General features: G+C 42.7%; 1 protein-coding gene and 1 long non-coding RNA gene across 2 annotated transcripts; both read left to right on the forward strand.

Moving 5' to 3' along the window:
* The first annotated feature begins 13,791 nt into the window (after positions 1-13,791).
* On the forward strand, positions 13,792-26,923 carry LOC311122881. The gene is made up of 3 exons (XR_014612518.1): positions 13,792-14,067; positions 14,167-14,223; positions 26,786-26,923. It is a non-coding gene; the product is annotated as an uncharacterized lncRNA (long non-coding RNA).
* A 2,010-nt stretch (positions 26,924-28,933) lies between these two features.
* On the forward strand, positions 28,934-49,200 carry LOC311122877 (NACHT, LRR and PYD domains-containing protein 3-like; the record flags this gene model as incomplete). Its single annotated transcript, XM_084197187.1, has 11 exons — positions 28,934-29,347; positions 29,605-29,689; positions 29,819-30,047; positions 30,261-32,016; positions 32,492-32,665; positions 34,678-34,846; positions 44,567-44,800; positions 45,837-45,946; positions 46,834-47,007; positions 48,092-48,138; positions 48,680-49,200. The coding sequence occupies exons 1-11, from the start codon at positions 29,280-29,282 to the stop codon at positions 49,198-49,200; spliced, it is 3,567 nt and encodes a 1,188-aa protein (XP_084053313.1). The 5' UTR covers positions 28,934-29,279.
* Positions 49,201-72,089: the final 22,889 nt, after the last annotated feature.

The raw sequence follows: 72,089 nt of genomic DNA on the forward strand, positions 1-72,089 counted from the left end.
TTTTAGCCTGGGACAAGTACTCCAACCATTGAATGGAGCCGCTAGAGTCTGACTTGTATTGTCTATGGTAGTTGTCAGGGCGATGGAATAGCATTAGAGTCTGACTTGTATTGTCTACGGTAGTTGTCAGGTCGATGGAATAGCATTAGAGTATGACTTGTATTGTCTACGGTAGTTGTCAGGGCGATGGAATAGCATTAGAGTCTGACTTGTATTGTCTACGGTAGTTGTCAGGGCGATGGAATAGCATTAGAGTATGACTTGTATTGTCTACGGTAGTTGTCAGGGCGATGGAATAGCATTAGAGTATGACTTGTATTGTCTACGGTAGTTGTCAGGGCGATGGAATAGCATTAGAGGATGACTTGTATTGTCTACGGAATAGCTATAGAGGCTGGAGGTAAAAAGTGTCTACGATAAGTTTTCATGCATGCCGATGCAATAGTTGTACAACTCAAGGGGTCAATGCATGCATCTTTGATGACCTCTGCTCTGAATCTGAGGCATCCTTCTCGCAGTATAACCACATCATTATCACAATATAATTCCATCTCTTTATGGAAATCAAAGGTATTATGGCGTACTGTCTCATACTAAGTCATGAATCTCTCTCTCTCTCGTTGGGAGACATTTGATCACACCTGTACATTTCGGGACCAGGATAAGATCCAATTTAATGTCGATTCTCCTCAGATGTGAAGAAATGAGGAAACCATCCTTTCACAGAGTTTTCAAAACCCCAATGCCTCTGGCATTGGAGCCAATCTCATGGGCAAGAAACTTAAACTGTCAATGTATCTCTGGTTGAAGGCTGGGTCTACAAAACACAAGATTTGACTACCTTGGGATATGACATTGGGTGCAACACCTTGTTGGCATTAGAGAGGGTAGTGTGTACGGCCCAGTACATCACTGGGACCAAGCTTCCTTCCATCCAGGACCTCTATACCAGGCGGTGTCAGAGGAAGGCCCAAATAATTATCAAAGACTCCCGCCACCCTAGTCATAGACTGTTCTCTCTGCTACCACACGGCAAGCGGTACCGGAGCGCCAAGTCTAGGTCCAAAAGGCTTCTTAACAGCTTCCACCCCATTTTAACGCTGCTGCTACTCTCTGTTTATTAACCATAGTCCATTTACCTCTACCTGCATGTACATATTACCTTAATTACCTGGACTAACCTGTGCCCCCACACATTGACTCTGTACCGGTACCCCCTGTATATAGCCTCACTACTGTTATTTTATTGTTGCTCCTTAATTATTATTTTTTTTCATTATTTTTTTTTTACTTCAGTTTATTTTACTAAATACTTTCTTAACACTTTTTTTTCTTAAAACTGCATTGTTGGTTAAGGGCTTGTAAGTAAGTATTTCACTGTAAGGTCTACACCTGCTGTATTTGGCGCATGTGACAAATACAATTTGATTTGATTTGATCAAGGAATTGGAAAGAAGATAGGAATCACAGGATCTAGAATTGTGAGCTATAAAAGTGAAGTTTTTGTACTGGGGTTTTCAGAAACGTTTCAGAAAGAGTAGTGCACCATTGGGGTCCTCTGTCGACCACTTTTCACCCTTGAAAGTCATGGTAGATACAGAAATAGGCAGATGAAATCCTGATTGCTGATTACTCTCAAAGTCATAAAAAACACATTTCTCTGAATGTTCATCTTCATCTGATGGTTGAAGGTAGCACTCATGTTCCAATTCTTGAGCCACTTCTGGGTCTCTGCTTTTCAAAGGCCCTTTACAGATAGGGCAGTGTAGGATACCATATACGTGAGGTTGGGGGGGTTGTCTAATTTAAGGTTGGGGTTAGCTCGATAATTTGATTAATTAAAGTACCTGTGATAATGTGTCCTCATTTGTATGAGTTATAGGAGGTGTGTGTTGTTGTGTAGGGGTTGGTCCTGGATCCTTCATTTGTTTGATTAATGAGTTTAGTTCTAGGGGTATTCTAGAAGTATCCAAGTTACATACGGCTATATATCGTTTGTTTGGGCGTTTGTTATTCAGATTGCTGCTTATCAAATTTGACGTGTTTTTCTTACAGATGGCTATGTCTTGGATGTACCGACGTTTTAGCAAAGCAACCATACATGTGTGTAACTGGACCTCTCTGGCTTTCAGAGCCCTGTAAAAGGCTGTGAGAAACCTATCTTGAAGATCTATATCCTGATCCTCGTCCCCACTGACGCTGTCCTCAATCAGTATAGGCTCTACCTCAGAATGTATTGTATCAAGCTGATTAGCCGCATCATACCTCAACACATCATCCTCAACATACCTCAACACATCATCCTCATCATACCTCAACACATCATCCTCAACATACCTCAACACATCATCCTCATCATACATCAACACATCATCCTCATCATACATCAACACATCATCCTCATCATAGCTCAACACATCATCCTCATCATACCTCAACACATCATCCTCATCATACCTCAACACATCATCCTCATCATACCTCAACACATTTATCCTCATCATACATCAACACATCATCCTCATCATACCTCAACACATCATCCTCATCATACCTCAACACATCATCCTCATCATAGCTCAACACATCATCCTCAACATTAACATCATTGACACTATCATCATTGAATGTATTGACTTGTTTAGATGCAGTAATCAGTAAATGAGTTAATGTATTATATGTTAACATATCAATATATCCTAACTCACTGTTTCTGTTTCTCACTGTTCGGACTTGGGTTACAGGGAAATAGCTGTCTGTTTGTTGACTAAAACTGTTTTTCTGTGGAGTCATGGAAGGCGTGTTTTCTTCCCGTTGTCCATTGTCTGAGTCTGAGTCTTTTTACAAAAATAATAATCATAATATTGTTTTTAACATAGTCATTAAAAGTTATATCTATAATAAAACAGGCCATATCCATAAAGAGCATGTTCTTCAATCCAGTCCTTTTCAGACCAATCGTTCTCCTCGGTCAAAGGTGAAGCCATTCTGTCAACTTGAACTATGTGTCTGTGGAGCCGTGCTGGACTTTGAAATAGTGTCGGTGCCCTATTATATACTGAACGCCTCGGGAGGGGGGTTGGAGGCGTGTCTAGGTATGACAATCCCTCTGTTCTTGGGTTGGTTTGAGTTTCGTCTATGTCAAAGCCTGCTGTACAGAAAGAGAGGAGAACGTCGTTTTCACAATCATTCAAACAGTCATTCAACGGAGGAGTCCATAATGCCTGGGTTGAACGCTGTACACGCTTCTACATGGAGAGTCAGCTGTAAACACAAGATTAGGTTTTTAAAACATAGTACACCTTTTGTTTATTGTTTATTATATAAAGATTATTACCCATTTAAATGTTGACTCACGTCTAAAATATCTTGATGCCGAGTGACTGAGTAAAGATACAGCTTCTGTCTGTTGTTCCTCAAACTCGTTATCCTCTATAACAATCACTTCTGTTTGTGGTGTTGCTTCTTGATCCACATCAATTACTTCGGGTACCTCCTGCATAAATGTAGGGTAACCTGTAGAATTTACATTATATTACAATATACATGTTTTACTTAAAAATACTGATATTGAACATAAAATACAATATAGTAATAATATTAATTAATATAAAGGTTCAGAACTTTTGTAAAACATCACAGTACAGTAGAAATATATGGCAAATAGAAATCCTATATGGATGGTGTTAAGAGATAGATGGGAGGTGTTGAATAGAGTTGAAGGATGGGACTAATAACAACTAACAACAAGCAATAACAACAAGATAACTAATAACGTAAGCATACTGTGTCCATAATGAGTATATAGGTTGTAGGTTGGGAGCTTTTGGGAAAGAGCACAGTTAGAAAGATATGGCATATAGAAGCAAACCGGATGGACATCATGAAAATGATCGGAGAGGTTGAGGGTAGAGGAAGTTCAGGAGCAAAAACAAACAAAATATAATTATTGTAAAATTGACTGTGTCCATAAAATGTATATAGTAAGTATAAGCTGGAAGTAGAGGCCTAAGCGTTGTTGTTCACTAGTTTACGCCAATTAGGGAAGGGGTTGGAAAGTAATAAAGGGGAATATATATTTTTTAAAGGATATGTACTGTATGTATGTACAGTGAGGGAAAAAGTATTTGATCCCCTGCTGATTTTGTACGTTTGCCCACTGACAAAGAAATGATCAGTCTATATAATTTTATTGGTACAGTGAGGGAAAAAAGTATTTGATCCCCTGCTGATTTTGTACGTTTGCCCACTGACAAAGAAATGATCAGTCTATAATTTTAATGGTAGGTTTATTTGAACAGTGAGAGACAGAATAGCAACAAAAAAATCCAGAAAAAAGCATTTAAAAAATGTTATAAATTGATTTGCATTTTAATGAGGGAAATAAGTATTTGACCCCTTCTCAATCAGAATGATTTCTGGCTCCCAGGTGTCTTTTATACAGGTAACGAGCTGAGATTAGGAGCACACTCTTAAAGGGAGTGCTCCTAATATCAGTTTGTTACCTGTATAAAAGACACCTGTCCACAGAAGCAATCAATCAATCAGATTCCAAACTCTCCACCATGGCCAAGACCAAAGAGCTCTCCAAGGATGTCAGGGACAAGATTGGTGACCTACACAAGGCTGGAATGGGCTACAAGACCATCAACAAGCAGCTTGATGAGAAGGTGACAACAGTTGGTGCGATTATTCGCAAATGGAAGAAACACAAAAGAACTGTCAATCACAAAATCAGCAGGGGATCAAATACCTTTTTCCCTCACTGTATGTGTGTATGTATGTGTATATATGTGTGTATATATATATATATATATATATATATATATATATATATATGTATATATGTATGTGTATGTGTATTATCTCCCGAGTGGCGCAGTGGTCTACTAGAGATCCTGGTTCAAATCCAGGCTCTGTCGTAGCCGGCCGCGACCGGGAGACCCATGGGGCGGCTCACAACTGGCCCAGCGTCGTCCAGGGTAAGGGAGGGAATGGCCGGCAGGGATGGAGCTCAGTTGGTAGAGCATGGCGTTTGCAACGCCAGGGTTGTGGGTTCAATTCCCACGGGGGGCTAGTATGGAGGAAAAAAATAAAATAATGTATGCACTCACTCTGAATAAGAGCGTCTGCTAAATGAGGTAAATGTAAATATGTGTGTGTGTGTATATATAAAAAACATGGGGAACTGGAAGTGATGCAAGGGCACGTCGACAGATTTTTCACCTAGTCGGCTCTGTGATTAGAACCAGCGACCTTTCGGTTACTGGCACAACGCTCTTACCCACTAAGCTACCTGCTAACTAACAATCTAGATACACACACACATAATCAATTGACTAGTAATTTTTCTGTAACTGTACATCCACTAGGTGAAGGCAGTGGTCCACTCCTGAGTAGAGACTTGGTTTGGCATGCATTTTCATGGGTTCTGAGACACCTTGAGACATGTCACATAAAATTGACATTTGTTTGGTATAAACAGTAGGATATATACATATGTAGGTAGAGTCCATTCTCGTTTAAAAAATCAATAACACAACATCTCATTAATTATATACTATATCATTTTATACAATACATCATTAAAAACATTCATTTATAATATACAACTTAAATAATATATATATATATGCATAGTTAGATATAAAAGCCTTCATCATATTGAAAATTCAGCTCACCTTCAAAATGCTCCATGAGGAATAAATGATTCAAGGAGTCTCTTTAAGATGTATGTCTTCAGGCCTTCTGGTCCTCTGGGTCTTTTTTCTTGGTTGACTGAGACATCCCACGGAAGCTCTTTTATGGGGTCAAATGGATCTGTTTAGGTCAGCAGTAAAACGGGACATCTTTAAGAATACAATTACCTTTTTTGTTTTTAATTGACTGAGACATCCACTGGACATTCCATCCTCGGACGATAGCTGAGAACTCTTTCTAAAAGGGTAAACAGGTTTACAAAACAGTTGTTTTAAAGAAACACCACACACGCTCACACACACACACACACAACCCAAAGAACCAGTGGCTCTTGTGTAGAGAGAGAGAGAGAGAGAGAGAGAGAGAGAGAGAGAGAGAGAGAGAGAGAGAGAGAGAGAGAGAGAGAGAGAGAGAGAGAGAGAGAGAGATAGATAGATAGATAGATAGATAGGGGAGGGACGGAGAAAGAGAGAGAGAGCTGTAATTCATTGAAGGTAAATACCATTTTCTTTCAAACCTTTTATTTTCTTCTAAATTGTTACTTCAGAAATGTAAGCATACATATACAAATTATTAAAGTTCACTATACAATATTGAATATTAAACTATGACACTAATGTTTACTACTAAACCTATGTATCATAAACGTTATTATTACACAAAACTACACCTTACTAAACAATAAATGTATAATTATTATAATAATGTTTTTCTTAGAAGAAATGCAGAATCAGCATTTTTCTCCTTTTCAGGGGCCTTTTGTAACCCGACACCCCCATCAGTCTCCAAATCCCCGTCTTCAAGCTGTGAGGGACTCAGACGTTGCCTCTTCCACCAGGCTCTCCATGGCCTTCAAGGTTTCACATGTTTTCTTTTCCATGATAGATCAACCTTCTTGCCGATAAGCCCATGTTTTGTCTTGAGAACAGAAGGGACCATCTTCGTAAATGTTCACGATGGTGGAAAAACTGTTGCACTTGTTTCATCATATCAAGCACCTCAAACCAATCTCGCCACTTGAAGCTAAAGACAGGCACAAAATAGTTGACCTCTGTCATACGAACTAACAGATTTGGTGGCATTTGCGCTGTCGAATTCAGAACAACCTAAAATTGCCACTTTGGAGTCTGGACTCTACGCTACTGAAGAGATTTGTATGACTTTCAAATAATCTGGCCCACAGACTTCCTCTTCCAATGCATACCCAGGCAGGGATGTTCCATTCAGGGCCTTTTAGATCTGACATAGAGCAAGTCTTATCTTAAGCCATTCCCTCATGCGAAACGCTGGAGAAAAACTCCCGGTTTTTGGCTGAAAAAGGTTGTTGAGACAGCTGTGTGTGAAAATCTTCACTGTTGAATCGTCCGGTTGGCCTCCACTCAGTGGCGGTTCTAGACACATTTTACTAGGGGGGCCAAGGAGGGGCCAGTGTTTAATCAGGGGGGCACACATAAAAAAACTGGCAACACATGATATTCAAAGATTATAAACTTTATTTTACTTTAAAATCATATGACATTTATTATAACACGTATTTTGTACAAGAGTGCAGATGCAAGAGAGATAGTGCCATAAAAATGAAAAAATAAATAAATTTAAAAAAATTAAAAAGTACAGGGTTCATATTCAATGTGAACAAAACTCCAGGATACAACAAAGGTTACAACAATGTGCCATTTCCTATTTATGGAAGCCCCACTACTGTGGACAGTTGATTCCACATTTTGTTTTAAGAAAGAAAACTTTCTGAGTGATTTATAAACAAAACACACTACCCTGTATCCATTTAGGTAAAATAAACCAAATCAGAAAAGAAATTCAATTCAAAGAGGCTTTACTAGCATGACCATATTGACATACAGTATTGCTAAAGCACATAAACAGGGAAACGTGTTACACATTAACATCCAGTAGTCCAATAGGATGCAGACAATAAACATTAAGTTAACATTCGTTTAAAAGCAACAATCATGTCAACACAATGTAGCAATATGAACAACACTGATGGAGACCAGCAACAACATGAAAACAAGAATATTACAGCTGTGTGTGTGTGTGTCTGTGTCTTTGTGTACTTCACTGTCAGTTGATGAGCAGGTGTACAAAAAAAGGCTTTACAACATATATGGGCAAGTCCATTTAGGACAGCACATTTCCACCATAGTTCACATTAGGAAAAAATGACAGCATGAATGCTCACTAAACAAACATATACTACATATACCTTTTTATACACATTTTTTTTCAGTAATTTTTTAAGAGTGAAAGGGAAGTAAGCAATCGCTCATCATAGGATCATACATATTTCAGTTACAATATTAGTTACAATATTAGTGTTAGTTAGATCATCATGTCAAAGCTGGACCTGCAAAGTCTGAACGACACAAGTGTGCAATGATTGGAGTGATTTTGTTTCTTTTTTTTCTTGCTTTGCTTGTTTTCAAAAGGAATAATCATAGTTGGTAAAAAATAAAATAAACTTTCGTTGAAAGGTATCACACTGTATAATTTACAAATATCTAAAGAGGTTTAGTGGATGCCATAAAACATCTGTGGAGCTTGAAGATTTGTAGTACATAGATGTTTGGCAGAGATAATTCAAAAGAATAAAATCATAAACTCTATCTATCTATCTATCTATCTATCTATCTATCTATCTATCTATCTATCTATCTATCTATCTATCTATCTATCTATCTATCTATCTATCTATCTATCTATCTATCTATCTATCTATCTATCTATCTATCTATCTATCTATCTATCTATCTATCTATCTATCTATCTATCTATCTATCTATCTATCTATCTATCTATCTATCTATCTATCTATCGAGAGAGAGAGAGAGAGAGAGAGAGAGAGAGAGAGAAGTGTTTCCTTAGAGCAGTACATGCAGCAATCACTTAATGGAGTGATGTCATAATGGGCCACAAAACTTTGGGGATGTGGATGGAAAGTTACAGGCAGGAGAGGGGAACCAACAGAAGCAGGTCTTGAGACATGAGTTTGCCCCTTTTTGAAAACCTCTTGAGAGAGGATTGGTGGGATATATATACATACATACAAACATACATACACTCTAGTAGTGTGTGGAACTACTGGTACTGTGAGGAAAAAAAGATAGATGATGTAAAATGAAAAATAAAACAAGCTTCAGCTTCTTAAGACACGGTGGGTTCATCTAAGTAGACACATGTAACTTCATGTGGACACCAGACTGTCTTTGTCTACACATCTAACTTCATATGGACCCCAGACCGTCTCTGTTTACACATGTAACTTCACATGGACACCAGACTCTTTGTCTACACATGTAACTTCATATGGGCACCAGACTGTCTCTGTCTACACATGTAACTTCATATGGACACCAGACTGTCTTTGTTTACACATTTAACTTCATATGGGCACCAGACTGTCTCTGTCTACACATGTAACTTCATATGGACACCAGACTGTCTTTGTTTACACATTTAACTTCATATGGGCACCAGACTGTCTCTGTCTACACATGTAACTTCATATGGACACCAGACTGTCTTTGTTTACACATTTAACTTCATATGGACACCAGACTGTCTCTGTCTACACATGTAACTTCATATGGACACCAGACTGTCTTTGTTTACACATTTAACTTCATATGGACACCAGACTGTCTCTGTCTACACATGTAACTTCATATGGACACCAGACTGTCTCTGTCTACACATGTAACTTCATATGGGCACCAGACTGTCTCTGTCTACACATGTAACTTCATATGGACACCAGACTGTCTTTGTTTACACATGTAACTTCATATGGGCACCAGACTGTCTCTGTCTACACATGTAACTTCATATGGACACCAGACTGTCTCTGTCTACACATGTAACTTCATATGGGCACCAGACTGTCTCTGTCTACACATGTAACTTCATATGGACACCAGACTGTCTTTGTTTACACATGTAACTTCATATGGACACCAGACTGTCTCTGTCTACACATGTAACTTCATATGGACACCAGACTCTGTCTACACACGTAACTTCATATGGACACCAGACTCTGTCTACACACGTAACTTCATATGGACACCAGACTAACTCCATTCATTTTACCGGTGGTATTGAGAACAGATAAACCCACCGTGTCATAAGAAGCTCAAGCTTGTTGTTTTATTGTTCATTATATATATTTTTCCTCACAGCGGCACTCATACGCTACTAGCGTATATATCATATAGATACACTACAGCAACAGGATACGGCGGTTGTGCTGTCTGGCAAAACGGTGCGCCACTCTAATTTACCCGTGTAGAACGTTGCCGTGTAGAGCGTTGCATTAGTTCCGCTTTTGGCGCTCGCGTGTAAAATAGTTATAAATTCATAATTTTTTATTTGGTCAGCACGGGGGGGCCACAGGGGTGGCCAGGGACATTTCCAGGGAGGCACGGGCCTCCCCCGGCCTCCGTGTAAAACCGCCACTGCACAGCCCTTTGAAGTCCTTTATATTTTCCAATCCTTGTGTCACCTTTTCAGAACACAAACTTAAGTGTCTGACTTACGGACGTCTTCATGAAAGAAAAAACGGATGAACTTGTGTGAGTCCTTTAACACTGAACAGTGGCTTATCTGTGAGTCCGTCTTGACGAGCCGTCTTGCAGAGCAGGTCAGGAAACGATCACGCAGACTCGAGTTCGACTATCACTCCCTCCAGGAAATACACGACGCCGCTGTTCTGGTTACTGATGGATTTATTCTTCTACTAAATTCTCCACCGTCATCAATCCACCGTCGAACTGTTTAAATACATTTCAACACATGCACAAAAAACAAGTTGGCGTTCACGTTACAGAAACCTTGCACGTAAATATGCGCGACAAATAATTAACATAATGAACATACCTCGCTGGCTGCACACAACTGAGAGGGAAATGGGTCCACTTAGAAACAAGAATACTTGTAAATAAACACGTCGTTAATTTAACTTATCTTTCAGAGTACTAAACTTTACCACCGCTACTTTACCGCGATGTCTGGAACTTGTCACCACTAAAAGCGTCCCAACACAACATAGTATGTACAGATAGTTCCTATCACATAAATACAAGCAAAATCAATATTCAAAATACAAGTTGTACAAATAATAATGATATTATGTAAAACCTATTAATAATGACATGAATAACATTTATGGCAGTTAAACCACACATTTTCTATAGGATTGAGGTCAGGGCTTTGTGATGGCCACTCCAATACCTTGACTTTGTTGTCCTTAAGCCATTTTGCCACAACTTTGGAAGTATGCTTGGAGTCATTGTCCATTTGGAAGACTCATTTGTGACGCTACCACATACAATGACATTCTAGACGATTCTGTGCACAAAGTAAGGTCCATACAGAAATGGTTTGAACTGGAAGAACTTGACTGGTCTGCACAGAGCCCTGACCTCAACCCCATCGAACACCTTAGGCCTGGCTCGCCTACTGCGAGCCAGGCCTAATCGCCCAACATCAGTGCCCAACCTCACTAATTATCTTGTTGCTGAATGGAAGCAAGTCCCCGCAGCAATGTTCCAACATCTAGTGGAAAGCCTTCCCAGAAGAGTGGAGGCTGGTATAGCAGCAAAGGGGGGACCAACTCCATATTAATGGCCATGATTTTGGAATGAGATGTTGCACCAGCAGGTGTAATGAGATGTTGGACCAGCAGGTGTAATGAGATGTTGGACCAGCAGGTGTAATGAGATGTTGGACCAGCAGGTGTAATGAGATGTTGTCCACATACTTTTGATCATGTAGTGTCTGTTTGGTGAAGTAATAAAGAAGGTGTAATATTTTGGGTAGATGTTCCTAGAACAGATTATAACTATATATGGACATATTATAAAGTATGTGTATGAATAGACTCTTAAGGATTAAAGTGGAACTGAGATGAGGAAGTGAATCAGTAGGCCAATGTGACCATGTTACAAGTAAGTTCTACTTGTTAAATCCACTTCAGTCAGTGTAGATGCAGGGGAGGAGACTGGTAGGGGGGGGGTTGCAACTCAATATTAGGAGGGTGTTCTTCATGTTTTTTACACTGTTTGTTTGTTGCTTTATGTAATGGCATATATTTAAATGCTTTGTGTAATGTCACATAATTTAATGCTTTATGTAATGGCATATATTTTAATGCGTTATGTACACTGAGTGTACAAAACATTATGAACACCTGCTTTTTCCGTGACATAGATTGATGAGGTGAATCAAGGTGAAAGATATGATCTCTTATTTATGTAACTTGTTAAATAAACTTCAATCAGTGTAGATGAAGGGGAGGAGAGAGGTTAATGAATGATTTTTAAGCCTTGAGACAATTGAGACATGGATTGTGTTAATGTGCCATTCAGATGGTGAATAGGCAAGACAAAAGATTTAAGTGTCTTTGAACGGGGTATGGTAGTAGGTACCAGGCACACAGGTTTTTGTCAAGAACTGCAACGCTGCTGGGTTTTTCACGCTCAAAAGTTTCCTGTGTGTATCAAGAATGGTCCACTACCCAAAGGACATCCAGCCATTTTGACACAACTGTGGGCCGCATTGGAGTCAACATGGGCCAGCATCCCTGTGGGACGCTTTCGACACCTTGTAGAGTCCATTCCCCAACGAGTTGAGGCTGTTCTGAGGGCAAAAGAGAGGGGAGGTGCAACTCAATATTAGGAGGGTGTTCTTAATGTTTTGTATACTCAGTGTATGCTTTTTGCTTTATGTAATGGCATATGTTTTATTGCTTCATGTAATGTATTTTATCTATTGAAATATAGTTTTGAAATATTTTAAAATGTAGTTTCATGGGGATTTATTATGTTTTTCAGAATCTCCAACCAAATTCGGAGATCAGTCTCTCCAGTACCAAGTCATCTGTCCATGAAGAGTGACTTCTCTATGGATCGTCCTATACATTTTAGTGATGGATCAGTGACCATTGACCCTAGGTAAGTTACTGGTCAGAATTTATGATATTACTATTGAATAGGAGAATCTTCTAGATCTGAAACCATATGTATTTTGTGTATCTGAGTATATACTGTAAAGCATCTGCTTATAATTAGTTGTTTATGTCATATATTTTTAATATTCTGAGTGTACAAAACATTAGGAACACCTGCTTTTTCCGTGACATAGATTGATGAGGTGAATCCAGGTGAAAGACATGATCTCTTATTTATGTAAGTTGTTAAATCAACTTCAATCAGTGTAGATGAAGGGGAGGAGAGAGGTTAATGAATGATTTTTAAGCATTGAGACATGGATTGTGTAAATGTGCCATTCAGATGGTGAATAGGCAAGACAAAATATTTAAGTGCCTTTGAACGGGGTATGGTGGTAGGTATTGTAAGATTAAATAATAAATATGCCATTTAGCAGACGCTTTTATCCAAAGCGACTTACAGTCATGTGCGCATACATTTTTACGTATGGGTGGTCCCGGGGATCGAACCCACTACCCTGGCGTTACAAGCGCCATGCTCTACCAATTGAGCTACAGAGGACCACAGTAAGCTGATATACAGGTCGGATTCTGAATTGTGAAAAGGAAGCCACATCCCTACGTATAACAGTCTGTATAGTTTCTGACACTGACTCCAACTGAGGTTCCCAATGTGAGGGGTTTGGAAATAGTATATGAGGAAAATCTGTTTCATAATCAAAATGATCTAATAACTTCAATCTTCTATGATAGAAGTGTAGATTCCTCCGGAGCTCCCTGCAGTCCACCTGTTTAGGAGTTGGTATGAAAGTCAGTCCTCTTTCTAGAACCTCACTCTCGGCTTGGTTGAGCCCAATGGGACATTGCTGGACAAGGCCTCAAATCGGTTGTGAAGTACTATGGACATATTCACGATCACTAAACTGGTGGTTAGACAGGGTAGATCCAAGAGCAGGCCTCTGCTGTCATCTAGAGGGCGTTTCTCTGTACTGCTTGACACATGGAGACAATGGAGGCACAGTGCAAAGTGCTCAAAGTAAGGCCCAAACAATTGGTTGTCAGGCTGGGATCTATAAAGCAGTATGTTCTTCAATTAGATGCCAACTAATATTCATAAAGGGACAATAGGTGGGGCAGGAGGAAGAATGGTGTTCCTGATTTTCAGAAGAATTCCCCTTTTTTCTTTGTAGCTTCAGATTGAGATTGTTGTTATTCTCCAATATGTTTTTCTTCAGTGAGCCACTCTGGATTCTCCAAGGGGAAAACTCCCTCTATTCTCCACTAGAGAGTTGGAGCTCCATGCTTTTGCTGGGAATTGTCCACTGTTGGTATACATTTACATTTACTCCTGACGTTTCACCACAATAGGCTTCTTCAGACAATGGGACAAAAAGTACCAGCAGGTGTTTACTGCCATCTAGTGGAAGATACCAATAAAACACTTTATCAGGGCGGGGAGACCGTTGAGCTGAAACAGAAAATAAAGTTGTTCTTTTGTACAGGATCCATTTTGAGACGACAGAGCAGAAAACACTGTCTGGAGAGAAGTACAAAATAAAGTAAGTATTTCTGAACAATAGTCTATTCTAATGGACAGAGTAAGAGAATGAATACCTGGAATGAGATAGTACTAGTTAGTAGAACTGCTACTTGAGCTTAGTTGCAGTTAAATAAACGTCTGGTAAAGATGGTGGAGGAGCTTTTCAATGATATGGTTTGATGTTTATCTCAGGGTTTCTCAATCCTTTTGTTCTTGCCCAGCATTTACACACCTGATTCAACTAATCATCAGATAATTTAAGACAGTTTAATATTTGAGGCATACAAATGAACATTCTCAAATTAAAAACCTTTTGGATTTGTAGGCCTGTTTACACTTTATTATAGGCATACAGGAATTCACATTTGAGGAAAAAAGCTCAACTAAATTTGGTTTCAAGTAAATTATATGTTTAGCTAAAATAATGTAACAAGAAGAAGTACAAAAAAAAAACTGAAGCAAGATTCAAAACAATGTGATGAGTTACTGCTGTCGCATGCAACTGACTGTTAGCGCCACCCTCTGGTTACTGTTGTTATATAAAGTGAGATGACAGAGGAGAAAACACTATATGGAGAGATAAAAAAATATGTAGTATTTCTGAACAATAATCTAGTCTAAAGGACAGAGTAAGATAATAAATACCTTGAATGACAGTATTACTACTTAGTAGAAGGATCACAAACTCACCGGGTTCTGTCATATTATTATCCTACACCAGTGAAGTCAGAAGTTATGTGTTTTACTCATATGAAAGTGAAAGTAAGTTTGTAGCCTACGCAGTTACAATATGGCTGTTGAAACTGTGGCGCACATTTCTCGGCAACATTAGACGTAGGATAAATGTGTTGATTTGAAGGAAAGACGGGCAGACTCTGGTAAGTCTAGGCTACACAGAACTATTATAAAGTGAAGTCGTCGTCAGACATTCAATAGACAGAGCAGGTGTAGCCGGCTCTGTCTGCTCGTTGCCGACTACTGCGTTGTGTTCCGGTGCACTGAAGACAACACACTGGCGTACTTGAAGGCACTTTATTGTGTACAACTCTCTCAATCTGTTCAACATCAAAGAGAGAAAATGTTCAAAACTCTACCCTCGACCAGAATCCGCCTTTCCCAGCCGAGTACAATGCAGACTCAATATAATCACATTCAAAAATACAAGGAATAAAATACAACATCATTGGAAAATAAACATTGCATCTGGTGTATATCTTATGTATGTGTCATATTCATGTTATCTCTGCCAAAAACTCTGAGCTTTTAGCCTTTACATTAATACTGTGCAACATGACATAAACCATCTTTCAAATAGGTAATACATACAGTAATATGCACGAAGCAACATGTAATCCTTCACATTTGAGCTTTTCAGTGCCATTAAACACTAATCAATACATGAAAACATTTTAAATGAACACATTTTTAACCTGATATAGGGAATACATACCTGTTCAACATCAAAGAGAGAAAATGTTCAAAACTCTACCCTCGACCAGAATCCGCCTAACATAAAAAGAACAACGTGAGCTTCGTCACAAGAGGATAGAATGATGATTGCTAACTTACAGCTAAACAGAACACGAGGTTAGCTAAGTTAGCAATTTCTCAACTCTCAAAAATGTCTAAATTCACGACACAGCTTGATTAAATGTACGTACACTCATCATATAATATACATACAAGTTACTATGTGCACTGAAACGTTTCAGTTTTAACAGGTATATCAAGTTTATATCACGCCGAAGTGAACACATACCTTTCCCAGCCGAGTACAATGCAGACTGAGAAAAGCATGACATCCCTCCGCATATAACCAAACCAACACTAGAGGGCGCACTTATACAACTAACTCTCCCAATATCTGTAGACTACACGAAATGCTGAACAATACAATATTTTGGTGAAATCAACTCACAAAATAAAATAAAAAATAGAAAATGAACGGTTGCAAAAATCTGTAATTCTTTGACCTGTTACATTCACCCCTCTTTAATTTCACCAAAATCCTTCACACTTCGAGGGTGGAAAATAACCAAAAACATATAGAATAAATCTCTTGTCCACTTGGTCCAAGATAGCCCTGGGACTCCATTTCCCATATACAGCGTATAAAGCTAAGTTAAAAGAAAACAGCAGTTGATCAGGCTACTGCCCCTTCTAGTGAATATGATGCCTTATACATCATATGAAATCTTGGAACACTTTCCCTCCATTATGAACATCTCATGACTCAGGTCATACTACTGGTAATAAAGAAAAATATCTCAATCTCAAAAATGTTTCTAAAATAAAGAACGGAAAGACAGTGACCTTCTGACTCCTGTAACAAAACCCTTGGTGAGTGGTTTTTGCACCATGTTCTCTATCAAGCGATCGACTGCCTTAACAACCCTGCCAGTACGTGTTCTGACAACCTGACTTTCAAACCCTTGTACTTGGGAGGGTATCTGACTATCAATCAGTGTAACAGGTGAATTGACGTCCGAAGACCCTGTCTCATCTAAGTCAGGAACATCAATTGGGGCAACAGAGTCAGTGTCAGTCATGTGCAAATCAGGGGGGTCACTGGAATCCGACAAGTCTCTCACAGGTGAGTATTCATTTTCCCCTTGGCCTCTGACCTCTTTAGACTGGGCTCTCGTGGGTGTCAGTTGAACAGACTTCCTGGACAGAGAGTGGGGCATCTCATTCTCCATCTCAGACTCATCAGCTTCTCCAATAGACTCAGAGTCAGAGGATGCGTTTAACCACGAACATGTACGGTCCTCAGAAGCGTCTACTGCTAGGCCACTCAAAGCATCAACAGAAGGAGGCTGAAACTCACTGGCCACATCCGAGGCAGCTCCATTCGTCTCTTCATCGCTTAGTTCTGGCATGGGCAAGAAGCTCACGTCCAACATCAAATTCCGATGAACAACTTTTGTTTTCCCACTTTCGTCTCTGACTTTGTAAACGTGAATCTGAGGGTTCCGGTCTATGATGGTATACATAGTGGCTTCCCACTTATCCGCTAACTTCCTCTTCCCTCTCTCTGCTTTATTAGCTAACAAAACTCGGTCGCCAACGTTCAAGTGGGTTCCACGAACTCTCTTGTTGTAGCCATCAGCTTGATGTTGCTGTCCTTTCCTCGCATGCTGCTGAGCTATGTCGGCAGCCACATGGAGGTTCGCCATCAGTTTCTCTGCATAGGTCTTATAATTCACCACGACTGGATCCCTCAAGACTTGTTTGAAGACCATGTCTACTGGGAGTCTGGGCACTCGACCATACATCAAATAGAATGGAGGATATCCAGTTGTTTCATGAGTGGTGGCATTATACGCAAAAGTCAAAGTCTGTATCTGTTGGGCCCAGTGTTGCTTAGCTGTCAGGGGTAGGGCACGCAACATACTGCCAAGTGTCCTATTGAACCTTTCGGTTTGCCCATTTCCCATGGGATGGTATGCTGTTGTGTGTGTTTTCTTAATCCCTGTGAGGCTGAGGAGTTCAGCTATGAGTTTGCTTTCAAAATTGGCCCCTTGATCAGAATGTATTCGCTCTGGGAAACCGTAGATGCAGAATACGTTATCCCATAACTTCTTTGCTATTTGCTTTGCAGTTTGGTTTATGCAGGGAAAGGCATGAGCCAATTTTGTAAAGTGGTCTGTTATGACTAACACATCGACAGATCTTTGCTTAGAGTCCTCAGCACTCCAAAAATCAATGCACACCAGCTCCATGGGTGCCGAAGTGCGAATGCTCTCCAAGGGAGCTCGGGCAGCTGGTTCAGGGGTCTTTGCAAGGATACAGCGTTGGCAGCATTTCACATATTCCTTGATGTCTCTTCCCATTTGCGGCCAGAAGAAACGCTGTCGGGCGAGGTGTGCTGTTCTAGCCTGCCCTTGATGCCCAGCGAAATCATGCACACCAGCGAGAGCTTTGGCCTTCAAGCTAGCAGGCAGCACAAACTGATACCTCTTCTCTCTGCTTAATGGGTCTTTGGTTACCCTATATAGGACTCCGTCCTGGACTTTTAGATGATGCCACTGTTTGCACAGTGTCTGGGTCGTAAGAGCTAACCTCCTCCTCCCTCGCCTAGGTGGTGGCTCACCCCTCTGAATGAGTGGCAGGACTTCCCTGATAACTGGATCTATTTCCTGGCTGTGCCTCAGCTCGCCGATGGAGAGGGCTGGAAGTGTGTCTTGTTCTGAGGGCACCGCCTGGGGAAGAACATTGAGAAACTGTGTTGCTCTTATCTCTGCTCCCCTTTCCCACTCTACATGAGCTTCACAAGCAGATTTCACATGAGAGGGTTCTTGACTGCTGGCCAGTCTGTCTTGAGTGGGGTCCATAGTTACACAGCACCCTGCATCAAGTGCCTGGAGACACTGGGTCTTACTCCGGAAGAGATCTTGGACTTTCTCCTCTTTGGTTCCCTCCTCCTCGGCCAAAAGACTTCCATAGGGCTCACTGATCAACCTTTGGCTCACTGATTTAGCAAACAGATCTCTACTCAGGGCATCTGCCACAATGTTCTTTACCCCAGGAATGTGTTTGATACTGAAGGTGTAGGGGGAAAGCTTTGCCACCCACCTCTGTTCGCAAGCATCAAGTTTTGGTTTGGTCATTATATAGGTCAAAGGATTATTGTCGGTCCACACTGTAAAAGTGTGGCCTTTCAACCAGTGGCTGAATTTTTCACAAACACTCCATTTGAGCGCCAAGAACTCCAGTCGGTGAGCAGGATACCTCTTTTGTGAGCCAGTGAGGGTCTTGCTGGCAAAGGCGATCGGGCGTGCCTTCGTTTCTCCTTCTGGTATCTGGGACAGAACCGCCCCAAGGCCATCAAGAGACGCATCAATGGACAGAACCAAGGGCTTAGTAAAGTCTGGATGGCTAAGGACCACACAATTCAGGAGCTTCTCCTTAAGGCCGGCGAAAGCTGAATCGCAGTCAAGGGTCCAATCCGCAGGTTTGAGCTTTCTGTAGACTCCCGCATTCTGACTGTACTTCCCGGCCTTTCCTCTCCGTTTCTGGCCAGCTGTGAGAGCAAACAGGGGTTTTGCGATGGAGGAGCAATTTGGTATGTAGTGTTGGTAATAAAATACCATCCCCAGGAACGACTTCACTCTGCGAACTGAAGGAGTGCAGCCATCATCTTCCATCAAGTCCCTCTTTGACATTTTGGTGATGACCTCGACCTTCTCTGGGTCAACAGCAACACCGTCACTGTCAACGATGTGTCCGAGAAACTTCACAGATCTCCGCAACAGATGGCATTTCTTTGGACTCAACTTTAGATTGTGCTCCCGTAGCCTCTGGAAAACAACCTCTAATCTGCTGAGGGCCTGCTGTTCATTGGGGGCAAATATCAAGAGATCATCTAGGTAGCACAAGAGACTGCTGAAGTTAAGATCGCCAAAGATACTCATCATAATCCTCATGAAGGACGCTGGACTGTTGCAAAGCCCCTGTGGCATTCTGTTATACTCGTGCAGGCCTAATGGTGTTGTGAAGGCGGTATACTTTTTGTCCTCCTCATGCATGGGCAAGTTATAAAATCCAGACGTGAGGTCCATGGTGCTGAAGACAGCATTACCGCCAAGGGCAGCCAAGCAGTCCGATTGATGGGGCAAAGGATGAGCATCCTTGATAGTTCTTGCATTCAGCCATCGAAAGTCTGTGCATATCCGGAGGTCGCCATTTTTCTTCCAAACCATCACGAGTGGAGAAGCATATTCACTCATTGATTTCCGTATGATTTCCTGTTCCTCCATCTCGGTGAGAACTTGGCGCAGCTTTTGATAGTGGGCTGGCGGCACTCTGCGATATGGAAGACGGAAGGGACGGTCGTCAGTGAGGCGGATCCTATGGGCAAAGCCCTTGGCTTCTCCACAGTCAAGATTATGCTTTGAAAATATATCCTGATATTTCTCCAGCAATGTCACAAGTTGGAGCTTGGTGGAGGGGCTCGCTTCACAATGATCAATGTCGACATTTCCTAGACCAGACTTCTGCAGTCTGTCTTTCAGGTCACCGTTGTCGTCCTGTTTCACATGAGTCACTCCAACAGAGCCAGCATCACTCTGACAGGAACCCTGGAACAGTGTGAGATCTTCAGCTGCAACACAAGTAGAGACGTCCGCAAGCTTGCTGTTCCTTTTCAGTGTGAGTGGTTTGTCTGAGATATTAGTGACTTTCATGGGAGTCCAGCCATCTCCCCATAACGGTGTTACCACTCTCCCCACCATAATGCCCCGAGGCACACACCTGGAGGTTGTAGGCTCCACCATAACTGTACTCCCAGGTGACTTGGGTATATTACTTGGCAGTCTTCCCCACAGCAGGTACTCTTGTTTGGGAAGGAGAGTCACCGCCTGAGTTAGCTTCACTGTCCCTACTTTTCCTGGGACATCTTCACCCCTCCATCTTGTGAGACTGGTCATCATTTCTAGAAACTGTTCGCCATCTGGAGACCCTTTTGTGTTGCTCGAGATAAGTGTCCAATAACTGTTCTCGTTTTTCAGCTGATGCAGTACACGTTTCAACATGTTGGTGCCTACTATTATGTCGTCTTTCTGACCAGTGATCACCAGAACTGGGACCATGCACTTTACCCCATACAGACTAAGTTCCATGTCATACATGCACTTGGGGCGCACTTGTACTCCTCCACAGCCAACAAGGATGATATGCTGTGAGAGTTCTTGATGTGGGGTCAAGACGCTATCCGATAGTAGTCTCTGCTCTGCCTCTTCACTTATCGTGCAGGCCATTGAGCCTGTATCGAGGAGCCCTTGCAACTGAGCACAGCCATTAACTGTCACCGGTGCGTGAAATAACTCACTGAACGTCTCAACTCTGTGAATATTCTGAACAATTACCGTGCAATTATCAGACATTGCTTTACAGACATTGACATACATCTCCTTCAATTCTTCACTTTCTTCAAGGGTTGAATCTTCAACGCTCACACATCCCCTTTCCGTATGTGAGCTATCTAGTTTAAACTGGCTCCAACTTGCTCAGAGTTAGGTGGTGTGTGCGCTAACTGTGGCTGAGCGTTAATTCTTGGCCGGCGCTGTTGGCATTCTCTCTTCCAGTGGCCGGGCTTGTAACAGCCCATACAGAGGTTCGCCTGTCTACAGTGTGCAGTAGTTGAATGTTCGGCAGACTGACAGACTTTACATCTACTCTGAACAATGGCTGCTGGCCCCCTGCTTGGTGGCACGACTGCTGTTGTGTGTGCCGTCTGCTCTAGCACACGGTCCAGCAAGCCAATGAGAGACTGCATGCAGATGCTCTCTGTCTGAGGAGAGGATGGAAGCCCCATTGCCTTTGGGTAACCAGTAAGGTCTGTTGGGTTTTCAGCAGCGACTGTCTCCGTGGTTAATGCCTGAGCATGTGCACCAATGTTCTTTGGCCGATAAGATTTGGCTTGACACATTGTTCTAGCCTCTCTCTGATGTTCAACGAGGTGTTCATGAATCTCATTTGCTGTCCACTTTTCAGCTGTTTTGCACTTTAGGACACTTGCAAGAGCGGGGTCGGGACAGTGTTTCACCAGCATCATTGTGACTTCGTGAGAGGGGTCCTCAATGTTTCGCCCCTGCCTTCTCAGACACTCATCTGCGACATCCACAGCCTTGTTCAAGCGTATCCAATAGTCCATGGGACTTTCTCCAGCCAGAGGAAGTGTGTTATAGAAATCTGCTAAAGGCATAGAGGAGTAGGTTAACTCACTGAAATGTTGTTTCAGAATATCAAAGACGAGCTTGGAGTTCTCAGCTGGCTGCAGCGATGGCATACTGCGCAGGGTAACTTTAACAATGTCTCTAGCCTTTCCCATTAGTCTTGACATTATCTCCTGGGAGTGCTCTTGCGGGTGTACACCCCTCTTATTCAGGTAAACGCTCATAATCTCTTCCCACTCATGCACTGTGTGTTTGTCTGTTCCATCACCCCTGAAGTACGGCGGCTCTTTGACATCTGTCTTCATGACTAACTTTACTCCTGTCATGTTCAAATCAGACTGTCCATATCCTAAGTTCAGGCTAGGCGTAGGAGTGGTTTGGTTATCTGCACTACCAACAGATCTCTGTAATTGGCTAGCAATGTTCTCTCCTATTTCATGAGCTAACTGTGTGATGAGACTCCCTAGGTCTGCAGAACTCACATGTGAACTAGACACTGGCTGACGTGGAGAATGTTCATCTGTTTGGGTGTGAGTGTATGAAAATGCAGGACAGCCCACTGAACTAACGCTGCTTGCAATGTCTGGAGCATCTCCTAAGCTACGCATGTGTGGTGCGGGGGAATATTCATCAGTGCGTAAGCGTGTGGACGAGAGTACAGGTCTGCCTAGTATACCAGCACCCCTAACCGGCGTGCTCTCCACCATACTCATAAACCTGCCCCTCCCCAGGCTTACCCCTGCAGCATCTCCAACACTAAATGGTGTCTGCGCATCCTTGCCATCAGCCATTTTTTTTTTTTTTTTCTAAATAGAAAGTTGTAATAGACTATGGTAATGATATGTGAATCACCAGAACATGTGAATATGAAAAAAAAATTGTACAATGATAGAAGTAGCTGAGGTAAGCAATTAAGAGCTACAATTTACACATTAATGTTTGCCCTTATACTTGTAACGTTCCGAAGATGTTCCTACTCGTCACAGCAACCACCGGCGATCACCCTGGCGATGATCTGAAGCGAAGATAATCCGGGTCACGGCACCAATGTAGCCGGCTCTGTCTGCTCGTTGCCGACTACTGCGTTGTGTTCCGGTGCACTGAAGACAACACACTGGCGTACTTGAAGGCACTTTATTGTGTACAACTCTCTCAATCTGTTCAACATCAAAGAGAGAAAATGTTCAAAACTCTACCCTCGACCAGAATCCGCCTTTCCCAGCCGAGTACAATGCAGACTCAATATAATCACATTCAAAAATACAAGGAATAAAATACAACATCATTGGAAAATAAACATTGCATCTGGTGTATATCTTATGTATGTGTCATATTCATGTTATCTCTGCCAAAAACTCTGAGCTTTTAGCCTTTACATTAATACTGTGCAACATGACATAAACCATCTTTCAAATAGGTAATACATACAGTAATATGCACGAAGCAACATGTAATCCTTCACATTTGAGCTTTTCAGTGCCATTAAACACTAATCAATACATGAAAACATTTTAAATGAACACATTTTTAACCTGATATAGGGAATACATACCTGTTCAACATCAAAGAGAGAAAATGTTCAAAACTCTACCCTCGACCAGAATCCGCCTAACATAAAAAGAACAACGTGAGCTTCGTCACAAGAGGATAGAATGATGATTGCTAACTTACAGCTAAACAGAACACGAGGTTAGCTAAGTTAGCAATTTCTCAACTCTCAAAAATGTCTAAATTCACGACACAGCTTGATTAAATGTACGTACACTCATCATATAATATACATACAAGTTACTATGTGCACTGAAACGTTTCAGTTTTAACAGGTATATCAAGTTTATATCACGCCGAAGTGAACACATACCTTTCCCAGCCGAGTACAATGCAGACTGAGAAAAGCATGACATCCCTCCGCATATAACCAAACCAACACTAGAGGGCGCACTTATACAACTAACTCTCCCAATATCTGTAGACTACACGAAATGCTGAACAATACAATATTTTGGTGAAATCAACTCACAAAATAAAATAAAAAATAGAAAATGAACGGTTGCAAAAATCTGTAATTCTTTGACCTGTTACACAGGCTTGAGATATGATTCTTTATCATGCTGACCAACCTGGGCCTGGTTTCCGCGATGGGACTTAGGCTTAATGCTGGGGACGCATAAAAAGTGGGAAACAAGACTGAACAAAATACAAAGTTGAGTAAACGCTATTTTGCAAAGAAAAAGGTGTGTAAGAGCGTTTACCCTCCACTACAACCCTGTTGATGTGGTGAGCAGCGTAGAGGGCATAGTCCTTTAGTCTCTATGGACCAGATGGTAGTGTACAGTTCAGAGATGGCTTGATGTGGTGAGCAGCATAGAGTGTATAGTCCTTTAGTCTCTACGGGCCAGATGGTAGTGTACAGTTCAGAGATGGCTTGATGTGGTGTGCAGCATAGAGTGTATAGTCATTTAGTCTCTATGGACCAGATGGCCAGTTGGTGAGGGCTACAGCATGGGGAAAGAAACTGTTCAGATGGGGGTCTATAACATCCAATCACATAGGTTTACAGCAGCGGACAGTTGAAAATTCATCGCTACTAACTCAAACTTCCTTGGTTTAAATACAATTTCTGTAAAGATAAAACAGTATATAACTTATAAATCATGAGCCTCATCTTGAAGAGTCACCTGCGACAGTATTCATAAAGAGTAGGAGTACTGATCTGGGATCAGTTTAGCCTTTTAGATCATAATGAAACAGATTAAATGGACAGGGGGGACCTGGTCCCAGATCAGCACTCCTCCTCTGAGACACTGCCTTTATGAATAAGGGCCCAGGAGTCAGCAGGACCAACTGGAAGTCTCTCTCGATAAGAGCTTCTGCTAAATGACTAAAATGTAAATGTAGTATGAGTCAGCAGGACCAGGAAACCAAACACATGGTGTTGGAAAGTTACAGCAGTGGTTTACTGCCCTCTAGTGGAAGATACCAATTTTTTTATTTTTTTTTATTTCACCTTTATTTAACCAGGTAAGCCAGTTGAGAACAGGTTCTCATTTACAACTGCGACCTGGCCAAGATAAAGCATAGTAGTGCAATAAAACAACAACACAGAGTTACATATGGGGTAAAAAACATAAAGTCAGAAATACAACAGAAAATATATATACAGTGTGTGCAAATGTAGCAAGTTATGGAGGTAAGGCAATAAATAGGCTATAGTGCAGAATAATTACAATAGTATTAACACTGGAATGCTAGATGTGCAAGAGATTATGTGCAAATAGAGATACTGGGGTGCAAATGAGCAAAATAAATAACAATATAGGGATGAGGTATTTGGGTGGGCTAATTTCAGATGGGCTGTGTACAGGTGCAGTGATCGGCAAGGTGCTCTGACAACTGATGCTTAAAGTTATTGAGGGAGATAAGAGTCAATAAACACTTTATTATCAGGATGGGGAGACGGCTGAGCTGAAACAGAAAGTAAATGTTTATTTTGAATAGGATCCATTTTGTGATGACAGAGCAGAAAACAGTATATGGAGAGAATTGAAAAATAAAGTAAGTATTTCTGAACAATAATCTATTCTAAAGGACAGAGTAAGAGAATGAATACCTGGAATGAGATATTACTAGTTAGTAGAACTGCTACTTGAGCTTAGTTGCTGACAGACAGCAGTTTTCAAAGTGGAAACTAATCAGTAGTCCTTAGTGTTATCAGGTAGGCTATTATCATTGTCATTATAGAGACACCTATTTTACAACCCTTATTCCATGAAACATATTAACGCTGTAGAACTGATGCACATCAAGAAATAAGGTGACAAATCACAGGAAAACTACTTTAGGCGCTCTAGAGCACGTTAGATACATTCTGTCGGAGGTGGTTTAAACTGCATTCTAATGTCGACTTTGCTTATGGAAAACTATATCATGCGAAGGTTTTTACACATGCTCAGGTCTTGGGTCTCTCGAGTGGAAATTTGAAATGGAAGTTATGGAACTCCATCATGTGCTTCTGTTATGAGAAAAACTCCACAATGAAACAGACATTAAATGTGGAGAATGATAGATCTGTTGGCCATCAAGTAGCCTATTAATTGTTATGCCTGTCTAGGCTACTGTAGCCTGCCATTTTATACTATAAATATGTTGAAATGACTGGAGTCGTTGCAAATCATTTTGTGCCACTTGTGTAGCTAACCTGGAGCTGGCAAACAGATGTAATAAATAGCCTTTAACTTCAGTTTATTGTTGTTGTAGCCTTGTGTTATTATGTAATTATTAATGGCCGTGTTTAGTTAATTCAATTGGAAGTTAAAGTGTCACCATGGTCACAGTTCTATTGCAATTGCTGATCAGATGTTAGAATGCATTAGATTGAAGGTAACAGTCAGCCAGATTAGGCTACAGGTATAAAAATAACCTGGCTGTTGTTGACAAGCACAGGCCTATTTAGTTCATATCCAATTTATTAATATTTGATTCATTGATTGAAATTACGACCCCATCCTCAGTAGCCTATTTCAGCAGACTACTGGGCAACAGAAGCACTTCCTACCTCAACATCGTCTTGCTATTCATGTTAAATAAATGAATCTGTCAATTTGAACTAAGCAAGCTGCTAAATCATTCAGCTTACATCTTGCCTACATCTTGCCCAGGCTACTGGAGGCTGTCTGAAATAAGATGTAGGCCTATCAGGGGCTATGATTTGGCCTAGTTTTCAGGCCTTGTTGGTAGGTTTTGAGTAGTCATTGTGTTAGTAAAAGTAATTGCATTAAATCACCTGACTGTTTCGATATGTCTGTTAGTAAACTGTTTCAGATCATGAATAAAAGAGGACAATTGACATTCAAGAATTAATTGTCACTGTGTTCACCACAACCAACATGCTGCATCTCTGTTTAGGGGTCAGTGCTCTAAAATGAGTCTCTCTGGGGAGAGAGAGGAGGGGGGCCCTGCCTCTAAAATGAGTCTCTCTGGGGAGAGAGAGGAGGGGGGCCCTGCCTCTAAAATGAGTCTCTTTGGGGGACATGACACCAAAACTAAGAGGTGAGCTGACAATATTGTTTAAGAATTTATATTCCAAAACGCTATATAGGAGAAAAGAAAATCACATTTGTGTTTTTTCATCAGAAATGATTACTAATGGGTACCTTCAATATAACTATTGTAGATTTGAGATGTGATTTAAAGCCATTGTTTAGCTGGAATGGAATGTTCGTATCCTGTAAATTTGACTGTGATACATGGTTGTCTCACTTAGCTACCTTAAGATGAATGTATTTACAGATGCCATATCTTAATTTGACCCTGTTTCTCACAGCAGTAACATAATCCTGGAGCAATAGCAAATGTGCATTTATAGGTGGATTATAATTAAGGGATATTTTCTGTAGGGGTTGATAAATTTTTCATCAGGGCAAATCAAGCCTGACATTTTAAAGTGGAAATTACACACTTTAGACGCCTTTATAAAGCCTTGTAGTGGTTTAATAATTTCGTTAAGCAATAAAAGCTAATTGACTAACATTTCTGAAAATGGATATATAGCGTTTTGAAATGAAACTCTTCATATTTTTTCCCATCTGAGTTCAGAGTAGATGAGAGACGTAATGTTTGTCTCTGTTGTGTTGAAGCCCAATCAAGCAGGAGAGACCAGCCTCCCCTGTCCCCAGCTGTGTGTCCATGAAGAGTGACCAGTCTATGAATCTTCCTATAGAGTTCAGAGAGGGAGACTTTTCTACTGAACAAAGGTAAGAAGAACTCATGGGTCATGGTCAGTGAGTTAAACAACACTGTCTCTAGTCATTTCTCCTCTCCCATTTTCCCATTTATTTTTGTTGTTTTCATAATCCATAGGCTAATCCTTTTTTCCATTTTCATAGTCCTGAAACAATATTAAACAAACACAACATTCCCTCCCTGTGTGTGTGTGTGTGTGTGTGTGTGTGTGTGTGTGTGTGTGTGTGTGTGTGTGTGTGTGTGTGTGCACTCCCTGGATGAGGAGATGTAATCTCTATCCTGATTGCCTAGTCACTTTTACCACTACCTACATGTACATATTACCTCAACTACCTGGTACCCCTGCACATTGACTCAGTACTGGTACTCCTTATATATAGTCTAGTTATTACCTCAACTACCTGGTACCCCTGCACATTGACTCAGTACTGGTACTCCTTATATATAGTCTAGTTATTACCTCAACTACCTGGTACCCTGCACATTGACTCAGTAATGGTACTCCTTATAGTCTCATTATTGTTATATCATTATGTTACTATTTCCTTTTTTTATTTAGCTAATGTTTCTTACTTTTTAACTGCATTGTTGGGAAAGGGCTCGTAAGTAAGCATTTCACGGTAAAGTGTACAGCTGTTGTATTCGGCGCATGTGAGAAATATAATTTGATTTGATTTGAAGCTCATTGGCAGAAACTAACGGCCGTCTCGTGCTGAACAGCGCATGTTCGGATGTTGAAGCACTGTGGTTAGGAAAAACTCCCTGGAAAGGCAGGAACCTAGGAAGAAACCTAGAGAGGAACCAGGCTCTGAGGGGAGGCCAGTCCTCTTCTGGCTGTGCTGGGGGGAGATTATAACAGTACATGGCCATTAAGGCCAGATCGTTCTTCAAGATGTTCAAATGTTCATAGATGACCAGCAGGGTCAAATAATAATCACTGTGGTTATAGAGGTTGCAACAGGTCAGCACCTCAGAAGTAAATGTCAGTTGCCTTTTCACAGTCAAGCATTCAGAGGTTGAGACAGCAGGTGTGGAGAGAGAGAGAGAGAGAGAGAGAGAGAGAGAGAGAGAGAGAGAGAGAGAGAATCCGGACCCTGGATAAAAAACATCTGCTAAATGTTAAATGACTAAATGACTAAAAAATAAAATGTAAATGTTTTACATACAGATCTCATATTACTGTATTTATTATTATTTTTTAAATATATTTAAATATTGATGTCACAAGTGTATCATTTCTACAGTTCTTTATTACAAATGTAGTTATTTGTTACATTTAACTGTGTAAAATCTATTAGTACTACTTATTTCTCTGAGAGTGAGGCAGATATATAGAATTTTGCAAAAAAAAACATTTGTCTCTGAAATGAAGCCATTAATTGATCGATTTTAATCAAACACATGTCTGTTATTGAACAACCCCCTGCCATGATTAGCTAGTGAGAAAACAAAACCATGTATTTGATCATTTCTTTAAACAATAGAAGCTAATTTACGAACATTTCTGAATATGGATATATAGCGTTTTAGAATGAAACTCTTGTTATGTTTCCCCATCTGAGCTCAGAGTAGATGAGAGACGTAATGTTTGTCTCTGTTGTGTTGAAGCCCAATCAAGCAGGAGAGACCAGCCTCCCCTGTACCCAGCTGTGTGTCCATGAAGAGTGACTGGTCTATGGATCATCCTATAGAGTTCAGAGAGGGAGACTTTTCTACTGAACAAAGGTAAGAAGAACTCATGGGTCATGGTCAGTGAGTTAAACAACACTGTCTCTAGTCATTTCTCCTCTCCCATTTTCCCATTTCTTTTTGTTGTTTTCATAATCCATAGGCTAATACTTTTTTCAATGTTCATAGTCCTGAAACAATATTAAACAAACACTACATTCCCTCCCTGTGTGTGTGTGTGTGTGTGTGTGTGTGTGTGTGTGTGTGTGTGCACTCCCTGGATGAGGAGATGTAATCTCATGTTTTGTCCCCAGAAACCAACAGGAGAGATCAGAGTCAGAGATTCTCAGTGGTCAGTTTTGCCAGTGTCATCAAACAGACCTGGCCTCCATATTCAGTGTATGTGGTCCTGTTATGTACATTTGTTTTTGTTTACCTCAAGTAAAGTTGATCTGTCAATCATTCATTCATGTGTTAATGAGAAAGCATTTAGTCTCTTGCTTAACTTATTTACTTGATTTATTTCAGTTGCTTGAAGAGAATATTATGACATTTGTGAAGAACGAGCTGAAGATGTTCAAGAGGATTCTTAGTCCAGATCTCCCAGAAGGCTTTGAGAGTCAGAAGCAGGATAAGGAAGTGGTGGACGCTGAAGATGAGAAGCAGGAGAGCAGTGCCAGAAAGGGGGCTCTGAAGATCACACTGCACGTCCTGAGGAAAATGAACCAGAAGGAGCTTGCTGACACACTGGAGAAAAGTAAGAGCTGTCTGCCTCATGTTAAATGCTGTTTTATAACATTTAAAAGCTGTAGCTAAAGTACAGCTAAAGTAGCTGTGTAACTCAATGATGTTGTAGCAGCCTTAACACAACACCTAGTGACCTCTTCAAACTTTATAACACAGTCCCACAATACTGTAGGCATTAAAACATACGTAATATTAATATCCTCTGTGTTATTTCTTCATTCAGATGAGCTTGCTGTGATTTGCCAACGTGAACTCAAATCTAATCTAAAGAAGAAGTTTCAATGTGTATTTGAGGGGATCGCTAAACAAGGAAACCCAACACTTCTCAATAAGATCTACACAGAGCTCTACATCACAGAGGGTGGAACAGGAGAGGTCAATAATGAACATGAGCTGAGACAGATTGAGACAACAACAAGGAAACAAGCAAGACCAGAGACTGCAGTCAAATGTAACGACATCTTCAGACCCTTAACTGGACAAGACAAACCTATCAGAACTGTGCTGACAAAGGGAGTCGCTGGCATTGGAAAAACAGTCTCTGTGCAGAAGTTCATTCTGGACTGGGCTGAAGGAAAAGCAAATCAGGATGTCCAATTTGTATTTTCATTCCCTTTTCGGGAGCTGAATTTGATGAAAAGGGAAAAACACACTTTCATTGAACTTCTCAATCACTTCTCAATGGAAACCAAAGAATCAAGAATCTCCAACTACGACAAGTACAAAGTTCTGTTCATCTTTGATGGTCTGGATGAGTGCCGACTGCCCCTAGACTTCCAGAAGAACAAGATCTGTTGGGACGTCACAGAGTCAACCTCAGTGGATGTTCTGCTGACAAATCTCATCAAGGGAAATCTGCTTCCCTCTGCTCTCCTCTGGATAACTACCCGACCTGCAGCAGCCAATACGATCCCTTCAGGGTGTGTTGACCAGGTGACAGAGGTACGAGGGTTCAATGACCCACAGAAGGAGGAGTACTTCAGGAAGAGATTCAGTGATGAGGACCTGGCCAGCAGAATCATCTCCCACATAAAGACATCAAGGAGCCTCCACATCATGTGCCACATTCCAGTCTTCTGTTGGATTTCTGCAACAGTCCTTGAACACATGCTGAAACATAAGACAGAAGAGATGCCCAAGACTCTGACTGAGATGTACTCACACCTTGTGGTGTTTCATACCAAACAGAAGAATGAAAAGTATCTTGGGAAAGAAGAGACAGGTCCACACTGGAATAAAGAGAGCATTCTGTCACTGGGAAAACTGGCTTTTCAACAGCTTGTGAATGGCAATCTGATTTTCTATGAAGAAGACCTGAAAGAGGCTGGCATTGATGTCAATGAAGCCTCAGTGTACTCAGGATTGTGCACTCAGCTCTTTAAAGAGGAATGTGTGCTGAACCAGGACAAGGTGTACTGCTTCGTGCATCTGAGCATTCAGGAGTTTCTGGCTGCTGTATATGTGTTCCTCTCATTCATCAACGACAATGAGAATCTAATGGACAAACCTCAAGTTACTGAAGTTACTGTCTACAAGAGTGCTGTGGATAAAGCCTTACAAAGTGAGACAGGAAACCTGGACCTTTTCCTCCGCTTCCTTCTGGGCCTCTCACTGGAGTCCAATCAGAAGCACTTACGAGGTCTACTGACAAAGACAAGAAGCAGCTCACAGAGCCATGAAGAAACAGTCAACTACATCAAGGAGAAGATCAGGGAGAATCCCTCTCCAGAGAGGTGCATCAATCTGTTCCACTGTCTGAATGAACTGAATGACCATTCTCTAGTGAAGGAGATCCAAAGCTACCTGAGATCAGGAAGTCTCTCAGAAGCCAAACTGTCACCTGCACAGTGGTCAGCTCTGGTCTTTGTGTTGCTGACTTCAGAAAAGGAGCTGGATGTGTTTGACCTGAAGAAATACTCCAGATCAGAGGAAGGTCTTCTGAGGCTGCTGCCAGTGGTCAAAGCCTCCAGAGCTGCTCTGTGAGTACATAAAATGACATTTAAGAACTAATCATCAGGAAGAAATATTCAGTTTAGAGAAATATATGTCTTATAATATGTATATAGGGCGGCAGGTAGCTTAGTGGTTAAGAGCGTTGTGCCAGTAACCGAAAGGTCGCTGGTTCTAATCCCCGAACCGACTAGGTGAAAAATCTGTCGATGTGCCCTTGAGCAAGGCACTTAACCCTAATTGCTCCTGTAAGTCGCTCTGGATAAGAGCGTCTGCTAAATGACTAATTATTTTAATTATTTATAGTATTATATTGAACAACTTACTGAATCAGTGCATTGATGTTCACATTAGTATAACAATATGACCATACAATTCTAGGAGACGGAAGATTAATCTATATGTTGTTTGAGAGAATAAACCAAATGCATCTGCCATTGTCCTTCTACACTACTGGTGTTAAATTAACAGTGTGTTTGTGAAATCATGATGATCTCATTGCAGGCTGTCAGGCTGTGGAGTCACAGAGGAAGGCTGTGCTTCTCTGGTCTCAGCTCTGAAGTCAAACCCCTCACACCTGAGAGAGCTGGACCTGAGCTACAATAACCCAGGAGACTCAGGAGTCAGACTGCTCTCTGCTGGACTGGAGGATCCACACTGTAAACTGGAGACTCTGAGGTCAGTATTCCTGTATCACTCAATGAACACACACACACTGGACACACACTGGACACACACACACACTGGACACACACACACACACACACACACACACACACACACACACACACACACACTGGACAAACACATACACACACTGGACACACACACACACACACACACACACACACACACACACACACACACTGGACACATGCACATGACACACACACACACACAAAGATTAATTTAGTAGTGTTTAGAAATATGTTATCTACTGTTAATAATGATACATTAATTCATTTATATACAGTACCAGTCAAAAGTTTGGACACACCTACTCATTCAAGGTTTTTTCTTTATTTTTAAAATTATTTACATTGTAGAATAATAGTGAAGACATCAAAACTATGAAATAACACATATGGAATCATGTAGTAACCGAAAAAGTGTTAAACAAATGAAAATATATTTTATATTTGACATTTTTCAAATAGCCACCCTTTGTCTTGATGACAGCTTTGCACACTCTTGGCATTCTCTCAACCAGCTTCACCTGGAATGCTTTTCCAACAGTCTTGAAGGAGTTCCCACATATGCTGAGCACTTGTTGGCTGCTTTTCCTTCACTCTGCCGTCCAACTCAACCCAAACCATCTCAATTGGGTTGAGGTCGGGTGATTATGGAGGCCAGGTCATCTGATGCAGCACTCCATCACTCTCCTTCTTGGTAAAATAGCCCTTACACAGCCTGGAGGTGTATTGGGTCATTGTCCTGTTGAAAAACAAATGATAGTTCCACGATGCCCAAACCAGATGGGATGGCGTATCGCTGCAGAATGCTGTGGTAGCCATGCTGGTTAAGTATGCCTTGAATTCTAAATAAATCACAGACAGTGTCACCAGCAAAGCACCCCCACACCATAACACCTCCTCCTCTATGCTTTACGGTGGGAACTACACATGCCGAGATCATCCGTTCACCCACACCGCTTCTCACAAAGACACAGCGGTTGGAACCAAAAATCTCCAATTTGGATTCCAGACCAAAGGACAAATGTCCACCTGTGTAATGTCATTGCCCGTGTTTGTTGGCCCAAGCAAGTCTCTTCTTCTTATTGGGGTCCTTTAGTAGTGATTTATTTGAGGCAATTCGACCATGAAGGCCTGATTCACACAGTCACCTCTGAACAGTTGATGTTGAGCTGTGTCTGTGACTTGAACTCTGTGATGCATTTATTTGGGCTGCAATTTCTGAGGCTGGTAACTCTAATGAACTTATCCTCTGCAGCAGAGGTAACTCAGGGTCTTCCATTCCTGTGGCGGTCCTCACGAGAGCCAGTTTCATCATAGCGCTTGATGTTTTTTGCGACTGCACTTGAAGAAACTTTAAAAGTTCTTGAAATGTTCCTTATTGAATGACCATCATGTCTTAAAGTAATGATGGACTGTGTTTTCTCTTTGCTTATTTGAGCTGTTCTTGACATAATATGGACTTGGTCTTTTACCAAATAGGGCTATCTTCTGTATACCCCCCCTACCTTGTCACAGCACAACTGATTGGCTCAAATGCATTAAGAAGGAAAGAAATTCCACAAATTAACTTTTAAGAAGGCACATCTGTTAATTGAAATGCATTCCAGGTGACTACCTCATGAAGCTGGTTGAGAGAATGGCAAGAGTGTGCAAAGCTGTCATCAAGGCAAAGGGTGGCTATTTGAAGAATCTACAAAATAAAATATAGAAAATTTGTTTAACACTTTTTTGGTTACTACATGATTCCATATGTGTTATTTCATAGTTTTGATGTCTTCACTATTATTCTACAATGTAAAAAATAGTTTTTAAAACACTAAACAAAAATTTGAATGAGTAGGTGTGTTCAAACTTTTGACTGGTACTGTATATATACATTTATGAATAGATATGGCAGGTTTCAGGACTCTGATGTATCTGAAAATGTTGAGAAAAATATATTTTCACCACCAAAGAATGTCAGTGCGGTTTTAATATGATTTTACTCTTTGTCAGGCTGTCAGGCTGTCTAGTCACAGAGGAAGGCTGTGCTTCTCTGGTCTCAGCTCTGAGGTCAAACCCCTCACACCTGAGAGAGCTGGATCTGAGTAACAATGACCTGAAGGATTCAGGAGTGAAGCTGCTCTCTGCTGGACTGGGGAATCCCCACTGTAAACTGGAGACTCTGAGGTCAGTATTCCTGTAGTTGGTCAACAAGTGATAACTGTTCACCAGATCCACATGTGTTTACCAGGCACACATAGTCCACATCATATGTGTTTGGACAGTGAAGCTTACAGTTAAAAATGTGGTGCTATGCTCCAGCATTTTGGATTTGAGATATAATGTTTCATATTAGGCAACAGTACAGAATGTCTCCTTTTATTTAAAGATATTCATATATATATATATATATATATATATATATATATATATATATATATATATATATATATATATATATATATATATATATATTTTACCATTTAGAAATGAAAGCACTTTATGTATCTAGTTCTCCCATTTGAAAAAGTCTTAATAATTTGGACATATTCACTTATATTGTATTAAAGTAGTCATAAGTTTAGTATTTGGTCCCATATTCCTTACCTGCAGTGATTATATCAAGCTTGTGATTCTACAAACTTGTTGAATACATTTGCAGTTTGTCTTGGTTGTGTTTTGGATGATGTTTTTCCCAATAGAAACTGAATGGTGAATAATGTCCTGTCATTTTGGAGTAACTTCACTTGTATTGTCAGTAAGAATAGAAGATGTTTCTGAACACTTCTACATTCATGTGGACGCTACCATGATTATGAATAATCATTAATAAATGGTGAATGAGGATAGGAGAGGCTAGAGCGCAGGTGCCAAGACCAGAGTAGGCGCGTAAACAAGATGGCGTATTGAATAGAAATCGGTACAAAACACCTCAAGATAAAAACATAATATTCAAAATCAGTAAGTTAGACTAAATATTAGCATTTCATATATTCGCAGTTAATATAATTCAATCTGGATAATAACAGAAATAAGATCATAAGGCTAGAGAAATATATCGACAAATATTACTACAACAAGCAACACCCAAACATGACTGAAGACAAGCGTGGAGAGCCGATCCCCAAAAGAAAACGCGACTCATCGACAGATACAGATGATATATGCTTTTCACCACTAGGTATGGTAAGTGTGGAAAGCGACCTGTTGAAGTCGATAAATGACAAATTGGGCATATTAGAACTGGTCAGTAAAGACGTAAAAGAGTTGAAAGCGAGTCTTCAAATGAGTGACGAAAAAGCTTTGGTAATGGAGAAAGAAACCAAAGAAATAAAAGTGACAGTCTCTAAAATGGAAACGGACGTTAGGGAATTAAAAAAGGAGAACAATCTTCTGAGAGAAGCCTTACTAGACATCCAAACTAGATCGATGAGGGAAAATATAGTACTTACGGGTATTCAGGAAAAGGAGGGAGAAATAACAGAGAATATTATTAAGGACTTCCTGCATACAGCGCTGCAAATCCCACTCGAGGCTGTCGATAAAATCCAACTCGAACGTGTACATCGTTTCGGAAAAAGAGGACAGAAATATGAGCGCCCAATCGTTGCCAAATTTGCTTTTTTTAAGGACAAAGCTATGGTGAAAAGCCTGGGAAAAAGACTTGCTGGCACGAAAATAGGCATGAATGATCAGTTCCCGAAGGAGATTGTAGAAAGGCGCAAAGTTCTGTATCCAATCTTCAAGGAAAACAGATTAAAAGGGAAACGTGTTGCACTAGTGGTGGATAAATTATATATTGACAACCAAATGTTCAGAGACACAAAGACTACTCCATGGCTATTCTAAAAGTTGTAATGGAGGAGTCAAATATTGGAGCACCTGATACTAGCAATGATAGGGATTGTAATATTAAATACTATTTATAGTAAGTATAGTATTTTATAAATGGATAAAACGATATAACAAGCAGAATAATACATCTTTATATACAAATAATTAGAACATGGATTTTTTGGCGGGAGGTTGTTGTTTTGGCGGATGGTTGTTGTGGTTGGTCCTGTGTTCTCTCTGGCGTCCTTTCCCCCTTGCAGCAGATGTGGATGCGGGTGCGTTTGCACGCTCGGCCCATTTCTTCCGCAGTCAACCATGTGGTGTGCATTTTTGTGTTTGAAAAGGTACGGCGTTAAGTGAGTGAGAGGGGAAATGGTTGCATATCCCAGAGCCGACCGGGGGTCTATGAACAGGGGTAGTGAGAGAGAGAGCTTTCAATTTTGTGTAGATGAGGGATATACATTTTTAAATATAGTAAACATCTAATCTAATTATTCATTGTCCTATCATGATGGAAAGATCCCTAACCCTATAACCTGGACACCCACCTGAGCGACCCATACACCAAAGAGAAGTTCCCATCTATTTTATGGACCTGCTGTGAATATGCAGCCTAAATAGAGAAATAAATGCGGTCAGAGACCTACTTGAGCAGCACCGCCCCCTCAAGATTCTGAGCCTGCCTGGCAGGGTTGGTCCTACAAAGCCAGAGCCCCCTGATGGGAGAGCATAATATACAAGGAAATTCTCAAAGCTGCTAATGAGAACCTTGACGACCTTTTACCTAGCCGGTGGGGATTCCGGTGGGGTACGCCCACCCAGGTAGTGGCAGTGCTGGCAACACTGGCTGCAGTAACCCATGGGGAGGGGGTCACACTCGGACAATCAGAGAGGGGGTTTATCATTGTGGCCCAGGTGGCACAAAATAATCAAAGGTCTGACCGCATGGAGATGCTTGGGAAAATGGTTACAACAGGGGATCAGAGTGTTTGTGTCTCAGGTGAAGAGGGTGGATCTGATCTCCATCATCTAGGACTTGACATAGATTAAGTAGATTAATCAAATCTCACATTGTTGTCAATTTCTGCTCAATTTGCATGCTTTCTCAATCAGCTTTAACTGTATGTGCACTCGTAGATCAAGTTATTTCTCGGGTTGGGCTCTGGGATATAACAGCCGTTGAGTATTGGATTTTATGGTGGATTGTGGAGGAGGGGGGTTGAGTGTGTTGGAGTATGTGAGTATGTGCGTGTGTGCTGGTCTGGCATCTGTTGTGGGGGGGGGTGGGGATGTTGGGGGGGGGGGGGTATGGGATGGACCGCGGGAATTATTTGCTAGGATAATAATTGCTTGTCAATGAATTAAATGTAATACAATGGCAATCCTGGTTATATGTTAGAATCCTATGTGTGAACTGCCGACATTATTACGCATATTAATTGATAATGATGGAAAATAGGATATGCATAATAAAAAAATTAAATAATAGTTATATAGATATATATATATAGAGGTGAAAGCATTGGAAATGCTTTTGGCGGTTAACCTGCTTCTGTTTTGTGGGTGGCACTGTGTGCTGTTTTCGATGGATGGGTCCTGGCCTCTCAGGGCCTTAGGGATACGGAGGGACGTGGGGGGGATGCTGATCACTGGGATGACGGCTCAACTTGGGATGGGGAGGGGCTTTAGCGGGGGAATTAGTGGAGAACAATTGAAGGGTTACTCCGTAGCAATGCAAATATCACGGTACAGCTATATGGACACTCAATCATTACGCTATTTTTTATTGGTAAATTTACAAACATATATAATGATAAATAGACTTGAAACTTGTATCTCATTATGGTGTATGGTGAAATAAGTATAGCCAGTTATAATTGTAATGGCTTAGCTGATAATAACAAAAGAAGAACAATATTTACATGGCTCAAAGAGAAGGAATATAATATCTATTGTATACAGGAAACTCATTCAACAATTCGAGATTAAGTAGCGTGGAAAAAAGAATGGGGGGGGGGGAATATACTTCTCCCATGGGCAAAGAAATTCAAAAGGGGTGATGATATTAATTAATAGTAATTTCGATCCGAATGTGCAAATTGTCCAAATAGATACGCAAGGTAGATGGATTATTTTAAATATGGTATTGGACAATAAACAGATATGGCTCATTAACCTTTACGGACCAAATAATGATGATCCACAATTCTTTGACAATATATATAATAAATTATCAAGCCTGCAAGCAACTCAAGACAATATTATTATGGTGGGGGATTATAATACTGTTTTAAATAGCTCAATGGACCGAAAAGGAAATCACACCACAAACAATCACCCACATGCTCTTAAGGAAATTGTGAATGTCATGGATACATTAGAACTAGTAGATATATGGAGGCTTAAATATGCTGATCTAGTGAGATATACATGGCGGAGACTGAATCAAGCTAGTCGTCTTGACTTCTTTCTTATCTCATTCTCGTTGGCACCAAAAGTAAAAAAAGTGTTGATAGGGGACAGAATGCGGTCGGACCATCATATAATAGGCATATACATTACTCTGACTGAATTTCCACGTGGGCGAGGATATTGGAAATTTAATCAAAGCCTATTAGATGATAATTTATTTATAATTAGAACAAAGGAATTTATAACTGACTTTTTCCAACATAACTTAGGTACAGCGAATCCCCTTATTGTATGGGACACCTTTAAATGTGCCTTTAGAGGCCATGCAATTCAGTACTCATCTCGAAAACAAAAGCAATTTAGGTCAAAAGAGTTTATACTAAGAAAGGAAATAGAAAGTCTAACAGAACAGATAGATGGCAATAAAAACTGTAACATAGAGGCTCAGAATAAATTAGAGGAAAAACAAAAAGAAATGGAAAAACTTATTCAAGAAAGATCAAGTGTAATATATTATAAAAATAAAGCAAACTGGATGGAATATGGGGAAAAATGCACAAAAATTCTTTTTTAATCTTCAACATAGGAATGCTACCAAAAAGAACTTAATGAAACTGGTTACAATTGACGGAGTCACCCATAATTCACCTAATGATATTTTGAAGGAAGAAACAAAGTATTTTAAGCATATGTTTTCTTTTCAGTCGCCTCCATCTCCTCTAACTGAAGCTAATTGTAGAGATTTTTTTCCTATTGATAATGTCAAATTAACAGCCACACAGAAAGACTCATGTGAAGGTGAAATTACAGAGGAGGAACTTCTGGATGCAATTAAAGACTTTAAGTCCGGGAAAACTCCAGGGTTGGATGGCATACCAATCGAGGTATACCAAACCTTTTTTGAAATACTAAGAGGACCGTTATTTGCATGTTTTAACCACTCCTATGTAAATGGTAGATTATCTGACACTCAAGAAGAAGGTCTGATCTCATTATTACTGAAACAGGATACAAGTGGAAAATATAAAGATCCAGTCCATTTACAAAATTGGAGGCCCCTTACACTTCAGTGTTGTGATGCAAAAATCCTAGCAAAATGTATAGCGCATAGAATTAAAAAGGTATTGTCGGATATTATTCATTCTAATCAGACAGGTTTTTTACATGGAAGATACATTGGAGACAATATAAGGCAAGTATTGGAAACAATAGAACACTATGGAAAATATGGGAAACCAGGCCTGCTATTCATAGCAGACTTCGAAAAGGCATTTGATAAAGTTCGACTGGAATTCATATATAAATGCCTGGAGCATTTCAATTTTGGAGAATCTCTTATAAAATGGGTCAAAATCATGTATAGTAACCCTAGGTGTAAAATAGTAAATAATGGCTATTTCTCAGAAAGTTTCAAACTGTCAAGAGGAGTGAAACAAGGTTGTCCACTATCGGCATATCTATTTATTGTGGCCATCGAGATGTTAGCTATTAAAATCAGATCCAATAATAATATCAGAGGATTAGAAATACAGGGCTTAAAAACAAAGGTGTCATTGTACGCAGATGATTCATGTTTTCTTTTAGATCCACAACTAGAATCCCTCCACAGCCTCATAGAGGATCTAGATACATTTTCTAACCTCTCTGGATTAAAACCAAATTATGACAAATGTACTATATTACATATTGGATCACTAAAAAATACAATTTTTACATTACCATGTAGTTTACCAATAAAATGGTCTGATGGTGATGTGGATATACTCGGAATACATATCCCAAAGGAAATAAATGATCTCACTTCAATAAATTTTAATAGAAAGTTAGCAAAAATAGATAAGATCTTACTACCATGGAAAGGAAAATACCTGTCAATTTGTGGAAAAATCACCCTGATTAACTCTTTAGTATTATCCCAGTTTACCTATTTGCTTATGGTCTTGCCTACGCCTAGCAAACAGTTTTTTAAATTATATGAGAAAAAAATATTCAATTTTATTTGGAACGGCAAGCCAGACAAAATTAAAAGAGCATATTTATATAATGAATATGAATTCGGGGGACAGAAATTATTAAATATTAAAGCATTAGACCTATCACTAAAATCTTCAGTCATCCAAAAGTTATACTTAAATCCGAACTGGTTCTCAAGCAAATTAGTAAAATTGTCTCACCCACTGTTCAAGAAAGGCCTTTTTCCCTTTATTCAGATTACAACCTCTCACTTTCAGTTATTTGAAAAGGAAATAATCTCCCAAATGTCACTATTTCTAAAACAAGCCATAGAAAGTTGGTTGCAATTTCAATTTAATCCTCCAGAAACGACAGAACAAATAATGCAACAAATATTGTGGTTAAATTCAAATATACTAATTGACAAAAAACCTATATTTATTGACAGAATGTTTAAAAAAGGTATAATCTTCGTAAATGATATCATCGGTAGGACTGGTGGAGTTATGTCGCACATGCAGCTAATAAAAACATATGGAAATGTCTGCTCTACCCAAAATTACAACCAAATAATTGCAGCCTTACCGCAAAAGTGGAAGAGGAAAGTTGAAGGGGGAGAAAGTAAGGAACTTGTCTGTCGGCCTTGCATTAAAGAACATAATTGGTTAAGGAAAACTGTGATAAATAAAAAAGTATATCAGTTTCACTTAAGGACCAAAGGATTGACAGCAGTCCCATATAGATTGCAAAATAGTTGGGAAGAGATCTTTGACGTACCGATCCCATGGCATAGTGTTTATGAACTGACACGCAAAACGACACCGGATTCAAAAATTAGAATCTTTCAATTTAAATTATTATATAAAATTCTTGCTACCAATAGAATGTTATTTATATGGGGGATACAATCTTCCCAGCTCTGCAGATTTTGCTGTGAAGAGATAGAATCATTAGATCATTTGTTTTGGTTCTCTCCATTTATAGCTTGTTTTTGGACACAGGTCCAGGAATGGCTAAAGGATTGCAATATTTACCTGGAACTAACCTTGCAGATAGCATTACTGGGTGATCTGAAAAGTCATAGTCAATCAATCAATAATATAATAATACTTTTAGCAAAAATGTTTATTTTTAATTCACAATCTGTAGAAGCAATGAGAATAGAAAGGTTCAGAACTTTTGTAAAACATCACAGTATGGTTGAAATATATATGGCAAATAGAAATCCTATATGGATGGTGTTAAGAGATAGATGGGAGGTATTGAATAGAGTTGAAGGATGGGACTAATAACAAATAACAACAAATAATAACAAAGATAGCTAATAATGTAAGCATACTGTGTCCATAATAAGTATATAGGTTGTATGTTGGGAGCTTTTGGGAAAGAGCACAGTTAGAAAGATATGGCATTTAGAAGCAAACCGGATGGACATCATGAAAATGATCGGAGAGGTTGAGAGTAGAAGAAGTTCAGGAGCAAAAAAATAAATAGATATGTATATATATATATATATATGTATATGTGTATATATATATGTATGTATATATATATATATATATATATATATATGTGTGTATGTATGTATGTATGTATGTATGTATGTATGTGTGTATGTATATATATATATATATATATATATATATATAGATATATATATATATATATATATATATATATATATATATATATATAGATATAGAATTATTGTAAAATTAACTCTGTCCATAAGGTGTAGATAGTAAGTATAGACCGGAAGTAGAGGCCTGGGCGTTGTTGTTCACTAATTTACTCCAAGTAGGGAAAGGATGGTGGGGTTGAAAAGTAATAAAGGGGAATATATATATATATATAAAAAATAAAAAAAACATGGGGGATTGGAAGTGATGCAGACAATTACATTGATAGAAGATACAATATATCTGAAATATTAAGCTGATCCATCCCCCCCCCCCCCCAAAAAAAAAATAATAAATAAATAAAAAAATTAAGATGAAAAAAAAAAAAAAAAAAAAAAAAAAAGGTGAATGATGATGAATGAATAAGTTACAGCGGAACAAGGATCAGACCCCCTCTGTTATTGGTAATGGTGAGAGGTTAGCATGTTTTGTTGTAGCCTCTGTAACTTTCTCACTCATTATTATTCATGATTCATTCATGATTTTTCTTAATCATAGCATCATCAGGATTAATTTAGTAATGTTTAGAAACATGTTATCTACTCACAGACAGAAAATTACTCCAGTCATCATCCACCATTCAGTTACTATTGGAAAAAACATAACCCAAAACACAACCAAACAAACTGCAAATGCAACCAACGAGTTTGGGACCAAATAATAAACTTTTGACTACTTTAATACACTATGAGTGAATTTATCAAAATACTTATGACTTCTTCAAAAGTGGGGGACTAGATACAGAAAGTGCTTTCATTTCTAAATGGTGAAACAGATATGTATTAAAATACCCTCAAATAAAAGGTGACATTATATACTCACCTCATATGAAACATTTGATCTCAAATCCAAAATGCTGGAGTATAGAGCCACATTTAAAATGTTAGCTTCACTGTCAAAATAGATATGGTGTGGACTGTATACTCAATACAATATACCGTAATTTTCGGACTACAAGCCGCGCCTTTTTTCCCATTTTTTGACCCCTGCGGTTTATATAACGGTGCGGCTAATCTATGGATTTTTACAGCTAACGGCCACTAGAAGACCTCCTAAATCTATGGATTTTACAGGTTACAGTCCACCAACTTTAACTCTATGGGCTCTATGACCGGTCCGCGCCCCCCACCTTTAAGCGGCGGGCTCCAGCAGGAAAAGCTGGAGGCCGGAAAAGAGTGAGACGGGTAGCGCGCAAAAGTAAAAGTGGAACCGAGAGTGGTACGAGAGACAGAACGAGAGACAGAACGAGAGCAAGACAGTTTGTGCAAAGGAAGTTTTCATGCACAAACCCTCATTATGGAAAACAAACGTAGAAATGCATATGATGCAGCTTTTAAGTTAAAGGCAGTCAATCTGGCTGTAAAAGAAGGAAATAGAGCTGCTGCATGTAGCCTTGGCATCAATGAGTCAATGGTGAGACGTTGGAGACACCAGCGGGAAGAACTGTCTCAATGCAAAAAGTCAAAAAAAGCTTTCAGAAGTAATAAAAGCAGATGGCCCGAACTTGAAGACTTTCTTGAAGATTGGGTGAACACAGAGAGCAGACGGCCGAGGTGTTTCCACCGTGCAGATCCGACTGAAAGCTGAAACAGTCGCCACCGAAATGAAAATAGAAAATATTGAATGGCATCTCCTTTAAAGTCAACAAGAAAGGGTGGATGATGGAAAGCGTAATGAATGAGTGGCTGAATGAGTGGCTGAATGAGTGGCTGAATGAGTGGCTGAATGAGTGTCTGAATGAGTGTCTGAATGAGTGTCTGAATGAGTGGCTGAATGAGTGGCTGAATGAGTGGCTGAATGAGTGGCTGAATGAGTGCTAAGTCAAGCGCCCTGGAGGATTCTTTCGCCAGAAAAAAGCTTTGCTCGTTTTGGACAGCATGAGGGACCATATAACGGATTATGTGAAAGCAGCCATCAAGAGCACAAACTCCATTCCAGCTGTGATTCCTGGGGGCACAACGAAGCATCTGCAGCCACTCGACATCAGTGTCAATCGTGCGTTCAAAGTGGCACTACGCGTTCAGTGGGAGGCGTGGATGACTAGCGGCGATATATCATTCACCAAAACTGGTCGCATGCGAAAAGCAACTTTCGCTCAAGTTTGCGAGTGGATCCTGATAGCGTGGAGGAGTGTCAAAACATCCACGATCATTAACGGGTTCCGAAAGGCTGGACTGCTGCGTGATGAAGAGGAGGACGCCGCCACAGCTGAGGCCCTTCAGAGGCTGTTCGATTCCGACAGTGACGAAGAGGAGTTCGTTAGTTTTGAGAGCGTCAACGAAGGAGAGAGGAGAGTGGCTGACGAAGCCACCCTGAGCCTGTTCGTTTCCGACACTGAAGATGAGGACTTTGGTGGTTTTAGTACGCAGGAAGAAGACGGAGATGAGGATTAATGACTTGACTTTTCTGGTTACAGCCGTGTACTGCACCTTAGCCTAAAAGATGAAGACGAGGATTAATGACTTTTCTGGTAGGCTGATTACCGTATATTTTAAGCAGCCGTGTTGCTGCAACTTTAGGTTTACGCGCTTACTGTCGTGTTACAGGCACTTTATTTTGCACTTGAAGAAAAACACATCCTCGTCAAGCGCTGTAAGCTTTGTTTTTTGTTATGGTACTACTGTAGGCTATAATGTAGATAAATATTCAAAGATGTGCACACTTTTTCAAGGTTTTTCAAAAATAACCAAAGTTAAGTGGTTAAATGATTGTGACGCTATTAACTAATTTTGCTGGAATACGTTATGCAAATATGCAACTTGTTTGTTGAAATGTTAATAAATGGGAGCTTCCTCAAGCAGCCATCTCTTTCCCGACAATCCCCTCTGTGCACGAACCCTTACATATGGTAATTAAACATTAAAACACCTGCGGCTTATAGTCCAGTGCGGCTTATATATGTACACATCATTCAATTTAGCTGCTGCGGCTTATTCTCCGGTGCGCCTTATAGTGCGGAAAATACGGTAAATCTGATACCTCACTGTCTGTCTTTTGACTGATACTGCTTTTTAAACTGGTCTGGTCAGTCTACTCAAATATTCATACTATACATGTTTCTCTCTACAAGCAATACTTTGATAATTTCTAATAATGATACATTAATTTATGAATGGATATGGCAGGTTTCAGGACACTGATATATCTGAATATGTTGTAAAAATATACTGCCACAATTTTCACCACCAAAGAATAGCAGTGTGGTTTTAATACGATTTTACTCTTTGCAGGCTGTCAGGCTGTCTAGTCACAGAGGAAGGCTGTGATTCTCTGGTCTCAGCTCTGAGTTCAAACCCCTCACACCTGAGAGAGCTGGACCTGAGTAACAATGACCTGAAGGATTCAGGAGTGAAGCTGCTCTCTGCTGGACTGGGGAATCCCCACTGTAAACTGGAGACTCTGAGGTCAGTATTCCTGTAGTTGGTCAACAAGTGATAACTGTTCACCAGATCCACATGTGTTTACCAGGCACACATAGTCCACACCATATGTGTTTGGACAGTGAAGCTTACAGTTTTACATTTGGTGCTATGCTCCAGCATTTTGGATTTCAGATAAAATGTTTCAGATTAGGCAACAGTACAGAATGTCACCTTTTATTTGATGTTAATGGTGAGAGGTTAGCATGTTTTGTTGTAGCCTCTGTAACTTTCTCACTCATAATTATTCATGATTCATTCATGATTTTTCTCAATCATGGCAGTCACAGGCTTGATTTAGTAATTGCATTCAAAGAATATGGGACCAAATACTAAACTTTTGACTACTTTAATACACTATAAGTTAATTGGTCAGAATACTTGACTTCTTGAAAAAGGGGGACTAGATGCATAAAGGGCTTTTATTTTTTCTAAATGGTGAAACAGATATGTATAAAAATTCCCTCAAATAAAAGGTGACATTATATACTGTCACCTCATATAAAACATTGGATCTCAAATCCAAAATGCTGGAGTATAGAGCCACATTTAAAATGTTAGCTTTACTGTGAAAATAGATATGGTGTGGACTGTATACTCAATACAATCTAAATCTGATACCTCACTGTCTGTCTTTTGACTGATACTGCTTTTTAAACTGCTCTGGTCAGTATACTCAAATATTTGTAATATACATGTTTCTCTCTACAAGCAATATTATGATAATTTCTAATAATGAAACAAACATTTATGAATAGATATGACAGGTTTCAGGACACTGATATATCTGAACATTTTGAAAAAATATACTGCCACTATTTTCACCACCAAAGAACAGCAGTGTGGTTTTAATATGATTTGACTCTTTGCAGGCTGTCAGGCTGTCTAGTCACAGAGGAAGGCTGTGCTTCTCTGGTCTCAGCTCTGAAGTCAAACCCCTCACACCTGAGAGAGCTGGACCTGAGCTACAATCACCCAGGAGACTCAGGAGTCAGACTGCTCTCTGTTGGACTGGAGGATCCACACTGCAGACTGGAGAAACTCAAGTATGTTAAGGGTTTATGTCAATGTTCATATCAGACATGTTGGAGTTATCAGGCTAGTTAAGACAAACATTCTGACCACCACTTGGACTAAGTTATATAAAGACTGTGTGTGTATGTGTGTCCAGTGTGTGTGTGTTTTTGTGTGTGTGTGTATGTGTCCAATGTGTGTGTGTCCAGTGTGTGTGTGTGTGTGTGTCCTGTGTGTGTGTGTATCAGTACACTGGACACACACAAACACTGGACAAACACACACACTGGACACACACACACAAACACACTGGACACACACACACACATTGGACACACACTGGACACACACACACTAGACACACACACACACACTGGACACACACACACACACACACACTGGACACACACACACACACACACACACACACACTGGACACACACACATACACTGGACAAACACACACACACACACTGGACACACACACACACACACACACACAAACACACTGGACACACACACACTGGACAAACTGGACAGACAAACACACACACTGGATACACACTGGACACACACTGGACACACACACACACAAACAGTGGACACACACATTCACTTGACAAACACACACAAACTGAACACACAAACACACACACACACACACACTGGACACACACTGGACACAAAATGGACACACACACACACACTGGACACACACACACACAGGACACACACACACTGGACACACACACACACTGGACACACACACACACTGGACACACACACACACAGGACACACACACACTGGACACACACACACACACACACACACACTGGACACACACACACACACACACTGGACACACACAAACTGGACACACACACACACAAACAGGACACACACACACACACACAGACACACACACACACACTGGACACACACACTGGACACATACACACACACACAGACAAACATTCTTACCACCGCTTATACAAAGTTATATGCTGAATGTGTGTGTGAGTGTCAAGTGTGTGTGTGTGTGTGTGTGTGTGTGTGTGTGTGTGAGTTCAGGTGTATCCCTCAATGACTGTCTGTTCTTCTGCTTACCGCTACAGTGTGGAACATGGTGGAGAGAACACAATGAAACCTGGACTTAGAAAATGTGAGTGTTGACTGCTGTGAAGAATATGACTAAGAATAAGTCTTAATTCAAGTGAAGTCAAAGTCAAAGACCACCATCATTACTTATTTGGTCATATTAAATATCAGCTTGAGTTCTACAGAAGCAGAAATCAGGGACACCAAAGTTTACAAAGAGTTGCTTTGACAATGTGTGTGTCTGTGTATGTGTGTGTGGCGTGTTCGTGTTACTTTAGAAATGTGTGTGTGTGTTCATGCATGAAGATGTGTGTGTGTCCAGTGTTTGTTCAGGATGTGTGTGTGTGTTCAATGTGTTTGTGTGTGTACAGGATGTGTGTGTGTGTGTGTGTTCAGGATGTGTGTGTGTGTGTAATTAATGGGAATAAGTGTGTTTTATATTACCATACAGTATAACATATGATCATTGAACAAATCTCAAGTTACCTTAACTTCTCCTTTTGATACCTAGAAACATCTACATTAAATGAATTAGTGAAAAGTGAGTTAACATTCTAATGTGAATGATGATGATTTCTAATATTGTATCTGGTTTCATCCATCAGATGTCTGTGATCTCACACTGGACCCAAACACAGTAAACAGATTCCTCTCTCTGTCTGAGGAGAACAGAAAGGTGACACGTAGGAGAGAGGAGCAGCCGTATCCTGATCACCCAGAGAGATTTGAGGGCTGTGGACAGGTGCTGTGTAGAGAGGGTCTGACTGGACGCTGTTACTGGGAGGTAGAGTGGAGTGGAGGAGGGGCTGTTATAGGAGTGACATATAAAGGAATCAGCAGGAGAGGAAGGGGCGGTGACTGTTTGATTGGATACAATGACAAGTCCTGGCGTCTGTTCTGCTCTGACAACAGTTACTCTGCCAGGCACAATAATAAGTCCACTACAATAGACGTCCCCTCCTCCAGCCCCCACAGAGTAGGAGTGTATCTGGACTGGCCAGCCGGCACTCTGTCCTTCTACAGAGTCTCCTCTGACACACTGACCCACCTGAACACATTCCACTCCACATTCACTGGGCCCCTCTATCCAGGGTTTGGGGTTTTGGACTCAGTGTCCCTATGTTAAATACACACGGGACACTGTACACACACACACACACACACTAGACACACACACACACACACACACAGATACACTGGACACACAAACACACACTGGACACTCACACACACACATACTGAACACACAAACACACTTGATACACACACACTGTACACACACACACACACACACACACACACACACTGAACAAACACACTGAACACACACACACACACACACACACACACCGGACAAACAAACACTGGACACACACACACACACCCACACACAGGACACACATACATTGATCACACACACTGGACAAACACACCCACACACTGGACACTGTACACACATACACACACTAGACACATACACACACACACACACACACACTGACACACACACTGGACACACACACACACTGGACACACACACACACACACTGAACAAACACACTGGACAAACACACCCACACACACACAGGACACACATACATTGATCACACACACTGGACAAACACACCCACACACTGGACACTGTACACACATACACACACTAGACACACACACACACACACACTGGACACACACACACTCTGGACACACACACACTCTGGACACACACACACACTGGACACACACACTGAACAAACACACACTGGACACACAAACTGGACACACACACACTGGACACACACACACACACAAGGACACACACACACTGGACACACACACACACACACACTGGACAAACACACACACACACACACACTGGACACACATACACACTGGACACACACACACACACACTGGACACACACACTCACACACACTGGACACACACACACACAAACAAGAAACACACACAGGACACACACACACACTGGACACACACACAGAACACACACACACACACACTCACACACACTGGACACACACACACACACAGGACACACACACACACACTGGACACACACACACACACACACACACACACACACACACACACACTGGACACACACAAACACACACACACACTGGACACACACACTGGACACACACACACACTCACACTGGACCCACACACATACACACTGGACACACACACTGGACACACACAAACACACACACACACAGGACACACACACACACACACACACACACACACACACACACTCACACACACTGGACACACACACAGACACTGGACACACACACAGACACTGGACACACACACATACACACTTACACACACACTCACACACACTGGACACACACACACCTGACACACACACACACACACACACTCACACACACTGGACACACACACACTCACACACACTGGACACACACACAGACACTGGACACACACACATAAACACTTACACACACACTCACACACACTGGACACACACACACACACACTGGACACACACACACTGGACACACACAAACACACACACACAGTGGATGCACACACTGGACACACACACATACGCTGGACACACACACACACACAGGACACACACACACACACACTCACACTGGACACACACACACATACACACAGGACACACACACCTGACACACACACACACTGGACAAACACACACACACACTGGACACACACACACATACACGCTGGACACACACACCTGACACACACACTGGACACACACACACACACACACACACACTGGACACACACACACACTGGACACACACACACACACACACACTGGACACACACACAGGATACACAAACACAATGGACACACACACACTGATCACACACACACACTGAACACACACACGCTGAACACACACACACACACACACACACACACACACACTGGACACACACACACACTAAACATACACGCTGGATACACACACACACTGAACACACACACGCTGAACACACACACACACTGGACACACACACACACACTGAACACACACACACACACACTGGACACACACACACTGGACACACACACACACTGGACACACACACACTGGACACACACACACACACTGGACACACATCCACACACACACACTGGACACACACACACATACACACACACTGGATTCACACACACACACACACACACTGGACACACACATCCATACACATTGGACACACACACACTGAACACACACACACACTGGACACACACACACACACTGGACAAACACACACAGGACTCACACACACAAACACACACTGGACACACACACACTGGAAACACACACACTCACACACTGAACACACACACACACACTGACACTGAACACACACACATACTGGACACACACACATTGAACACACACACACACAGGACACACACACACACACACACACACACACTGGACAAACACACACTGGACACACACACACACACTGGCCACACATACATACACTGGACACACACACACACTGGACACACACACTGAACACAACCAGCCCTGCCATTTCTACCTGTCCTGATCTAGTGTTTCACCCCTGACCTCCTCACACCGTCTCACTGTCCATGTCTGCTTTTAGCTCCCACCTCTACTTCACTGTGTTATAATGGACCTTATGCTTTTTATGTCACCTCTGGAACCAGTTATCAAACATACTGACCTTTCTGACCCTATCCCATGGCCCTACTTTCTACAACTGAACATTTAAATTCTATGAGTTTTGTTTCGTGTCCATTTACTTATCTATGTATTTGTTGTATATTGGGGTTGTGCAGCAGAGCATCATGGGGGTTTGTATGTGTTGAGATGATCACGTTCCAGATAAATGGTTGAACTGATTCCTGCCTCCTGTCTCATCATTATTGAATTGTTATACAGACGTGGTTATGAATCCCACCAGACATAACAAAAGATTGGCGATGAGTAAGTCTGAATCTACAGGAACTATTCTGTCTGGAAGAAGTGGGTTTTTACAACTGTTTAAAACTGTTATTTTCTGTGGTACAGTCTAGGCTAATGTTAGCACAGTGTATTGATAGCAGAGGCAAGTGCATAGTCGAGCTAGCTAAGAAAGAGAGTTAACCAGTGGTGTACTTAGGTAAAAATACTTTAAAGTACTACTTAAGTAGTTTTTTGGGGGTATATGTACTTGACTTTACTATTCATATTTTTGACTACTTTTACTTTCACTTCACTACATTCCTAAAGAAAATAATGTGCTTTTTACTCCATACACTTTCCCTGACACCCAAAAGTACTCGTTACATTTTGAATGCTTAGCAGGACAGAAAATGGTCCAATTCACACACTTATCAAGAGAACATCCCTACTGCCTCTGATCTGGGGGACTCAGTAAACACAAATGCTTTGTTTGTAAATTGTCTGAGTGTTGGAGTGCGCCTCTGGCTGAACGTAAATTTAAAAAACAAGAAAAAAAAAAAGGAATTTGAAATTATTTATACTTGTACTTTTACTTTTGATACTTTAGTATATTTTAGCAATTACATTTACTTTTGATACTTAAGTATATTTAAAACCAAATACTTTTAGACTTTTACTCAAGTAGTATTTTACTGGGTGACTTTCACTTTTAGTTGGGTCATTTTCTGTTAAGGTATCTTTACTTTTACTCAAGTATGACAATTGGGTACTTTTTCCACCACTGGAGTTAACATCGTCATAGACGGCAGAAAAGGACTCGAGACGGACATCGGAGTGGGAAAACAACGTGATTAAAAAGGAGGAATATACAGTGATTAAAGGAAAGGACATGTATTCAAATTCAATTGATTGGACATGATTTGGAAAGGCACACACCTGTCTACATAAGGTCCCACAGTTGACAGTGCATGTCAGAGCAAAAACCAAGCCATGAGGTCGAAGGAATTGTCCGTAGAGCTCCGAGACAGGATTGTGTCGAGGCACAGATCTGGGGAAGGGTACCAAAAAATGTCTGCAGCATTGAAGGTCCCCAAGAACACAGTGGCCTCCATCATGCTTAAATGGAAGATGTTTGGAACCACCAAGACTCTTCCTAGAGCTGGCCGCCCGGCCAAACTGAGCAATCGGGTGAGAAGGGCCTTGGTCAGGGAGGTGATGAAGAACCCGCGAAGAACCCGATGGTCACTCTGACAGAGCTCCAGAGTTCCTCTGTGGATATGGGAGAACCTTCCAGAAGGACATCTCTGCAGCACTCCACAAATCAGGCCTTTATGGTAGAGTGGCCAGACGGAAGCCACTCCTCAGTAAAAGGCACATGACAGCCCGCTTGGAGTTTGCCAAAAGGCACCTAAAGGACTCTCAGACAATGAGAAACAAGATTCTCTGGTCTGATGAAACCAAGATTGAACTATTTGGCCTGAAAGCCAAGCGTCAGGTCTGGAGGAAACCTGGCACCATCCCTACAGTGAAGCATGATGGTGGCAGCATCATGCAGTGGGGATGTTTTTCAGCGACAGGGACTGGGAGTCTAGTCAGGATCAAGGGAACAATGAACGGAGCAAAGTACAGAGAGATCCATGATGAAAACCTGCTCCAGAGCGCTCAGGACCTCAGACTGGGGTGAAGGTTCACCTTCCAACAGGATAACGACCCTAAGCACACAGCAAAGACAACACAGGAGTGTCTTCAGGACAAGTCTCTGAATGTCCTTGAGTGGCCCAGCCAGAGTCCGGACTTGAACCCGATGGAGCATCTCTGGAGAGACCTGAAAATAGCTGTGCAGCGACGGTCCTCATCCAACCTGACAGAGCTTGAGAGGATCTGCAGAGAAGATCATGGAGCCTCTCCAGCAGTATGTTCTGGTTGTGGATGGGGCCTTGGTACCTGTCCTGTGGAGATGGCTTCAGTGTTGAGCGGATGATCCACTGTAAAAGATCACGCAACACTGGAGCAACAGCCGCTGTAAGACTGGAAGGTCTTATTGAGGCACCACAGGAATTCCACAAAGAGATTCTACTCCTCCAGGTGATTACATAGAAATACAACAATGTACATTTGTTAATAACCAAAAGGTATTGAAACAAGTATTCACACCCACTCAAACGTTATGACGTAGGAAACTATGAATATAAGGAAATTATATTGACTCTGCCAATATGTGCAGAATAAACGACAATTGGAGCCTTGTATCTAAATAATCCATCCAAATTGACATTGTTCTGTGTGAAACCTCAAATGTATTATTAACAGACATCCTTAAGGACATAATGGATTGTCTCTTTTCAGGCCACAGTGAGGCTTCAAGAAGGACACTGACTCAGCTGAAGGCAGCCTTCTCCCACAAAGCAGTGAAGGAATGAGTCCAGGACAATGTCCAGCATGTGTGAGACATGGTGCAGGTGTGGAGATTCATCCATTTGACACATTACTTCATTTTAAATACTGGATTTACACATCCTGTTGTTACGCATCCTGTAGCTACACATCCTGTAGTTACACATCCTGTAGTTACACATCCTGTAGTTACACATCCTGTAGTTACACATCCTGTAGCTACACATCCTGTAGTTACATCCTGTAGTTACACATCCTGTAGTTACACATTCTGTAGTTACACATCCTGTAGTTACACATCCTGTAGTTACACATCCTGTAGTTACACATCCTGTAGTTACACATCCTGTAGCTACACATCCTGTAGTTACACATCCAAGAGATGGAAAACACTACTTGGAGATATGTGATCATTGATTGTTTCATGTTTCTGCTTCATATAGTTGGCAGCAGGTGCTTATGTCACCCTTCTGGCCACCAAAATCAGTGGAACTTAGAAGGTGGACCAAGTACCTGCTGACCTCCCACAATGCATGAAGACCAACTGGAGTGGCTGGAGTGTGAGGTGGTTGGTTTCTGTTGGATGTCTCCCAAACAGGAGCAGATCAACCTTGCTGCATCCACTGCTGCTGGGGCGTGTCAAGAAGAAGGGTCTTTCCTCTACTGTACTGGTAACACAGGTATTCATACTACTGTCTATCCAAGAAGAAGGGTCTTTCCTCTACTGTACTGGTAACACAGGTATTCATACTACTGTCTATCCAAGAAGAAGGGTCTTTCCTCTACTGTACTGGTAACACAGGTATTCATACTACTGTCTATCCAAGAAGAAGGGTCTTTCCTCTACTGTACTGGTAACACAGGTATTCATACTACTGTCTATCCAAGAAGAAGGGTATTTCCTCTACTGTACTGGTAACACAGGTATTCATACTACTGTCTATCCAAGAAGAAGAGTCTTTCCTCTACTGTACTGGTAACACAGGTATTCATACTACTGTCTATCCAAGAAGAAGGATATTTCCTCTACTGTACTGGTAACACAGGTATTCATACTACTGTCTATCCAAGAAGAAGGGTCTTTCCTCTACTGTACTGGTAACACAGGTATTCATACTACTGTCTATCCAAGAAGAAGGGTCTTTCCTCTACTGTACTGGTAACACAGGTATTCATACTACTGTCTATCCAAGAAGAAGAGTCTTTCCTCTACTGTACTGGTAACACAGGTATTCATACTACTGTCTATCCAAGAAGAAGAGTCTTTCCTCTACTGTACTGGTAACACAGGTATTCATACTACTGTCTATCCAAGAAGAAGAGTCTTTCCTCTACTGTACTGGTAACACAGGTATTCATACTACTGTCTATCCAAGAAGAAGAGTCTTTCCTCTACTGTACTGGTAACACAGGTATTCATTCTACTGTCTATCCAAGAAGAAGTCTTTCCTCTACTGTACTGGTAACACAGGTATTCATACTACTGTCTATCCAAGAAGAAGGGTCTTTCCTCTACTGTACTGGTAACAAAGCAGCGGAGGCTGGTGACTTGATAAATCAAGGAGGATGGGAGACCCACGGTATAGGTGCGGAACGCACGGAGATGTCAAAGTGTGTTTCAAAAATCGTCAAAGAGTAATTATTTTAACCTAAAGCATTTAATAAAGACATTTATAGTACAATATTATGGGGAATGGGAATGAGAGGGTTACTTCCACAGTGCTGGGAAGGGATCACAGCAGTGATTGAATGAGGGTACGAGGCATGTGTTGAGGTGTTCAGAGGCTTGACTTCAGTGCAGGACAGGAATTGACTGGGAGGACAAAAAACAACAACACAACACACTACACAGTTAGACCAAAGAGCTGAGAAGGAGATAGTCCAAGCAAGGAGTAAAATCATTGATGTGTAATAATGTCATTGTGTTTCTGTGTGTGATTGACTCTACATACAGTAACGAGAGAAAATTGATAGGGGTACTCACAGTGCTTGGAGAGGAAACATTTCAATGTGCCAGTGGATGAGCGGGGACATGAGACGTGGCTTCAGTTCATGTCAGGACAGAGTTGACAATGGTAGTAGAGTGGAGTGGTCATCACCTCTTAATCAGGGAACAGGAGGGGACTTGGCTGGAAATACACATAGCAGATACATTCCATTACAGCTGCGCACTCATAGGTTTGAACAACAAGTTTCTCCGTGAAGTTAAACACAGAGTTCGCATCTCGCCCACTTGACACATCAAAGTAGCCCAAGAAACATTCCTGCATAACGCCCTGATCATCCACATACCTGATGATAACTGACAACTGCACCAGACTGGTGGCACCATAGGTCCCAGAGTAGGGGGGCCATTTACCTCCTGGGGCCCAGAGTTTTTCCTTATCTGTTAACCTAACCAGTAAAACTCTGGACCCTATGTTAAAATGTAATGTAAAAAAAATTAAGAAAAACCCTGGAATGAGTAGGTGTGTCCAAACTTTTGACTGGTACTGTACTTCTGATATGGTCTACATATCCTAGATGACCAGCCTAAACCTGTTCATATCAGTTCCCATTGGCTATCAGTAGCAGGACTGATCACCTACAAATCGGTGTTGAGTCTAAATAACATGGCATGTAGACTAAGCCCAATATTTTCACAACATTTCCTACGGAGACCATCTGGGCCCGGTTTCCCAAAAAGCATCTTAAGGCTAAGTTTATCAGTAGAACCTTTGTAGGAGCATTGTTAAATCTCCGATCTGTTTCCCCAAAACCATCGTTACTAAAGTTGAAGTGCACTTGAAAACGCTCATTATTTACCGACTGTCATGAGCCCTCTCACTCCACCGGGTTACCACCTTAATTTGTTTCCACTATCTTCCACTCTGATCACCACTCTCTCTACTCAGCCTAACTAGCTCCACCTGTCCCTGCTCTGCTCTGCTCTAATTACTCTGCCAGCTGCGCTGCATTACCCACTAACCTCTCCCAGTATTTAAAGCCCTGTCTTTCAGCTCTCCTTTGTCAGATCGTCTGCAAAGCTCACACCCGGAACCTGTTTGCTCGCGCTTCTGGCTCACCCTTGTTTTGTGACCCCGGACCTGCCTGATTCTTGGATACTCTTCTGCCCCAGGAAAACCAGACCTGCTTTCTGCCATAACGACTCCTGACTACTCTTCGATCCCGGTAACTCTGACCAGCCTTCTGCCTTGCTACAACGTATTTGGATTTCCCTTGAACTGTACTTCTGCCTTGTTTCATCCGCCCCGTTGTGTCTGTGTTTCCCCCCCCCAGGACTTCTGGACCACCCACCACCGGCGTCATAGGACGCATCGCTGCCACTGGGGGGGGCACAGACCCAGCACATTGGACGGAATCCCTGTTATTCCCAGTAACCCCTGGAGACTCAACTCACACCCTGGCTGCTCTGGTGGATTCTGGCGCCGAAGCCAACATAATGGACATCAAGCTGGCACGCCAACTGGGACTGGAGAACCTCCGTTTGACACCTCCTATTCCTGCCCGGGCACTGGACGGACACTTACTCGGATCGGTCACTCATGTCACGGCCCCGGTCTCGATGGGTCTGTCCGGAAACCATCAAGAAACTATCCAGTTTCACCTGCTCCCCTCTCCAGGCCAACCCCTCATCCTGGGTTACCCATGGCTCCGCCGGCACAACCCTCAGCTCGACTGGGTGACCGGGGTGATCAGGGAGTGGGGAGAGGACTGCCACCGAACCTGCCTGCTTGCTGCCGCACTACCCCCTCGGCCAGTACCTACTAACTCCGCTCCTGACCTCTCCAATGTCCCAGAATGCTACCATGGTCTCAGAGAAGTGTTTAACAAAGCAAGAGCCACATCCCTGCCCCCTCACCGACCGTACGACTGTGCCATCGACCTCCTCCCTGGAACAGCCCCTCCAAAGGGCCGTCTTTATTCGTTGTCTGCTCCTGAAAGAAAGTCCATGGAGGACTACATCAATGACTCTCTGTCCGCAGGATTAATCCGTTCATCTTCATCTCCTGCTGGTGCTGGCTTCTTCTTTGTGGGGAAGAGGGACGGATCTCTTCGCCCCTGCATCGACTACAGGGGACTCAACGACATCACAGTGAAAAACCGTTACCCTCTGCCTCTGCTCACCTCTGCTTTTGAGTTGCTCCAGGGAGCCACTGTTTTTACCAAGTTGGATCTCAGAAACGCTTACCACCTAGTGCGGATCCGGGAGGGAGATGAATGGAAAACCGCATTCAATACACCAACAGGCCACTACGAGTATCTGGTTATGCCTTTTGGCCTCACCAATGCTCCTGCTGTGTTCCAGGCTCTAGTGAATGATGTACTGCGGGACATGTTAAACAAGTTTGTCTTCGTTTACCTGGATGACATCTTAATCTACTCCAGAAACCTGTCTGAACACACCCGCCATGTCCAGCAAGTCCTTCATCGTCTTCTGGAGAATTCCCTCTACGCCAAGGCAGAGAAATGTGAGTTTCACGTCAAGACAGTGGCCTTCCTGGGGTACATAGTGGCAGAGGGAAGTATCCAAATGGATCCTGCCAAAGTATCAGCAGTCACTTCATGGCCAGTTCCGGAGAACAGAAAGAAGCTGCAACAGTTTCTGGGGTTTGCTAACTTCTATAGAAAGTTTATCCGGAACTACAGTACCGTTGCTGCCCCTCTCACTGCTCTAACCAGCACCAAGCAACCCTTCACCTGGACCCCAGCAGCCGACAAAGCCTTTAGTACCCTCAAGGTAAGGTTCACCTCCGCTCCCATCCTCCAGATGCCTGATGTGGACCGGCAATTGATTGTGGAGGTGGACGCCTCGGATGTGGGAGTTGGTGCTGTGATTTCTCAGTGGGCTGCGGAGGATAGGAAGCTCCATCCCTGTGCCTTTTTCTCACGTCGGTTGTCCCCCTCTGAGTGCAATTACGACATAGGGAACCGAGAGCTGCTGGCTGTGAAGCTTGCCTTGGAGGAGTGGCGTCACTGGCTGGAGGGGTCCACCATTCCATTTCTCGTTTGGACCGATCATAAGAACTTGGAGTACATCCGCACGGCCAAACGGTTGAACTCCAGGCAGTCCCGCTGGGCCCTGTTCTTCACCAGGTTTAATTTCACTCTGTCATACCGGCCTGGATCACGCAACACCAAGCCAGACGCCCTCTCCCGTCAATTCCAGAAGGATGACACCCCCTCCAAGGATCCTGTGTCGATTCTGCCAAGTCCCTGCATCGTAGCAGCTCTGACCTGGGCTGTTGAGGAACAGGTGCTGGAAGCTCTCCGTAACCAGCCAGGTCCCAGCACTTGCCCAGCTGACCGCCTTTTTGTCCCCGAAAACCTGAGGTCCCAGGTCGTTCAGTGGGGACATGACTCCCGCCTAGCTTGTCACCCTGGCTCCACCCGCACTTACAACCTGCTCGCCCAGAGGTTCTGGTGGCCCTCTCTGAGAAAGGATGTACGGGAATTCGTCCAAGCCTGCCCCATCTGCAACCAACACAAGTCGTCCTGCCAGCCCCCAGCCGGATTGCTGCAGCCCCTGCCTGTGCCCAGACGTCCCTGGTCTCACATCGCCCTTGACTTTGTCACGGGGCTGCCCCCTTCAAGTGGCATGACCGTCATTCTCACCATAGTTGACCGATTCAGCAAGATGGCACACTTCATTCCCCTCCCCAAGCTCCCAACCGCCAAGGAGACCGCCCAGGTGGTCCTGGAACACGTCTTCCGGATCCACGGACTGCCAAAGGATGTAGTTTCTGACCGTGGTCCACAATTCTCCTCCGCTTTTTGGAAGGAGTTCTGTCACCTGCTGGGAGCCACAGTCAGTCTGACTTCCGGATTCCATCCCCAATCCAATGGGCAGTCAGAGCGGGCAAATCAGGAGCTCGAGAAGGCACTGCGATGCATGACTTCACGCAACCCCCACTCCTGGTCGCAGCAATTGACATGGGTGGAGTACGCACACAATTCTCTGACCTGCTCTGCCATCGGTATGTCCCCTTTCCAATGTGTTTATGGATACCAGCCTCCTCTATTTGCCAGCCAGGAAGGGGAGGTTACTTGCCCATCTGCACTTGCTTTTGCCCGTCGATGTCGCCGCACCTGGTCACAAGCCCGAGCCACACTCCTCAGATCCGTTGCCAGCTACACTACCGGGGCCAACCGTCGGAGAATTCCTGCTCCCACCTACCATGTTGGTCAAAGGGTGTGGTTGTCATCGAAGAACCTGCCACTCAGGGTGGAGTCGCAAAAGCTGGCACCTCGGTTCATTGGCCCATTCCCTATCATAAGAGTGATTAGCCCAACTGCTGTCCGGCTCCAACTGCCTAATTCCATGAGGGTGCACCCCACTTTCCATGTGTCTAAGATTAAGCCCATTCATGAGAGTCCGCTGGTCCCTGCTGCGCCTTGTCCTCCTCCTCCACAGCTCGTCGATGGTGGTCTGGTTTACACCGTCCGCCGCCTGCTTCGGTCCAGACGGAGGGGTAGGGGTCTCCAGTACCTCATTGACTGGGAGGGCTATGGACCTGAGGAAAGGACCTGGGTGCCAGCTAGTCGGATTGTGGATAGGACTCTCATCACCGCCTTCCACCAACGGCATCCTGATCAACCTGCAATCCGTAGGGGCCGCCCCAGAGGGGTCCCTAACCGTCCTGCCCGCTCGGCTTCCTGTCCTGTGCCTGATCCTGTCTCGGGACCTGTCCCATCTCCCGACCACGGCCCTCCGGCTTCCTCCGAGGATGAGGACGTTCACTCGGACCGTTCGGAGGAGTTCTAGCCCTCCTCCGGCTCCCCTCCTCCCGCCCGGCGTGGTGTTGCTCTTGGGACTTCTGGGGCCGTCCCTTGGGGGGGGGGGTTCTGTCATGAGCCCTCTCACTCCACCGGGTTACCACCTTAATTTGTTTCCACTATCTTCCACTCTGATCACCACTCTCTCTACTCAGCCTAACTAGCTCCACCTGTCCCTGCTCTGCTCTGCTCTAATTACTCTGCCAGCTGCGCTGCATTACCCAATAACCTCTCCCAGTATTTAAAGCCCTGTCTTTCAGCTCTCCTTTGTCAGATCGTCTGCAAAGCTCACACCCGGAACCTGTTTGCTCGCGCTTCTGGCTCACCCTTGTTTTGTGACCCCGGACCTGCCTGATTCTTGGATACTCTTCTGCCCCAGGAAAACCAGACCTGCTTTCTGCCATAACGACTCCTGACTACTCTTCGATCCCGGTAACTCTGACCAGCCTTCTGCCTTGCTACAACGTATTTGGATTTCCCTTGAACTGTACTTCTGCCTTGTTTCATCCGCCCCGTTGTGTCTGTGTTTCCCCCCCCCAGGACTTCTGGACCACCCACCACCGGCGTCATAGGACGCATCGCTGCCACTGGGGGGGGCACAGACCCAGCACATTGGACGGAATCCCTGTTATTCCCAGTAACCCCTGGAGCCTTCACTCACTCCCTACTTCCCTTTTCCCTTAAGTTTTAATAAACTTTCTGGTGTGACGCAATTGTGGTCCTCTGGTCGTCTGTCTGAATCGTGACACCGACTGCCTCAGACCACTCGTAGAACAGCCAAGTGCGTCGTTAGATGCGTTGTTTCACTACTGCGTCTCTTCATGCACAGAAGACCTCCACTAAACATAAAATCAACATGTTTTATCTGTCTCTCTGTGACCGCCGATAACTTCACAACGAAGTTGGACTACAAATACAACGTTGCCAATGTCTTTGCAATTGTTACAAACAAGCGAAGGATAAAAAAGACGCTTGAAATGAAAAGCGAGATGACTGCATTAAAAGATAAATTGCCTATTTGGAGCGGGCATGTCGGGGGAGAGCACCGACAGCAGCAGCAGCACTTTCAGAGCAACGCTCTCAAACAGCGCGTCCTAATCCAGTGAAGGGGACACGCTACTTGATGACGGATCAATATGAGGAGACAGAACTGCTACTGCCGGTGTGATGAGACAACTCTATCCGGTGGAATACGACGATACGAGGACTTCTTTCAGAGAGCGCTCCGTCAACCAGGCCCCAGTGGGCAGAGCTAGGCATGTTGGACTGGGACACGTTTTAATACCATAAAATACTCTCATTTTACAGTTGGTCCGCCATGTTCTGTGTAGTCTAGTTACGCTAATATATTTGCAGTTCATTTCGTTTTAGACTTAATCAGTGAAATATGTTTGAGTAGTAAACAGAGAAACAACAAGGAGTCCCAGACAGTTGACAATAGAACATACCAGAGGAGGGCATCGGTTACTAGGCTACCTACATTATTGGGATCATCTGGGCTGGTTGCCAAAACAGACCATAAAAGGCCTTTACACGCGAAGGTCCGCGGTGGGTCTGTGGAAACTAGCTGATTATATTGGAGACAGGTTTATAGCAGTGAATGGCATCTATTCATTTACTCTCATAGTATTTCTATGTAGAAGCAATATCAGCCAGGGAAACTAATTGGACTCACTTTATGATAGAACATTCAGACTTTTCTGCCTGACTGTGGCGTTATTTACCTGAATTGTTAGGATTTCCTGGTTGATCACAACAAAACTACCTAATTCGTTCAAATAGAGATAGAATTAAATGGTGTTTTCTTTGAAAAGATGGACCTGGCCAGAATAGAACATTCCGGTTTCTGCTTGAGTGTGGCGCTACTTACCGCAATTTTCTGATTATCTTGTGACCAGAACAAAACTACTTATTTTACTCAACTAGAGATGTAAATAAATGGTGTTTCTTTAAAAAGATGGGCCTGGCTGACATGAAAAATTCATTAACGGGAAAGGATCCACAGACACAGAGGCTGATTATCTTTCTGCACATCTCTTTATTTACAATGCTGGTTGCCATGGTTAACACAAACACAGGACATTGAATGCTTCCTGCATTGACTGAGAAAAGGAACAGAAGTAGACCTACATTATCCCAGAGAGGTCAAACAGGTGGGTGTGTTAGTCAGATTATCCAGTGTCCACAGCAACACTATTGATTATTCTCTACTCCCAGTGTATGTGGTGTCCTATGGTCTTAGTCTCACTAGTCTCTACTCCCAGTGTATGTGGTGTCCTATGGTCTTAGTCTCACTAGTCTCTACTCCCAGTGTATGTGGTGTCCTATGGTCTCACTAGTCTGTACCCCCAGTGTATGTGGTGTCCTATGGTCTTAGTCTCACTAGTCTCTACTCCCAGTGTATGTGGTGTCCTATGGTCTTAGTCTCACTAGTCTCTACTCCCAGTGTATGTGGTGTCCTATGGTCTTAGTCTCACTAGTCTCTACTCCCAGTGTATGTGGTGTCCTATGGTCTCACTAGTCTCTACCCCCAGTGTATGTGGTGTCCTATGGTCTTAGTCTCACTAGTCTCTACTCCCAGTGTATGTGGTGTCCTATGGTCATAGTCTCACTAGTCTCTACTCCCAGTGTATGTGGTGTCCTATGGTCTTAGTCTCAGTAGTCTCTACTCCCAGTGTATGTGGTGTCCTATGGTCTTAGTCTCACTAGTCTCTACTCCCAGTGTATGTGGTGTCCTATGGTCTCACTAGTCTCTACTCCAAGTGTATGTGGTGTCTTATGGTCATAGTCTCACTAGTCTCTACTCCCAGTGTATGTGGTGTCCTATGGTCTTAGTCTCACTAGTCTCTACTCCCAGTGTATGTGGTGTCCTATGGTCTCACTAGTCTCTACTCCCAGTGTATGTGGTTTCCTATGGTCTTAGTCTAACTAGTCTCTACCCCCAGTGTATGTGGTGTCCTATGGTCTTAGTCTCACTAGTCTCTACTCCCAGTGTATGTGGTGTCCTATGGTCTTAGTCTCACTAGTCTCTACTCCCAGTGTATGTGGTGTCCTATGGTCATAGTCTCACTAGTCTCCACTCCCAGTGTATGTGGTGTCCTATGGTCTTAGTCTCACTAGTCTCTACTCCCAGTGTATGTGGTGTCCTATGGTCTCACTAGTCTCTACTCCCAGTGTATGTGGTGTCCTATGGTCTTAGTCTAACTAGTCTCTACTCCCAGTGTATGTGGTGTCCTATGGTCTCACTAGTCTCTACTCCCAGTGTATGTGGTGTCCTATGGTCATAGTCTCACTAGTCTCTACTCCCAGTGTATGTGGTGTCCTATGGTCTTAGTCTCACTAGTCTCTACTCCCAGTGTATGTGGTGTCCTATGGTCTCACTAGTCTCTACTCCCAGTGTATGTGGTGTCCTATGGTCTTAGTCTAACTAGTCTCTACTCCCAGTGTATGTGGTGTCCTATGGTCTTAGTCTCACTAGTCTCTACTCCCAGTGTATGTGGTGTCCTATGGTCTTAGTCTCACTAGTCTCTACTCCCAGTGTATGTGGTGTCCTATGGTCTTAGTCTCACTAGTCTCTACTCCCAGTGTATGTGGTGTCCTACGGTCTTAGTCTCACTAGTCTCTACTCCCAGTGTATATGGTGTCCTATGGTCTTAGTCTCACTAGTCTCTACCCCCAGTGTATGTGGTGTCCTATGGTCTTAGTCTCACTAGTCTCTACTCCCAGTGTATGTGGTGTCCTATGGTCTTAGTCTCACTAGTCTCTACTCCCAGTGTATGTGGTGTCCTATGGTCTCACTAGTCTCTACTCCCAGTGTATGTGGTGTCCTATGGTCTTAGTCTCACTAGTCTCTACTCCCAGTGTATGTGGTGTCCTATGGTCTTAGTAAATACTCTCACTAACCCTCATCTTTTCTCTCTGTCTCCCCTTCCAGAGGGGCTGAGGCTCCAGGACCGTGACTGAGGACACCCTGGCCTGACACCTGGACGTGCCTGGTCCAATCCCACCTGGACCCCTCTAACTGCTACCTGCCTGTCGCTGCCTCCACTGAATCTGTCTCCCCCTCAAGTCGCTGACCCCTCCCCCCCTCCACAAACCCAGATACTTGGATTCTATTATTTACCATGAGGTCTTTATGAAAATCCATCTGACCATAGGGTCTTGAAATGTTAATAGTTTCTGGATCTTGTCAGAGCCTGCTGGCCATTAAAACTGGTATTGCTCTTTACTTATTGAAATGGGGAATAAAGGAAGACAATTCTTTCATTTTCAATGAAGACAAAATGAAGAAAAGGTTAGAGATGTAATGTATGATTTAATACGGCCTGTATCTCTGGTTAGAGATGTAATGAATGATTTAATACGGCCTGTATCTCTGGTTAGAGATGTAATGTATGATTTAACACGGCCTGTATCTCTGGTTAGAGATGTAATGTATGATTTAATACGGCCTGTATCTCTGGTTAGAGATGTAATGTATGATTTAATACGGCCTGTATCTCTGGTTAGAGATGTAATGTATGATTTAATACGGCCTGTATCTCTGGTTAGAGATGTAATGTATGATTTAATACGGCCTGTATCTCTGGTTAGAGATGTAATGTATGATTTAATACGGCCTGTATCTCTGGTTAGAGATGTATTGTATGATTTAATTTTTGGCCTTTCTAGGGAGTTTTTCCTAGCCACCGTGCTTCTACACCTGCATTACTAGCTGTTTGGGGTTTTAGGCTGGGTTTCTGTACAGCACTTCGAGATATTAGCTGATGTACGAAGGGCTATATAAAATAAAATTGATTGATTGATTTAATACGGCCTGTAGCTCTGTATTACAGCAAGTCAAATAGAGATGAGTGAAAAGTGGAAGTGTGACTTCTTTCCCCAGTGATTTCCTAAGGCTGAGGTATTTAGTCAGTTATCAGTTGTTCCACACCAAGGCTAGATGAGGCTGAATGGCAACAACACCACACATGACTGAAATGCAACTCATTCATCTCATTAGTACATTCATATTCAGTCTATTGAATATTCCATCAATGAAAAGATGGATTTCTTGGCTGAATTAATGTTTTATTAAACCTTCCAAAGCGACACACACCTATACATTTACATTACATTTACATCATTTAGCAGACGCTCTTATCCAGAGCGACTTACAAATTACTAAGCAACAACGAGTAACATAATATTCTGTCGCCAATGGATGAATGGCCAACAGAAACCAGATAGAAACTGATAATGATGCATGTGACTTCTGTTTTGGTTAGCAGCGGATGTCGAAACCAACTTGCTCAGTGTCTTTCCGTATCTGGGGAAAGATGAAACCAGACCAGCCGAGTGGGAGACTGTCTGAGACTGTGGTTTTGAGACACGTGGAGCCCCAAAAAAAAGACACAATGTCAAGTCAGCAGGTCCTGCTCTCCCTCTTCCCCAAGCACCACAGCTCCCACTGTGGAAAAAGGAGACACAATGTCAAGTAAGTAAGAGCGGACGGAAAAAGTCCCATAAAACTGTGTGCAGGGCAACCGATTTGTTTGTGGGGCTTGCTCACACAAAAGCCCCGAAGCTGTGTGCTGACTGTGGACCTGAAGCATAAAGAGAAGACGTGATTGGTTCATGTGTAAAGGCTCGGTACAGTGTATGATACAATCAACACATTATTGTTTTTATATCTTGTCATGAATATATTAACACAAATATTTATTCATGGAATTAATCCTTTATAATTGTTCATGCACTGGTGTGTTTGTTTAGAAATACAGCAAATAATTTCACCTGAACACCTGGCTGGTTATATTATTATTATTATTATTATATTTTTCATTCTACTTTGTCAAAATAAACTGTAAATTGACTTTATTAAGTACTATAACTCTATTACTAATTGAATCTACAAATAAAGTTGATCAGATGGATTACACTGTAATGTTTTTATTGTAAGGGAAACAGAAATAGGCTATAGGCCTTTTTTTTATTTTACTTTGTAGAATAAACTTTTTTTTAAGTTACAAAAAATATATATTTCCACTAATATTTCTTCATGCAATTAATCCTTTACAATAGTTTATACACTATTCATCAAGCGTTTATTTATCAACCACACTAGTGCAGGGATGGGCAACTCCAGTCCTCGGGGGCCTGATTGGTGTCACACCTTGCTCTAGTGCAGGGATGGGCAACTCCAGTCCTCTGGGCCTGATTGGTGTCACACCTTGCTATAGTGCAGGGATGGGCAACTCCAGTCCTCGGGGGCCTGATTGGTGTCACACCTTGCTCTAGTGCAGGGATGGTCAACTCCAGTCCTCGGGGCCTGATTGGTGTCACACCTTGCTCTAGTGCAGGGATGGGCAACTCCAGTCCTCGGGGCCTGATTGGTGTCACAATTATGCCCCAGCCCCAGCTAACACACTTAACTCCAATAATTAACTAATCATGAGCTTCAGTTTAGAATGTGATTAGTTTAATCAGCTGTGTTTGCTAGGGATGGGGGAAAAGTGTGACACCCCGAGGATTGGAGTTAAACATCCCTACTAGCTGAAAGGCCAGGCGGTTCTAGTGTTAAGGACTGGTAGATGGGTGTTGCTCATGCATTCACTCATGCTGACCGGCTCCAGTACTTTGTTCTTGACTAAAGCATCCAAGTCAGCCTTGACTTTTGGTCTGATAGCATAAGGCTCTGTCGTAGCCGGCCGCGACCGGGAGACCCATGGGCGGCGCACAATTGGCCCAGTGTCGTCCAGGGTAGGGGAGGGAATGGCTGGCAGGGATGTAGCTCAGTTGCTAGAGCATGGCGTTTGCAACGCCAGGGTTGTGGGTTCGATTCCCATGGGGGGCCAGTATAAATGTATGCACTAACTGTAAGTCGCTCTGGATAAGAGCGTCTGCTAAATGACTAAAATGTAATGTAAATAAGGTACAGGTCCTGCTTTCAGAAACGTTGTTTTGCTGTCTGGCTTAATGCTAAGCTTCCCTGTAATGTCGTTCATACTACCCAGCTGTCCATTAAAGACTTCTCCATGTTTCTTTAAGATGGCAGGTAGGTCTGTGTCTCCATGTGTCATTGTATGCACTGATGGTCAGTCCAGTGTGATTTTCTCCATCTATGAACATCCCAGTAGTGATGCATAGTCTCCTTTCACAACATAGAGTGGCATCTTTTCAGTTTGTCTGTTTACCTGAACTGTGACATCAGTGATGTCTCTCACAGCGACATATTCACCTGTGTAAGTCTTTAACACGATGTGCTCTGGTTGAAGTGGAAGGTGTTTCAGTGTATCTATTCTGACACAAGAGATACAGCTGCCCCTGTGTCAATCTCCATACCCACCGGCTGTCCCTCTAGCAAGGGGGAGACATAGTAGCCGTGCGACCCGCCAGGAAAAAGTCAGGATTTTCAGTGTGACTTCCTCGTCTGATGAGTCACTCACCTCAGTGTTCTCTTACTCAACAGTGTGAACATGTCTATGTGTCTTTCGTTGGAATGCCTGTTTCTTGTTTCACTTTTTTGTGATTTCTCTGTTCTCTTTTTGTTTCTGGAGACTTGTCCGATGTTGCCCTTTTTACCACAGGCTGGACAATCCATGTCCTTACACTAGCATGTTGATACCTGATGGCCCTTTTTACCACAGGCTGGACAATCCATGTCCTTACTCCAGCATGTGACTTGATTTCCCGGTCTCTGATTTTCAGTTGAAACTCTGTTGAAACTTTTTATTTATTTGAAAGGAACACAGACAAGAACAAATAGCAGCAGTAATGGTTATACAGTTAGAAACACAATACTGTTAAAATATATATCAGAACAAATAGCAGCAGGAATGGTTATACAGCTAGAGACACAATACTTTTAAAATATATATCAGAACAAATAGCAGCAGGAATGGTTATGTCACGGTTTCGGCCGAGGCTGCTCCTCCTCCTGGTTCGGGCAGGCTTCGGCGTTCGCCGTCCCCGGAGTACTAGCTGCCACCGCTCTATGTTTCTGTGTTCCATTGCTTTTGTCTGTCTGTCACACCTGTGTTTGTTTTAGAGTTGATTACGTGTCTTATAAGTTCCATGTATTATCTAGGGTAGTTGTGTGTGGTTGTCCGTTGCTCCGTGGTTTTGATACGTGTTTGTGTTTCCGTGTCATTTTTCCTTTTGGAGTGTTTTACGCGTGTGCGTATTGTTCCTCACCTCTTCGTGTTTTCGAGGTCGGGCCTTGTACTCTTGTTTTGGGACATTATTAAAAGTCTTGTTGGACTACCTCTGCTTCCTGCGCTTGACTCCTCCACCGCATCCACGACAGATATGACAGAACCACACACCATCATGGAGTCAGCAGGATCAGCGGCGTCTCCCGAATCGCTGCTGGAACGGCTCAATTTCCAGGACGCCATGATCCAGCAAATCGGGACCGCTATGGACAAGGTGTCCAACACCCTGCGCCGTTTGGTGAACACTGAGGACTTTTACAACATCACATCACCAACGGCCAGTCCTCCTCTCTCAGTACCGGAACCCAGTGGCATTCGGCTCTCACTCCCGAGGGCATATGACGGTTCTGCAGCCGGGTGTCAGGGATTTCTCCTGCAGGTAGAACTGTACCTTGCCACTATACACCCGGCGCCCTCGGGATACGAGAGCGTCTCCGCCCTCATCTCCTGTCTCTCCGGCAAAGCGTTGGAATGGGCCAACGCTGAATGGAGGGGAATAGACGCCGCTACCATCACCTACGCGGAGTTCTCTCGCCGCTTCCGGACTGTTTTCGATCATCCTCCTATGGGGAAAGCGGCGGGAGAGCGTCTATTCCACCTCCGACAGGGGAAGAGGAGCGCACAGGAGTTCTCACTGGAGTTCCGGACACTAGCAGCGGATGCGGGGTGGAATGAGAGGGCCCTCATCGACCAGTACCGATGTAGTCTACGTGAGGACGTTCGTAGGGAGCTGGCCTGCAGGGACACTAACCTAACGTTTGACCAGTTGGTGGACGTTTCCATCCGTCTGGATACCCTGCTGGCTACCCGCGGACGTCCCGAGTGGGGGTCGTCCAGTCCACCCTCCAGCGCCCCCGAGCCGATTCCCATGGAGCTAGGGGGTGCTGGCGCTAGAGAGAGGAGGAGGGGGAACCCGAGGGGGGCCATCCACTGCACCACCTGCGGTCGTGGAGGACACACTGCGGCCAGGTGCTGGGGAGGGTCTCCTAGGGGAGGTGACAACAGGCAACGCACTGGGGAGTCATTTCAGGTGAGTAGACGCCCCACTCACCCAGAGCTCTCTGTTGGTCACATGAGTATTCCTGTGAGGTTTCCACAGGTGGCACCTCATTCCCAGCATAAGGCGCTAGTAGATTCAGGCGCAGCCGGGAACTTTATTGATCGGGCATTTTGTAATAGGTTAAGGATTCCCCTTCGGCCGGTAGACAATCCATTTCCTGTCCACGCACTAGACAGCCGGCCGTTGGGGTCGGGTCTGATCAGGGAGGTCACAGCACCACTGACTATGACGACGCAGGGGGGTCATGAGGAGAGCATTCAGTTTTATCTGATTGACTCTCCTGCGTATCCCGTGGTGTTGGGACTTCCCTGGTTAAGCACCCATGATCCTACTATAGCGTGGCAACAGAGGGCTCTTATGGAGTGGTCTGCTCAGTGTGTAGGGAGATGTCTAGGTGTTTCCGTAGGGGCGACCTCGGTAGAGAGTCCGAACCAAGTGCCCGCACTGCGCATTCCCCCCGAGTATGAGGATTTAGCACTCGTGTTTAGCAAATCGAGGGCAGCACGGCTACCTCCTCATAGACAGGGGGACTGTGCGATAAATCTCCAAACAGGAGCGGCTCTTCCTCGGAGTCATGTGTATCCCCTGTCTCAAGAGGAGACAGCGGCTATGGAGACATACATAGCCGAGTCCTTGGCACAGGGATACATACGGCCCTCTACTTCCCCAGTCTCCTCGAGTTTCTTCTTTGTGAAGAAGAAGGACAGGGGATTGCGCCCGTGTATTGATTATCGTAGTCTCAATCAGATTACAGTAAAATACAGTTACCCACTTCCACTGATTGCGACAATGACGGAATCATTACGCGGAGCGCGATTCTTCACAAAGTTGGATCTCAGGAGCGCGTACAATCTGGTGCGCATTAGGGAGGGGGATGAATGGAAGACAGCATTTAGCACCACCTCGGGTCATTACGAGTATCTCGTCATGCCATACGGGTTAATGAATGCTCCGTCAGTCTTCCAATCCTTTGTTGACGAGATTTTCCGGGACATGCATGGGCAGGGTGTAGTAGTTTACATCGACGACATCCTGGTGTACTCTTCTACACGAGCCGAGCATGTAGCCCAGGTGCGCCGAGTATTGAGACGACTGTTGGAGCATGACTTGTATGTCAAGGCAGAGAAATGCCTGTTCTTCCAGGAGTCCGTCTCCTTTTTGGGTTATCGGTTGTCTTCAGCTGGTGTGGAGATAGAGGTAGACCGGGTATCGGCCGTGCGTAATTGGCAAACTCCAACCACTGTAAAAGAGGTGCAGCAGTTCTTGGGTTTTGCTAATTACTACCGGAGGTTTATTCGGGGTTTTGGACAGGTTGCAGCTCCCATTACGTCCCTGCTAAAGGGGGGTCCGGTTCGCTTGCGGTGGTCGGCTGAGGCGGACAGGGCATTTATCAAGCTTAAGAACCTGTTCACCTCGGCTCCGGTGCTGGCGCATCCGGATCCCTCTTTACCATTCCAGGTTGAGGTAGACGCGTCCGAGACCGGTATTGGGGCAGTCCTCTCACAGCGGTCCGGCGCGCCACCTAAACTCCGCCCCTGTGCTTTCTACTCGAAGAAGCTCAGCTCGGCGGAGCGTAACTATGATGTCGGGGACAGGGAGTTGTTAGCCGTAGTCCAAGCCCTAAAGGTGTGG

The sequence above is a fragment of the Coregonus lavaretus genome (assembly GCF_964263955.1).
Source record: "Coregonus lavaretus genome assembly, contig: HAP1_SCAFFOLD_306, whole genome shotgun sequence".
Taxonomy (NCBI): Eukaryota; Metazoa; Chordata; class Actinopteri; order Salmoniformes; family Salmonidae; genus Coregonus; species Coregonus lavaretus.